Consider the following 64413-nt stretch of genomic DNA (forward strand, 5'->3'; position numbering starts at 1 on the left):
CGTTTTCGGACACTGTACTCTTATAAACTGAGCTACGAATACAGAGCGGATTGTTTTCTTGTGAGTAAAATCTGATGCCTGATCAATGATGGCAGACTGTAACCTTGAGATGAAACTCGCCCTGTGGACAAAAGGAATACGATGCTTGGAAGGAAGAATTTGTCCAACAAACAAACAAACACTGACGAGTTCTCAGTGTTTGCATGTATTATTTTACATTACATTATATTATATTCTTAGGAGTGGCCTTGAATTTCCTGTCAAACGCTTTAAACACTGATATACTTCATGTGTTCACGTAATTCTAAAGGGTAAAATAAATGAGCAGAAGCTGTTTACTTCAGTTCCGCAAGTTGAACACACATCAAAAGATAGCAGTTGGGCACTAGGCCGAAATGTTAAGCATTCTTGCACTTGAAATGACCCTAATGACTATTTAATCTAATTTTTAACGTCTTCGAGTTTATTAGCTTGATGTTTCCTTTTTTTTTTTTTTGTCGTCACAAATCCACTCATTCAGTTTGTGGATGAAATGAAACCATTTGCAACACTCTTGGTTTATTGGATTATTTTTCGACGCATGTAATTCTGTGTGATGCTTTGAACATCTTGACACGAGGGGGGGTGAAGAAAATCTGAAATGCTTCAAACATCCTGCGCCACACATACACACACACACTTTATTAACATTCATTCAGGCATTGTCAAATGGCTTAAAGTTGCGCTGGAAGCCTCCTTCCTTCATTATTATCCCATCAAGCCGACTTTGATGTCTCCATTAGGGCTGTTGCCCAGAAGCCTCACCTCATTCTGTCTGTAAAAGAAGAGTCCCATCACTCCCTCAGTTTGACTCGGTGAAAGCGTGAAAGCAGATTAGATGCTGTTTCTTGTTTTTCCCCTGTTGTTGGGCAGACACACAGCCAGTCAGCACTCGGCTGACCAGAGGCTCATTAGCTACTTGTTGTGGATGCTTGAGATGAGGCCTCAGGAATGTTGGCGCAAGTCAGCACTCGTGGTTTTTGTTCTCGCTTTCGCCTCAGTGGGTGGAAGGAACAGGAGGAACATGAGACCCCTTGTGCTCAAAATAGATTTTTGTTTGCTTCTGATTTTATAAGGGATTAAAAGGCTGTTTGGCTGCGTTTTAACCCTCCAAATTAAAATTTACTTTTTACCCGTTTACCCGTTCGGAAATCAATGTGTTCATGTGCGACTCGTGACTTTATGAAAAAGACTGGCTCGAAAGTCGCCCGAAGACGAGTTCAGTTTAAGGGAACGTTCTCTAAATGCCTTTCCCCATTATAAGGGTCATAAATCCACTTTGGCGTTCACTTCAGGCGCTTCCTTGATACAACAAGCTGTGTGACTGTTCTACTACTGAGATCTTATTATTTACACTGACTTCCTTCGCTCTTCTCCTCCTCCTCAGGGTGCTGTTGAGAAACCTCACATTGATTGAACGGCGGGAAACACGGAAAACCAGGAGAAGAAAATGTAAAGATGGACAAGTTACATGCATGACAAAAAAAAAAAAACGGAGAGGAAAGACTCGTTTTGACTTTGTCCTTTATTCTTATAACAAGGATTTGGGTTCCGAACCGCCCCACATCTAGCGTGTCATGTCCTCTGCATCTCCTTGTGGCCAAACAACCTCTCATCCGCACAGTTAGCATTCTGCCGTCCTTCACACCAGACGGGAGGACATGCTGTTGTTGTTGTTTTGAAGTGTTTTATTTTTATGCTGGAGTTGTATGGAGTAAAGTGTGTGTGTGTGTGTGTGTGTGCAGGGGGCTGTTCTTGGCTGAGAAGACATGGGGAGGTGTGTATGTGGGTTTTTTTTTTTAAGTCTGAATGTAAAAATGATCATAAAAGGGAAATAATGTAAGACTAAGCAGATGAAAATGTCTTAACGCTGACGGAGACGTATTAAGATGAGGCACAAGATAGAAACACAGTATGCCCCCACCCCTTCCCCCCGAAACCAAATTAAGTATTTATTTAGTAACTTCTGAATTACCATGAACCAAATGTGCCACATGTTCCATAGCGATAATGCCGTACTTGTTTCCTCGCTGAGATTTAGACATGAAGTTTAAAGCAAAATCCAACAGCTAGTTAGCTTAGCAACAAGAAGCCTCCCTCCGCTAAAGCTACAATATTTAGCAACCAGCATCTTCATCTCTTTTAGATTAGTCAAATTAGCTAAATGTTGCTGGTGCTAGCTACAGACTTGCATTTTGTATTGTATTTTTTTTTTAATTAGCTTGGCTAAATACAATTGAAATCTAATTTAAGTGTTATTAAGACATTTGGACATTTGACTCCCTTTTAAAACGGTTCTGAGGCCGTTTCAGGAGTTGCTGCCAGGCTTAAGACAAACAGGTGAAGGGTAATCCAATAGGAGGGACGAGTATGTCAACACGTTATTCTGGCCTGAAAGGTGTGTGTGTGTGTACCTGGATCATTTACAACATTTGCCATCGTATTTGGTTTATGATTCCAGTAGTCTTTTGTGTGTGTGTGTGTGTGTGTGTTCAGGTGTTAAATGTCTCGTGGAGCAGAGTTGCGATTGCCATGGAGACAAATATTTTATAGTGCAGTTGTATACGTGTCCCAACTGCGCTGAGAATTTGGACGTATACGGCAGTCGAATGAGAGGGCAAGACATTTTAAAGTGAGATATGCAATCTGTGATTGCCTGTGTATTATTAGAACGTAGTGCTTTTGTCACTATAATGGTTCAGGTTGATCATTTGTATACAAGCAGGAAGACATTGTCACTTGTGTGTGTATAATGGCATGCATATGGAATCAGAGAGGTGTTCTTGGACTACTAGACCAGTATATTAGAGTTTGGGGGTCTAGAGGAATTAAGTGCAATCAGTATACATGAGCCGATTTATTCTTCCTTATTTATTATTATTTCTGACGATGGCTAAAGAATAGAATATCCAGTTTGGATACTTCCAATTCAAAAAAAACAAAAAAAAAGCAATAACATGTTTCTCAGAGGTTTAGACATAAATGAATTGTGTCAAAGCGTGGAGAGGAAGCTTTATTTTTGGGGGGGAGGTGGTGAAGCACCTCCTGTTCATGTTTCAGAGTTCTTGCCCGTCGGGTGTTTCAGCTGTGTATCGTTTTTTTTTTTGCCACCGTGGATTTATGCGGACAAATAAAAACATGTTGAGGCTGACTGTGTGTCATCATTACTCATAAAACGAAAACATGATTATTATGGGGTGTGGACTTGCATATAAGGTGATGACCGATTGGCTCGAGCCCTTTCCGGTGGCATAAACCTGATACACATATCCTCGACCAATGAGCTTCTGCAGCCTCTGATTTTCTTTGGTGGGGGGGTGTCGCATGCAGCCGGGGGCTCGTTCCCGCTGGATCTTTCTGGGGGGGTGCCGATGGTGGGCAGTTTGTTGTGTCTGCTTGTCAGAGCCCGGTTGAATAGATGAGGACGCTCTTTTGTCCGGGGGGTTCTGTCAGTCTCCTGGGCCATCATAATGACTCTGGCTGCATCTTCTCCTCTACTCCCTTTAAAAAAAAATCCTTGAATCTACACCCCCCCCCCCCACCCCCTGTGTGTCACTGGGATCATGAGGAACTGCTCCCCTCCTCTTCCTACCCCCTCGCTCTGAACATGCCTTTCTGGAGGGCAGACTTCTATTTATACCTAGCGGGGGACTGACAGTTAACCTTTTGCACTGGGGGGGACATTTCTGGGAGCGGGGCCAATATCTGTGGGCAGCTCTGAATGAACTCCTCATCCCTGGAGGCCTCTCCATCCATCTATCTATCTTTCTGGACAATGATTTAGCGCCACACGCCACTTCTTCTCTTCCTCCTCTTCCTGTCTCCTCCTCTTCTCAGGCGGAAGAATTGGCAAGACTTCAACCTTCTTTCATTTCCAGCCACGGCAAACTGAAAGACTCCATTAGAGCTTCTCCCTACTGCCAAAAGACCTCCTCCTCCTCCCATCCATTCCTCGTTCTCTCCGTCCGTCCTTCAAGACGAGAAGACAGGCCCTGGCCCGTCTGGTCATCGATCGGAGTAATACGTAGGGTACATTCTTCAATTTCGTCTCCTTGCTGCACCTTCCAGCGTTCAGATCGTGTCGGTTATTCAGTGTGCAATTTGCTGCAGCGAGTCAGCTGCCAGGAAATGTGAGGATGATGATGTTCATGTGGAAATACGACTAAAATAAAGAGGCCTTGCAGAAGCTAAGCTGTGAGAACGTAATTTCTACATATAGGGGGGCACCTTAAGGTCAGAGCTGTCGACTCAGCAGCGATTGCTTTTGTTACCACCAGATGACAGTGTTTATCCTCTCAGCCTGTCTGGACACGCACCGTGACACCCCGTGCACCCCTAGCGGAGGGGGGCGGCTGACACTCACAGGGCCTGATCCTCTAATACAAATAGCTGAGACATATTGTTCTAAACACATTCAGAAATGGATCATATAAATCCACTGAGGGGCAAAAACACACATCTGATGCGAGAGAATCTATAAATCAAGTGTTCAAGTGTGCAAATGTTAGTCAGAGAGAGGAAAACGTGTCAGATAACATGTTTTCTCTAAAGCCCCCCCCCCCCCTCCATATACAGAAGAGCATCAACATTCTGATTCAAAAAGATACATTATTAAACAATGGCATGGATGTTGTTCTTGGAATATTTATCTCACACTACAGTGAGCGGGCGGAATCACATGCATATAGAAAAGGTCAATGAAATGGATTGAGTGTGGAGAAAAGCTCGCTCCACACTTACTTCTCTGCCAAAAGGTCTTCAGCAGCGTTAACGCCCGGCCCGCTGTGATATATAATGAAAGAGTGAGTGTGTGTGTCTGTGTGTGTGTGTGTGTGTGTGTGTGGATCGTTTAGGTCTACTGAGCCTTCATTACTCCAGAGCTGCTGGGTCCACTCCTGTCCTCTGCCCTTGCCCGTTGCATCTCCCAGTGCTTCTTCGATGGATCTCCCAGTGCTTCTTCGATGGAATAATGAATTACAGTGAATGCCATGGGGGTGGGGGGTGGGGGGGGGGGGTTGAGTGAGTGCAGAGGTGGACTCCATTTTAGCTCAAATGATCGCCCATCCCATCCAAACAGCAGGCTGCTTTCTGCCTTCATGCGTCCTCGTCTGAGGTGGAATTATTCTTCCCACACCTTTCCTTTGTTTGCTCATCGAAGAAGCTCTGACTCCAGATCTGTCTCCCCGGGTCATACACCTCCAGTGCTTTGGGCTAAATCCCAGGAAGAATATCAAAGGAGATGCGAGAGGACATCTCCATGAATACACAGGAGAATAAACAAGGGAGAGAGGATCGTCTTTAACGGCGTAAACAACACTTCACATCTCAGCCTTGTGTGCATTGCTGCATGTTGACATCTTGTCTTCCTTGCATGAAGGCTATAATAGAAATATGACAAAGGTGATGCTCACGTTATGCATCCCAGCCAAACAAATCCATCCCAGTGTAAATTAAACACACCCAGCGCATCTCGCAGCTGCAGATTAGACTCGTAAATCAAATAACTGAATCAAAGGTAATGGAATAAATCAAGCTGAGCATTCCCATTGCATGATCGATCCTAAGGGGCGCAAAGCACCAATAACCCATCAGTTTAAAACCTGAATACAATAAACATGTATACCTCACCTCAATCATATAGGACTCCCTTTGATTTACTGAGAATAAGAACATTGATCAGATATGGAATAGATGCTGCAGCAGTTCAGATTTCAATGCGTCAATTTCTCACAAATATCAAATAGGGAAAATACAATGATTTGGCACATGAGTTCATTTACGTGAACTACGTCACATCCTGTCTGGGACGCGCTAAAGGTCGATGTTTATCCTGTTTTCATTAGTCTTCATAGGCGTAAGAGGCATTTGTATATATAGCGAGCAACAGGCACGCGTGTTCATCACGCACGCTTGTGGGAGGACGCACATTTGGCAGGTTAAATCGACCCCCCCCCCCCCCCCCCCCCCCCCACCCCTGGAAAGTGACAGATTCACAACATATATATCTGCGTCAGGGGTGGTAAAGACAACTCAGGCGCACAAGGGGCCGACATGGACTTGCGCACTTGTCGCACACATGATGCGTTCAGGGTAGTCCAGCACTATTTTGGCGAGTTAAACGGCGGAGGGCGCGATGCCACACGGGGGGGGTCAAATAACTGCTTATTCTGACCTCCTTCAGCTATAATTACAGTTGCGAGGCGGACCTGGCGACATAACAGAAATGGTTTAGAACGAAGCACGAATGCAGGATTATTTCTACTTTCATTAAATGTCGGACTTTACAGATCTAATTTGAGATCTGATTAGTTGGGAAAATGCACATTGTAGAGTTCCCCTGCTTCTGATTTACATATTACATTAATAAATAATAAATAATGTCAAAATAAATACATATTTAAGAAAGCCAATAAAGCACATGCAGGTTGGTGTGATGACTTCCTAGATGCTTTCCACGTGTGTCCCCCCCCCCCCCCCCACCCCCCCCACACACACACACACACTTGTTCCCCCTTCCTCATGCACGCTCGAGACAGGTGCACGAGGCAACCTGTAAAACATTTCACATGCCCCAATATGGGCATCACGGGGCAAGTGATGAGTGAGTGAGGTCGCTGCAGGCGCACCTCCAACTTTGGCTTTATGCTATACTTTCTTTCATAAATACCCCCTCCCACGGCCCTCCCCTCCCCTCCCCACATGGGTAGCCTATTTGTCCTGTATGACTGAGAATGTAACCCATTAACCTTACGGAAATAGCCACCACGTGCAGTTCATTCTTCTCTGTCACAAGTAAGACGTCCCGACGCGTAAAAGGTCCGCCGAGCAGCAGGGAGAACTCGAGCGGCCTCTCAGGACCGGCTCCGACACCAGCTGACTAGCACAGATGACACATTTTAGGACGCCTGTGTATTTGTTAGGAAATTAAAACTATAATTATTAACTCGTTTTGACACAAATTAAATAGAACTCTGCTTTAAAAATTATCAAGAGGAGAATTTCTCCCATACACTTTTTATTTTCTTGCACTTTCTTTCCCATAATTTCAAAATGAAACGAATGAAAGTGGAGCAGGAGATTCATTTTCAAGCAGTTTACGTCTGGCATGGATTTCCTGAAGCTGTTCCATACACGAAGTGAATATGGAAGAGATGCAATATAATTCTATTTCGCCTTGTTGCGAGTCTTATGTTTATTACTGCAACTTTATTTTATTTTGGTTAACAAGTGCTGTATTTTTGGTTTTTATTTTTACAAGCCTGGACTGCACGTGAAACCCTTGCTATTTTCCAATGTACAAAAAACAACAAAAAAAACCTCGAATTGGCTTTGCAATAATCCCAACAGATTAAAACAGAAACTAAAAACTGTATTTCCCCATTGTGTGAAATCAGGTTTTGAAATTATTATTTTCATCAGAGTATCTTGTTGTCTCTCAATTTAGTTTAGTCTCTTAATTTAATTTTTCTCATTTTCCACAGGACGGTTAAATAACACAGAAGTAAAGTCATTTTCTGCATGGAAGAAAATTCTTTTTTTTTCCCTTTTTTTACAATTTCCCATTAAAAGTTAAAATAAAGAACATATTTTTTTTGACGTTTTTGTCAGAGTGCGTTCAAGACTTTGCTGACTGCTGCATTCAATTAGACGTCATCTCATTAGCTGAGGCCTTAATTGCGCTGGAGGGGGGGGGGGGGGGTGCAGTTGTTTTGCGCTAAGATCTGTTTGAGATAAATACGAGCCGCTCCTTAAGAACAATCACAATTCAAATGAGACTTATCTACGCCCGAGCGATCAGACGGATTAAGAGTTATCAAAACCTATAAAGAGAGGGTGAGAGCAGAAGATTGAAACAGCCTCAAAGGTCCGCGTGCGTGACGACTCCACGGGGTTCACGCGGCGAGGTGGAAACAGGCTAGAATAAACAGGAGGAACGGGGAAACTTAAATATATTTCATGTCATGATGATTAGTAGTTCAGACAAACAAGATTGGCAGTGATTTGAACGGTAACAAATGAAAGCACATCTCCACGCACGCATGTGCCAAAAGTCAAATCAATTTGTTTCTAACTCGAATCCACCTTTTTCCTACGCGATCCTTAAACTTAAGGATAATTAATTGGAAACAGCGAGAGACTGGAAAAAATAGCAAAACTCCATTACCAGACATTGACATTATATAGATTTTATTTCTAACCCATGTTGACCTTTTGCATTGTAGACCATACAAATTGTTTCAATCCTCTCTATTTAGGCATTGGCTGGTCGGGGGGGGGGGGGGGGGGGCAAAAAAGCACAAAACTTATACAGGATCATCAAATAGGAGAGCCATGCTTTAGGTTTGAAAGGCACATGCAGGAAGCTGGAAGGATTTGGTCGACCCCTGCATGACAGAGCTGATATCTTAGAGACCCCCATTCATCTGGAGGGGGGGTGAAGAACAGCAGAGGGAGGGGAGCCGGGGTATGGAGGGGGGAACTCGGGGTGCATCTGCAGAGGTCCACCGCCCTCTGATCTGTGAGCTGGCACACATCACTGCGTCCATTCACAAATCCTCCTTCTGTGCGTCACCTTTTGTAGTACTCCATATACTACTGAGCGCTGGTGACGTGCAAGACATCCTACCAAAGAAAATACAGCAGGAAAAAATAGGTTATAGGCACTCAAGGACAGGGCGCATGCGCACAATGGTTGCGATTTAGGAAGAGAACCGGAGTGCGTATATAGATGGGAGGGGGGTGGAAGGGGCTATAAGTGAATATGATATTTAGCTGCAGAGACGTTGACTGTGTGGGATGTTCATTCCTCTAGAAACAGAATGGCTGCTTCATACAAAAAAAAGAGAAAAGAGAAGAATAAACCCGAAGCGTTCATTTATTTATTTAGCAGAACCTGACAGAAATGTGTGATAATCGATATTTCCTGCTCCTCCTCGCAGTTCATCAAGATAACATTTTCATCACGCCTATATGCTTTAAAGATTAGAGAACCACACCCAATTCACATGTTCTGCAGTAAAATAACAACAACAACTCTGACATCAGGCCATTTGTGAGCAGATTAATAATAATCAGAAGATTTGTTTAGATGTATTTCTTTCTTTTTTTGGGGGGTGGGGGGGGGCAAAATTCCATTGATCAGTGACTTGACGTTGAGCTTGCTGGCGGCTATTTGGACGTTACGTTGCTGCTGTGCGCAGCAAATTAGAACAAATAGCCTGACGCATGAATATGAAAATAGCGCATTAATGCTTAGTGGATGAGGCTTCGATTTTACACGTTGGAAGGTCAACGGTTGTTAATATAGCGCCTTTCAGGACTATATTAAATTAATGGCTGCAAACACATTTGAGGCTTTTTTTAAAAGTCACCTTCAATCAACACGTCAAAGAAAGCGACTGATTTCTGCTCGAATAGCGCAAGAATTCATGTTTTAAAACTGATGTTATTTTATTTATTTTAGTTGCAAGCAAGATAATAAAATATGACTCTGCATGAATGACCCATATAATTTCAGCACACAAATACAGACCTGCCATAAAGCTTCCGGTTAACGCAAAGATTCTCCTCAGCGTGAATACAAGACAATAAAACTACAAAGCAAGCGTGGCATCGAAAACAAACCTACAATTATGAGGGAGGTTTTTTTTTTATATATATAAAACAGACTTCACGGGACAATTGACTGATAAGGTGAAGGAGAAATATATTATACAAAATCAACGCCACAGACATATAAACATTGATTCAGCACAGAATAGAAGTCACGCAAACGGTTTGAAGTCAGTCACATGACAGAAAATCCACGCAAACCTGACGCCCAACTGATGGACTTATAAAACACGACACGTTAGATGTTTTGCTTTTATCACAGCTCTCCAAAGCCAGACCAGTCACAACTTTGAACAGTCGGAATCAACGCTCAGATACAGTGTTGTCGCTGATTGTTGCGGCACGCTATGTAAAAATAAATCCACAAAAGTCGCCTTTTAATGATTAAAAAACTGCAGTATTGTTTGTTTCACCTTATTTCGGGATATGCGCTATGCGTAAAAATCGAATTTTCCCTATAATATCATCAAATTCTAGTATCGTTTTAAGTTCCAAACCACCGATTCTCAACTGAAACAAGTTAGAGAAGTTCCAAATGTGGCTTAATAAATAAAATAAGATGAAATATTGTTGGGTGCTGCGTATTGGCGTGCAGGAATGGATCATTTCGCCGTGCGCACATGGCTATGATTCTATTCAGGGTGTCATTTCCTCCAGACGTCCCTGCTTTGCTGTGAGGTTAGAGGCCAAGCCCAGGCGGCAGCGGCGCGTCTGTGCCTCCCATTGTCTGCTGCGTATTTAGCGCTCAACATTAATCTGCGGCTTCCCTTCCACAAGTGAGAAACAATCGCAGCGTGAGAATGGCCTGTCTAATTACACCTTTCACTCCCAGCGTTCTCCTCAGCAAGTCCGACGTGAGAGCTCTGATGAGCCACTGCGGTGGGGGGCCATCTATGCATGGGAGCGGACGGTGATGTTCTATTTGGGGATGACGTAAAAAAAAAAAAAAAAAACTGTTAACTTGCAGTGGAAAATTGTTCCAAGATTAGCTTGAAGCTTGTGATGTTTGTGAAACCAAGTGCAAATGAGTTGATTTAAACACCACAAAAAAATATTTAAGCGAAAAATACTTTAATAAAGAAAAAGCCAAGTTTGGGTGTTTTACGCAGAAGATAAATGTGCTGTAAATAAACGGGTTATTATTATTTTTTAGCTTAAAGTCAATATTTATATTGACTAAATTCATATCAAACTTATGACCGGCCTGTGGTGCATAATAATGACGAAAAAGTAGCGCCTGCTGTTTATTATCAGAAATGTGGCTATGGGTTAAGCCCCCCCCCCTCCAAGAAAAAAACAATGCATGCTTGTAATAATGAAAAGACAGCAGCTGACTGACTCTCTAAGTGAAGTATTCAAAAGCTCCTCACTCCGTCTCAGTCTTCTTACTCCTCTGGCGCTCCTCGATGACCCCATGTTTTACGCACAGCTCTGGCTGGATAAACGCCAGCGGATAGTCTGCTGAGCTGTATTCACACAAACACGGTGGCGTCCTGGGAGGAGGAGGAGGAGGAGGAGGCGAGGAGGAGGAGTGGAGAAACTTACGCCGGTCAGTGAAGTTATCCAAAGTTTTGTGTTTGGCGCGGCTCTGCACCCTGAGCACTGCGCGCAAAACAGTTTGTTTGCATCACTGGCTCCTTTAAAGGGATATGGACCCAGTTCTCCGGTCGACGCCGCGTCACGACTGGCAAGCCCTCTAGATTAGAAGATGGAGAAAAACAAACCAAAAAACATTCGAGGGCTTTTGGAATTTGAAGAAGACTCTTTTGGCTGTGCACGTTTCAGTTTTTGATGCGATTAGTTGCCAATTATGATGCGACTGAAAGTAACATCATATTAGACCTGCTGCTAAATGTCATTGTGCACGCCAGCAGCACGTTTTGCAGCCACAGGTTAAACATTTGGTTTTTTTAACCGACTCTAAATGACAGAAAAATACATGCATATACAGAAATATTCAATTTTCAGAATGTCTAACCTCGGCAGGATAAACTGAATTGAAGCGAGTCCAACATGTCCTTGGAGGATGTTTAAAACAGACATATTGCACCACACCATCCAGCAGATAATCGTATTTTCAGTCTTTGCTGGATGCGTGGATTCAAATAACACGCCTCAAACATGGGTCTCTGCAAAAAGTCATTTTATTGACTTGCTGTTTTTTTATTTGTCAATTAAGTTTTCTTTTTTTTTCTCTCCATTTTGTTCTATACTCAAAAGGACTGAATTGACATTTTAAATAAAGTATTTCATGAAACCTATCTCATATATGTGACGGTGCATCACTACGTAGTAACAAAGGACTATTTTATGGGGAATCCCCCCCCCCCCCCCCCATAGGTGCCCACAGTTCACTTTGCTAATCGACGCTTCAATTTCTTATTGATTTGATCATTTCTGCGCACACAAAGTGACGCACCTTCTGTTCCAAGATTCCCCAAAATGAGTTGGAGATTCACCGACATCGATGAAATTATTGGGAGTATCTGGGAGAATGCAGTGGATTTAAATACCCCCCCCCCTCCCCTTCAGTCCAGGGCTCATTCCCTTTACAGAGGAGAGGATGGGCGTTTGTGGAGTGCTCCACAGCGTCTGCGTCACGTGGCTTAGTTTCTGCCATCCTATTGGTGCAAGGCACGTGTCTGGGAGGACGTTTGGAAAACGTCACATGGGGGGGGGGGGGGGGTCGGTATTGAAAAATAAGAACAAAACTCCCAGAGTGAGAGTATTAGAGCATCAGTTTAGGAGCCTCTTTATTTACCTTAGTTTAGTTTAGGCGTAGCCATTGTTGGGCACACTGAAACCGGATCAGTAAATTAGGCAGTGCGCAAATGGCACAAGTTTTAGCTCGAAGATATCAGATTGTAACGCGAGATTGAGGGGAATATATGTAAAAACAAAAGTATGCTTTTCTCAGAGGACACAACCGCAAGGCTTTGCATGGTGTCCAAGGCACTCAGTAGAATTTGATCTTTTTTTTTATTTATTTGCGCGCTTATTTTTTCCCACCCCCCTTTTCGCTATCTTTATTTTTTTTTTCTGAGGTTTCTTTGCAATTTTTTCGCAGAGAGCGACAAAGGGGTTAAAGAGAGTAACGCGGGCAAAGTGAATCAGCATGGAAGAAAATGATCACGGCAACAGAGACGCGGTGGAGAGGCAGGGAGTCGGCGGATAATCGAACAGGCCATCCTCCCCCTCCTTCAGGCTCCGGTGAACCTGCAGATCCTCACCGGGTCACCAATTTCTTCATCGACAACATCCTGCGGCCGGATTTCGGACGGAAAAAGGACGAGGGCGCGAACCGCGAGGAGAGCCGCAACAGCCCCGCCGCCCCTCAGACCGGAGCCGGAGGGGAGCACGGTGCCGGCGGAGGGGACCTCAACCCCCACGCTGTCACCGGGACCGAGAAGCCCGCTATCGCGGCGCGAGGAGAGCCCGAAACCCCGCGAGGAGGAGAGCGGGGACCAGTGCCTAAGCTCGGACTCAGACAGTTCCCACGACGCCAGCCCGAAGCAGCCCAAGTCTCAGCCCATCCTGTGGCCCGCCTGGGTTTACTGCACCAGATACTCGGACAGGCCTTCCTCAGGTCGGTGCATGGCGCCGTGCGCGCGTTCATTGTTATTACTACCGCGCTACCGTAACCTGAAATACCCCGTAACACTGACCGACTTTCCCCATCCCACCCCCCCCCCCCCGCCCCTGCCCCGCGGAGTGGAGCTGCGCTGCAGCGCGCACAGAGAATATGTAGCAAATAGAAATAAATATTACATTTAAAATATGAATCTCGTGTTGGATTGGCTGCACGAAGGAAGTTGGAATGAAAACGACATTAAAACAAAATGTTTGTTTTTTTAAAAGAGAGGGATTTTTGAGGCGGAACCTTTGACGTGGAGACAATAGATAAATCCTCGTCGTGGACTTTCCCCTTCATTTTTTAAATGGAATTAATTTGAAAAACAAAATGCGTATAAAGAAAACATTAAATGCTGCAGTTTTAGTATTTCCCGTTACTAAAAGGTCCCATTCAGACAAAGTTGTGGCAAATCTCGTGTTGTGAATTTAATAATGTACCTCCTATTTAAGAGCACTGATGGGTGACACGTCTTCCAGAGCATGTGCAGGGCTGTAAAATAATTTCTGATGCTCTAGTCTGCCTGTTTTTGTGTTGCTTAGGGGATCTGAATCGGTCCATAACGCGCTCCCGTGGCCCACGTAGCGTAAAGTGTCCATTATTACTTTTTTTTTGTATTGATCTTAATATTATGCAGAAAAAAAAGGTCTTTCCACGCAGTTAAATCAAAATGTAACCTATTTTATCTTCTATACGTGTCAGTCAAAAGTGGAGTACAACTTGTTCTCGTGCGTGATGGAGGGGGGGGGGCTGTGTGGAGTGGCGCATGGGCTGAACTACGGAGCTGCTACAGATAATAAATCCACACCACGAGACTGTTTTCCACTCTGTCAGGAGGAGGGAACCAGACAGAACGGCCTCCGTTCAGATGGAGCATTAACACGCATATTCACAAAAAAAAAAATTCAATTCGCGGCTTTTAAAATGATCCACAAAAAACCGAAAATGTAAAGAAGCTGCGCTGAAATGATCGCTGCGTTTCCGCTCCAAACATTGGCTGAGATTTGCCGGTGATGTTTTACTCGCGTTGCCCTATTGGTTCATAATTCCTTATTACTACAGTGTGTGTGTGCGCGTGTGTGTGATGCGTTCGTGCATGTGTGTGTGGATAGAAGCAGGGAGGAGGAGGAGACGTTTGCCTCGGTGAACACTTTACAATCATTCCTCTTTTTTTTTTACACGTTTGCCAGAAACGGGTTTCTTTTCTTTTTTAATTCATTTATACAAAATAAATCTTCTGTTGACATATCACACTAATGTCAATGTTGCATGAAAAACTATTTGCTATCAAATGTTCCAAATTGGGAGATTTAACTTAGAAATAATTAAGTTTTGTTGCTAAAAAAAACAAAAAAAACCTATTTTACGCACAGCTTGGACATAAACGTGCAGCCTCTTCGCGTAATTATATGGAAGGAAAACTGCTCTATTCATGAGCTTCCTGATTTGTTTACTACTTACAAACCAATGCTTCTCTATCTGTGACCCCCCCCCCCCCCCCCCCCCCCCCCGACAAACACAGGGCCAAGATCTCGCAAACCAAAGAAGAAATCGACCAGCAAAGAGGACAAGCGACCACGGACGGCCTTCACAGCAGAACAGCTGCAAAGACTCAAATCGGAGTTCCAGACCAATCGCTATTTGACCGAGCAGAGGCGGCAGAACCTGGCGCAGGAGCTGGGCCTGAACGAATCCCAGATCAAGATCTGGTTTCAGAACAAGAGGGCCAAAATCAAGAAGGCCAGCGGCTCCAAAAACAGTCTGGCCTTGCACCTGATGGCACAGGGACTGTACAATCACGCCACCACGTCGAAAGACGAAAAATCAGACAGCGAATGATTTCGGAGACGACGCCTCCTGACGAAAAAGAGCCTACAGTAATCCTATGATAGATTGTTTTTTTTTTTGTTTGTTTTTTTACAGAGATATCACTGCAAAACTCCACCTACATGAATGTTTAATGACAGCCTAGATAAATACAAATAGAATAAAGTTATATCTCACCCAGTACAGATATAGCCTATATATATAGGATACCCCCCTCCCCAGAAATCAAATACAAATACTACAGAGGAACTGCAGGAGTATTTACTGACACCACAGGTCTCTATAGGAATATTATAGCGATGTTTCGTTATAAGAGAGGTTTCGTCAAGCCTACAATGCAATAATTTCATCGAATAAAGGGCCAGTCTGTAGAGAATACCAGCATAAATCGTTAAAAAAAGATATTTCTGCAATATCAAGTCTATGAAGATGTTGTATAAAGGTATGTTCTCATTGTCCGTCGCCTCCCCCAGCCCCCACTGGAGATACAAACCCTTCATTTTTTAGAGGTTTTATACTCCTCTCCATGATTGTCATCATTTCATATTTAACCCAACTGGCACTTGACGGTTTTTTTTATCTTGTCAGTGAAGTAAACAAACTGAAGTCCAAAGAATATTTTTTTTCCTGCTGCATACAGGCTACTGTGAATTTAAATAAATGCTAACACGATTTTTTTTTTTATTATTGCCACGCTTTGTTGGTTTCCTTGGATGTGATTGTAGTAAAAAAAAAAAAAAAAACGGACATTAAGGTGTGTTTTGTGCGCAAGTCGCACACCCAATTGGGCAGATTCCGAATTTTGATACGTTTTTAAGAAGCAAAAGTTTATTATTATTATTGTAAGAGACACGAGAGAAGAAGCGACCCCCCCCCCCCCCCCCCCCCCCACACACACACACACACAATTTAATTAAAATGCTTTGTTGGGCCTTTGCTTACATTCATGTGATCGTCTGTAGCCTTCAAACGATTACGCCCCTTCGTTATGCCAATGCGTCGGTGCAGCTTTCATAGTTTTATACAGCAATATGAATATGATAGCTTAAAGAAATGAAGGCTATAATGCTGCCTATAAAGTCACAGAAACAACTCTGTAGCATAAAGACAGTGATGACGAACATTTTTGCGCACTCCTATAGACTATAAAAGCAGGTTACTGGATGTTCTTGTTCAATCTCTCGCTATATACATGCAGTTTTATTACATATCCATATATCATAAAAGGCAAATCCATCAGTGACCGTATTACAAATGTTGGAAATCTCTTATCGTTGTTGAAAGGACTTCATATGTGTATTTATATAGATTATATTGATTAAAAAAATCTATCCAATGACCAGTGTTGCTTTAGAGTAGATATCTGAGGTGTTTACACTGCTTGTTTATCTTGCAATAACTTCATTTTTGTTTTTGGTTTTTGTGAATGAAAAATAGTTTATGGGGCCTTTGCATGAAAGCTGCAATTTGTTGTACTTTGGGCAAATAACCGTGTTTATAATATTTGGTCTTCATTGACGCAAGTATGATCGAGCTAAGTTTCAGACTGTATCCATACCAAATTGTGGACTTTTTGCCTTTCAAAGTGTTTTTGTTGTGTATCTGCAAAAAGTGTGTGTGAATTAAAATCCACCAAACAGAAACACACTTTGCCTTAAAGTTCAAGTGTGAACTTTTTATGAAACAGAACTGTGCCGAATCAGAGAAGCAGTATTACTTCAAATGCAGACTATTCAAGTTTAATGCCTTTATGAAAACTGCTGGTATGACATTATGAATTTACTCATCAGCGTATATCTATCTATATATGAACATGTTTAAATAAATTTACAACACAGAGTTGTAGAATACAATGATATTTTTTATTTTATGTTTGAAGTATTCTTTGGTATAAATGTACATAATTTGTATCATGTATTAATTGTGTAATTAACTTCCTCTTGACCACTGCAAAAGAAGAGTAAAAATAAATCTTGAAGATTATACACAAACACGTTTCCAGCATCTTTATGTAAAAGTAGACTTGAGATATTTTATAAAAACACAGAAAATGTGACCAGAAATCAACGCTAAGCCTCTGCAGTCATCAAAATCTAAGAAAAAAAACAACTAAATGTAATGAAAATAGCCTAGAAATAAGAAATATACACAACAATATCTTGGAATTAACATGGCACAAAGCTTAAATAATGTTACCACAGACATTAATTTGCATAGCATGTAAATCCTGCATGCAAACACCCACTGGTTCTATGGGCAGTTCAGGATCACATTCATGGAGGATCAAATTCATGGGGTGTGAGATTAAAACATTTGAAAATGCATCCAAACATTATGCAAGAGAGAAGCCTTGAACAATTCCCAGGCATGTTTCCTCAACAAAGCCTTATCTGCATTTCCATACTTGCACCGCTAGTCTTTGAACGCCATGTCTAACGGACGGGTGACTAGCATCGGAGCAGATAGGACGGCTCCCCAGCGCTGTCCTCGTGACGGTCAGTCTTCTTCACGGCTTCTGAAAAGAAATGCGCTTCTATCACAAGGCAGAAACGGTAGTGGAAGAAGAGGGAGAGCGAAGGAGGGAAGGAGGGAGGGTGAGAGAACAAGTGAGCAATGAAGGTCAAAGCCTGTCATGGCTGCAGGTGGCTGGTTCTCCCCCCGCCTCCTTCCCCACAGTAACCCATTCTCCACACACAGCTCTCTCTCTCTCTAACCCCACTCTCTCTCCCTCTCTCTACATCACGCACACAATCGCTTTTATTTCATTCTTACCCGACACGTAAATCCTCAACCTCACACACTTCATTTCCCGTTCTTCCTCACATGCACGCACACACCCATTGTTTTGGTCTTTCATTCACGGCATCAATAGGAACCTTCATCAAAATATTCACAGGCGGGGACGCTCCCCGAAGTTCAGATAGGGACACCGATGCTGCGCACAATAGCCGAGGCTGTAAGGGAATAAGAGAATAATTTGTCTCATCTCCAGGCGACAAATGAGAAATGAGAGGTTATCAAATGACCGGATGTGACCTTTGTTATGGGAACGCATCAGATGGGTTCGATGATTCCTGGGAAAATCCTTGAAATAAAATCATCAGTAATCCGAGTAGGTGAGAGTTAAACATATCACGGGAGGAATGGGATGAAGAAAACGCCTGCGACAGAAGCTACTTGCTAACAATTTGGAAAAGTTCTCATGCTGGAAAAAAACAAACACGGAAGCGAACAGAAGATGCGTCGGGAGAGTATCAATGTCTACCTCCAAACACAAAAAGGGCCCCATCTTGCTATGACCTCTCCCTACCATCCTGCCCCCTCCCCCCTCCCCTACTGTGTCATTTACCCACAGTTTCTAAATGCTTCCTACAGCCGGAGTGGAATCTGCTCGGAGGTGCCCGGGCTTTGTGGCGGAAACATAATTAAAGTGGTGAAAGATGTAAAAGGTGAAGAATGGGGATGACATCAGGCCAATTTCACACTTGGCACTCGAATGGCTAGGTCCAAGCCAGGACTCTTGCCTCGCAACGCAGATCAAAGCGCACTGTCACCGCACCAGCGCAGGAAAAAAGAAGAGGCGAAAGGACACCTAACTATGCTAATCCCCAGGACGAATATATTTTAATCTTGTTAGAATACAAGTTAATGCCGTGGCTCAGTGACTGAACTTTTTTGGCAAGAATGAGAGGTGGACAGACTTTGCTTTTACCTTTTCTGCCTCTGTCTGCCACAGGATAAACAGCCGGAGTCTGAACTAACTTTCTTTTGGGCAAACTCGGCATGTTATCAAGGAGCCTACAGTACAGGCAAGCAGATACTGGTCACAAGCCACTGAAAGGGCAAGTAACAGTTTCGATTAAGAAGAACGAGGGGGGGGGAGAAAACTTCAGCGACCCTGCCTGAATCCCCACGAGGGCACCTAACATGCAAAGGAAATGAGTATTTTGTGGAGCGGTTTGTCCGCTCTCACATTGAGCTCTCTTCTCTCTAAAGCACCTTGGTAACCCTTGATCTGTCATGTATGGAAGGCTGGGCGCTGGGGCCTGCAGAAGTTGACTGGGCAGACAATAGTGAGCGGATGCTTCCTGGAGAAGTCACACCCAGGCAACTCTCATTTCACACATCGTGTTTGAGTGACCCTTGGGGGGCGGGGGGTAAAGAAAATAAAATAGATGCAACACTTTTCAATAAAGATTTGCTTTTGTTCCCCTGATGAAATTCAGAAAGGAAAAAAAAAGAAAAAACTGTATGAACTTTTCTTCCACGTAGGACCCCATTGTTGGTTTCACGAGCAAAGAGTTGTGTGAAAAAAAGAAAAGAAAAAAAAACATGAAATATTTGTTCATAAAGCGTTAATTTTCATGAGTTAGCGTGTTCTCGTAAAGTTCCCCCGGACGTTGAATGCAGGTCGCATCGAAGCTTTAGGTCGGTCATTATTTCCTGCTTTTGGATGGCGTCAATTCTTTGTTCAACCCCCTCCCCCCCCAAAAAAAGAAGAATCTCATTCCTAAAAAATTCAGAACATCTATTTTTCATTTCCAACATAACATGAGCTAAAACAAAATTAAAAAAAACCCCATCTTCCAATTAACCAGCTGACTCAACAGGAAGAAATGGAAGCATCTTTTATCCAAGTCTTCACTCGTGTTAATAGTGAATCTGTAAACCAGGTTGAATGTGCACTTGGATCAGGCCCACGTTTTGAAATGGCTTCTTAAAAGATTAGCAAAGTAAGAGCAAATTAAATTAAATTAAAATAAACTTCTGCAGTGAAATCTAAATCTACATGAATCTTAAGGTATCAGTTGAATGTGTTGCAGCAATATAATTTATGAGCCAATGGAAATTATGCAATGAAACCACATCTCTAACAGAAAGAATGGAGGTGGCTTCTTCCTGTAGATGCTAAATTAAGATGTGCAATATACAGTCATGCCACTTCTGTCTTTGTTACGGAGTTTGTGCTGCTTGCTGGCACAGTTAAGACAGGGTCAAGGATACATCTGACTCACCTCAGACCCCCTTTGCTCTCCCCCCGGGGACCGGCCTGCCACTCACTTTGTGGCTGCACATCATAGCTGACAGAGGCACAAAGTGAGAGCTCGCTGCTGCATCAACAGTAGCAACATCATGACCAAAACCCATCCTAAGGCTGACATCTTCCTCCTAGTGCTGCACCAGCTCTCTACACTGTGGAGAAAAAGGGGGGAGGGGGTGCAGTCACACTAAGAGCCAATAATAAAATGTCATTCAGTGAGAGGAGGCAGAAGTATAAATAGAAGATTTGGACATTTACCTTAAAATTCCCCACACAGCAGTTTGGATGTGGAATAGAATTGTTATGTGGGGAAGTCAGAACCTGCAAAGGTTTGCAATGACTTCATTTCAGGTGGTTTTTTGGAGAGACTGGATTACACATGAATACAGCCCATGCCCCATTCTTAAAAATGTGAAGGGAGGGGGGTTCAGCGTATAGCCATTAATTGGCATTAGCTGGTTGATAAGACAAGCACAAGAAGAGAGCTCTAAAGCTAACAGCAAAGGCTTCAATGATCACTGATTACAGCACTTTGTTCTTACTGCATTGAAAATGAATACAGTCAGAAATACTGTACAGTACTTCACCAGGAGTACAAATGTGGGTAAAACTACAACCTACAGAAGTATCACCACACGGGAAATCCTATAGGTTGGATTTATATCTTATGCACAACAGGGAAGTGTGTGATAATCAGCGACTGGAAGGGAGAGGAAGAAGGGAGCCCACCTAGGACGCGGGCGAAAATGTTTTATTATGTTAATAATTGGTATAAAAAATGTCGCATAAATGCCATCTCTCGTTGCAATAGAGGTAAACTTTCTGAAAGTCTAGCGCTATAAAATGATCATTTCTGAAATTGTAGCACTTCAAACCAGAATGTGGTGACATTTAGTTTCGCACTGTGGCTGAGCACTATTGTGAACTCCTCAATCGAGGAAGTGACAAAAGCGGTTAACCCTTTACTCCTATCAGAACCATCTACCTGTCTAGACGTCTTTAGTTTCCACACAGACGGACAAAAAAAAAGCCAAAATAATCCACTCGGGTTCGAGTTGGCACACAAGGCGACTTATGACTCAGTCGACCGTGCCTTAGCTCGGACTAGTGGGCGTCTCTCTCTCCCTCTTTCTCCCCACTCACTCATTGTGCTGCATGCTGCCATTTTAACTGTTCCTGAGTGGCAGGCGAGAGGGCGGGGTTGGCAGTGGCGGCCATCATGATGGAACTGCTGCACGCACTCCTGAGAAGCAGCATCAACATCAACGTCAGTTCGCTACAGTCGTCCATGTTGCGGTTCAGGCCAAAGCGTGGACTTAAAGTGTGGAACGGGGTGTGATGTCATAAACGGGGACGGAACCGGCACGTGAATAAATAAATGCACTAATTATTACAGATTCTGATGATTTTGTTTCATTTGAAATGATCAGGAAAGAAAAAAAGAATATATCCTAATTATTAGCAGCTTGCTTTTGCATGTAATTTAAATTCATACTTAATATCTATGTCAATGCTAGTGCTGCATTTAATTTTAAATCCTTTCATTAAATCATGGACGTGCTGAGAGAAGCTGTACATTACTTTCATTTTCTGAATAATAAATCTATCCCATAAATAAAGTACAAATACAGGCAGTCTACACAAAGAGAAAACATTTGTTTGACCTATGAACATCTCATATCTGACTAAATGAAACTTTAAAGATGACTTACCCTGCATGAAAAAGTGCCAAAACCGTCGCATTCAACAAATGCAGCTCCATTACCTTGTAAATAAAAAGATTCCTCCTCCATCGTGGAATAAGATGAACTGAAGCTAACTAATAAAATACTCAGGAAAGTAACTGAAAGCTTAACTTAAAATAAGCAAATAAAAAAGTGAAGTTCATGCCTGTGGTCCCCCAAAGCAGATTGTGTATTACGTGGGTCACATCCATATCCCGACCTCGTTTCCCCACCCTTAACTTTAAAAATAAAAGAGATACAAAAAAGTCTTCCTTGGAAACATAGAGTTGCTCCTAACCAACTACATTTGAGGTCAAAGTTCATTATATCCCCTTGGCAACACCAGGGCAACAAGCAAATGTGTCTAGACAGGTCATGGTATCTCCCCAATGGCCAAACCAATCCAACACCCCTTCTTTCCGGAAGGAGGTGTCAGCAGCAGCCAAGTCCAGGGTAAACAGGGCAGGGGGTGGGGGGGTGGCCTTTGGCCCGGGTGAGGTCGGATCAGCACCTCCACCCTCCAGTGATCAAAGATGAGGATCCTCCATGCCAGCGACTTGGTCAAAGGGGGCAGGGTCGTGAGATGAACTCTGCGTTTTCTGTAATGTAGAAGTGCCCAAAACCCGATTGTCTTCTTTCACAGCCCAAAATGGACCCTTCCGGCGCAGCCGATTACATTAGGGAGGACAGCCTCTTTTCACAGGGGCGCCCGGACAAAAGAGGCGCTTCCGTGCCCCTTGCCATCTGGTCCCAAAATAACAGAAAAGGTCCCAGGAAAAAAAAAAAGAGAAAAAAAGAAGAAAGCCCAGCCTGCACACAGCTTTAAATAAAAGGGACTCTGTTTGAATAGATGGGATGGCTGGACAGATAAGCAAACATACAGTAAAGCCTCGTGCAGAATGCAGACACTGGAAAGCAATCTAAATCAGCAAACAAAGCAGGATGAGCAGGTCTGCAAATCGGTGACCAATTTAAGCAGGGATGGAATTCTGCTGCGCCACAAATAGACAACTGCGCCTTAAACACGTGATTATTATTATTATTGCAATCTGTCAAAGCAGCACCTGGGTTTAAACTAATCTATGTCGCGCTGCAGCGGACTGCACAGTGGAAAACAGTCAAATGCGTAATAGACTTGATAATACAATGATAAAGAATAAAATATTTGAGGTAATGAATGCACAAACTAAATGAAAACGCGAGACGGTTATATCTGGCCCGGCTTTGTAACTGAAAATATAGCAAAGAGGCATCGTTGAGTGCCAAGAAGCAGCTCTTGCAGCCTCCTAGTTCACATGCTGTCCATCATATCTCCGCCGGTTAGCTTCACCATGGCCACCAGGACATGTCATCCCTTTAGGCACAGATTATTTGGTCTAACTGCGCCTCAGGTTGCCTTAAATACACCTAAAAGTTCAGGTGGCAAAAAGCGGGCCTCTATTACATCATAGAAATGCAGGTATCTGGTGATAAACAGAATAATACTAGCAGATCGAAGATTGTTTGCAACTGTAATTGACACATTTAAGACGTTTTATTTTTGTATGGTATTTATGATTGTTTACAGTGGACTACAAAAAGACTAAAAAAATCAACAATGTCAATCATTTTATTAAATCACATGAATTAAACAAACTCCAGAAGGTCATGTTTTAAGTCCAGTACAGACCGGAATGTTGTGTTAACATATTTAATACAGATGGTTCTGCAGGTAAAGCAGAAAATGTGTGCAATGTAGGGTTTTGGAAATCTGTTGGCTCAGATTATATGCTCTGCTATGCGTGATTTGTTTTCCTCTCAAAGTCCACAAGGAAATTTGGTAAATAAAGAACCTCGTTAGTGGGAAAAGGTGATGCTGACCTTGATCGTGAACGGTTTTCCCAGAAATAGGAAGGAGCAGCAATGAGACGTGGAGCCGGATTGAATAGTCTGCTCATATTGGATTGCATCTATGCCAAGAAAAAAATGTGCTGCTCAAACTTTTGAGCTATAGCGGTCTATATAAAGTATACTAGAGCTCAAGGGGCAGTGATGAAAGAAGTTCTATGTACACAAAACAGTTCTGCACACACATAGATCTAACAACAACCAATCACATGATCTTTAAGATTTAGGACTGGGATTAAAAGATATCCACCAATCATAAAAGGGAAGCCTTGATGATGAGCCAGTTACCGTCACCTCTTTAAACTCTGTTTATACCTGCACACAGCAGGAATACACAATTCAGTCCGAAGACAAATTCAAAGTTTCAGACAGACCTCGTTACCAGCCTCATGGGCTTAACTAAAAAATATCCAGATTTTAATTGTTGATGAAAAAGGTTATTGGTAGAGCTCCAGAACATCCGAGGCAAATTTTTTTATATTCTTATCAGCTTTAGAATGAAAAGAAAAGATTCTAAAGCATCAGAAGTCTTTGTAATTTTTACATCCTCTTGAATTTAGCTTTAAAAATAAATGCAAGGTATCCTGGGTTTGCCACAACGCATCTTTTTATGTAAGGTATTGCAACAGAAGTATAAGTCATTGTTCCTCTTCTATCTCAAAATGCTCTAGTTTTGCTTTTTTTTTTTGCTTTATTCTTCATTATAAATAACAGACAACACAAAACTCTTCTCCATTTAAAGCTCATAGAGAAATTAAGAACTGTGGTCACACCCCATTAATGAACCTAACCCTAGCCAAATATGTGCAAACGGCAAAGGGAAACAAGCAGATTCTTTAAAAAAAAAAAAGGGAATGACAGTCTACTTGCATGATTTTGACAGCTATACGCCAAGAAGAGTGGAAATGATTGTAGACTTCCACATCTTAAAAGATCTACTTCAGACATGACAACTCGCTCCTCTCATCCCTGCTGTGATGCAGCAACGCCCCACCATTGTTTTACATCTGGGCCATTTCTCAGACGAGCAGTTGCAATCACAGAATATCGAGAATAAACTATACGGCAGGCGCCACGCTGGGTTCTGCTGGTCGGGGGATAAAGCTAAGGTGGGGGGGGGGGACTTATTTTACACCAAATAGTAGCAAAAACTACCAAACTTCAGAGACGATAATGCTGAAGACTTCTTGCAGACGCAGTCAAAAGTGAATCCGACATGCATTAACACAGCTTGGACAGTCAAGTTGCCAACAGCAATGGCCGTCCTCTCTAACGATGCTGCTCACTTTCGCCTACTTTGGTTTCTTTCAGCACCGAGTCAAAGCTCCCAAGAAAGAAAATGTTGCGGCTGATGTTGTTTTTCTTTGTTCTTTGTTTGCCGAAGAACTTTTTGGCCTTGCAACTAATGATAAAATGTTTTTTAGGGGTGGGGTTAAACTGGAAGGGAATACAAAATACAAGGCGAGATACGCCAAAAAGTTGCAAGATGAGACTTCAGTGTTCAAGTCGCACTATGTAATATTTATACAATAAAATACCCATTTTGTTTAGTTTTATACAAACATTTCCAACAGTCTTACGCTGAGGAGGAAGTTTTATTCAAGGCGACAGTACCTTTTTTTTTTTGGTCACCCATCACATTACATCCCCTTTATGCGTTCTAGCGGTTGCTATGACTTCACAGCTGATCCGTAGAACTAGCTAGCAAACAAGTCTAAAGGGTTAAATAATGTTTGCGTTGCTCAGTCGTGACGGAGAGAGCGTATTCGTTGTAGCTTGCTGCACGTTCGGTTTAACAATGAAGACAACAATTCACACGCTACTTCACGACACACACACACACACACACACACACAAAACAACAACTTCCTTTTGCCAGTTTTTTGATCGACTGTTTCAGCGGAATCCGAAACACACTGTAGGTACGAGCCAATTATTATTCACACAGCTGAATGTTATGACAATTTTTAGAATTCACTTAATTTATTTGAACTTGCTACACCACTGCAACTCAGGCATAAATGTTTAAACCCGTATTTCTACAAGCTCAGGCAGCCTCACGCGGAAGTCTTACAAACAGAAGGCTGTTTTATATTCATGAACTACTTTGCCACATTTCAAGCAGGTAGTGTGGAGGGGAAAATGTAATGTAGCGGTGTAGAGAATGACTCCAGAACTGAAAGCGCTCCTCCTCATAGTCTTCCTATGATCAAATACCGTGCTTCCTGCCCTACTAAATGTTTATTCCCAAAATTTTGCAGAAAACTATTTATATAGACAGTGCAAAAGAAAAAAAAAAAAAAAGCACAACTCTTCCAGCTGCAGGTCAAGCAAAAAAAAAAAAACACACACATGACAAATACTCCCCAGAAAAATACCTCGTCTTCAGAGCTCTCCGTCTGAACTATATCAGTGAGGACAACGACCCTGAAGGATGGCCTCTTCCTGTCTCCATCACACAAGCCCCCTTCCATAAAACTAGCGGCCCTGTATATCAACTTCTAATTCTTTGTTTACAGGTAAACAAAACCTGTAAAAGCCCACAGCATTACCAAATACCAACGTACCATTGATTCTTTGTGCATGTGTCTGCAGCGGGGGGGGGGGGCTTGCACAAACCCGGCCAACACCAGCTCGGTAAGTGGAGCGCGACATAGTGTATAAAAGGGCAGGTGGTGCCAGTCAAGTGAAGAACACAAGCATAGTCCCAATCTGCAGTTTCTTAGCTCCATAATTAGTTATTTTTCAACAGCAATCACCAAATTATGTCGTCAGTCTTTACAGAGGACTCATTATTCACTGCAACAAACAAGCTGGAAATAACAGTCAATCCTACGGAGACCCGAGGACGCCGTTCCAGGGGGGGCTGTGTGAAGCCAACAAGAACCAACACGACACCTGCCGCTTTCCACCCAAAGTGGGTTGTTGCACACCGCTGAGCGCAATGGCAACTTCCTAATTGTGCAGGTTTGAGAGAACCTATGGTTGTCCACGTAAAGGGTTAAAACCTGGCTTCTGTCCTGCCACGTGATCGACGTGATCGACGTTTAAACATCTAGAAGTTGCTGCGCTCAAATGAGAGTTCAAGGGTTGATGTGAATCCGGCCCGTCATAAGTTAATGAGCCCACAATCATTACTCAGTTTAGAAGGAAACGATCCACAGTGTTCGAAAGTACACACTACTGCTACTACTAGTACTACTACTACTACTACTACAGTGAAGATGAAATCACAGATAAAGGAGGAAAGCACGGCATCAGATGCACACAACAAACAGGAAATGATTTTACAAAAGCCTCTTTGGGTTCATTAATGCGATCAGACCACATTGGTGGAAGGGTGGGGCATGCAGCACAGAAGAACTCATTCCAATTTGGATCTGAATAAAGGGGGTGGGGGGGGAGTTCTTTTCTTTTTTGGGGGGACCATTTTCGGTCGTCACGCATGAGCAACTTGACAGATTACTATGAAACTGAGTTGGTGAGAAAAGACAGTGTGCCTTGGAAGAAATAAGTATCAATCAAAGTAAGAATAGTAGCAATGCGATTCCAAATTGTAGTTAATTATCCTGATGGAGTCAAATTCTGAGGGTCAAACGCTGCTTTCAAATGCAATGAATGCTGCTCTGAGTTCTGTCTATAATTTAATCAGCTTTCCATGTTGCAACCTTAGAAATATGAGGTGATGAAAACAATTAATGTATTGATCAATCAAGTCTACTTCAAGGTTATGCTGATAATGATGGCTGGACCCGTCTCTAACATTACTGTTAATTATTTCTGTTGAATCTTTGCTTTCATACATTAAACACTTGCAAAGCTATTAAGATCAAACTAAGCGATCATCATATTGTTTTATTTCCACATTTTTAAGAAGTTCAGTGCTGACCACTGCTCCACCACTTTCACCGAATTCCATTTCAGTCACTTCACGATAAGATTGATTAAAAATGTATAAAGTTGTTTGAGACCGTGCCATATGGGCAAATTACTGAAATTGATATTGATGCCAATGGTGTAAATTTAAAACCAACACAGATGTGAAAAAGAATGACACTTTAATGTTGCACTATGAAAGAGATCTAATGCAGTTAATTTAAAGACTTACAGAGCGCAAACCTCTGCCACGGAAGCGCCGTTTTCCCATTATGTCACTGTAACTAAAGCAGCCATCCCATTATAGCAGGACAGTCACATGACCATGAAACCCTGAACCAAGAATCAGAAGTCATTATTCAAGGAATATTTTATTTCACTAATGGAAACTTTCTTCAGGATGTGGCGCAGAAACCTTATAAGTCACTTCAAACTTAATTTTGTTAAAAGCAAAGGTCATGCAATTGCCCCTGCTCACGAACCGCCACTTAAGAGAAACAAACCTATAAATGATGATAACATAAACTGTTAGTTTGTTCATTAAGTATGTTCTCAGATGAAATAGTTTGCTTAACATTTTTCAAAGCAAGCCCCGACTCGTCAGAGCAAACTCTTTAAAGAGGGCAATTAGTTAACAGTTGAACGTAGTAATCACCTGGTAATAAAGATGAAAGCCCTTAAAGGAAAACAAACTGGGAATGGACTGGTACCATTCAAATCGCAGTCGGATTCTGGAGGTCATGTGCTAAGTCCTGTTAAGAGCCTCAAAGGGCAAACGCTCAACGCTGAGCACTTTCGTGCGAGTGTTTAGAAGCACAGACCGATTTTAAGCACACAAACATGAAAAATATCAATTTCACATTTGGTTTAACACTTTCACACTTTGTGTCACCGACACCCGGAGAGAAGGGCTGTGGAAGACAAAACACAGCTCCTGGGATAAGGATCATGTTAATGCCTATCAATTAGGATCAAAAAGGGATTAACTGGCATGGCTGCAGCGGTGGGACGGGAGCCCATGCAAAGTCACTGAATGGCAGGGGTCACACCCCCCCGACTTCATTAGGCCTGACCTTTCCACGCCATTGTGCGACAGGAAAGAGACCCCGCAGTCTGTGTTTCCTTTTCCTCATCTTAGATGGCTTACGGAGTCAAATATGAGATATGCAGAAAAGCTGTTAGAGATCAGTGAAATATGAAATATTCACTTTCAAAGTCCAGGGAGACTTATTAGGTTACTGGAACTTGGTGCAGGTGGGTATTTACTCATCAACCCCCCCATCCTTTCTTCAAAGGAAATTATTCTTTTTTCCCCCCCACCTTGAAGAGGAGCGAGATTTACTAATTAGTCATGGTGCAGCCTCTCCTTGCTATGATGGGCCGCGTGCTTGACGAGCTCCGACACCGACTTGCCACCTTAATTCACAAAAGGTCAAAATGGCACGGTGAAAGCAGGTATTCCAGGTGTGTTAAGATAAGCCCCAATTAGAGGGGAAAATGCAAGCACACCTTCGAGTTTCACGGAGGGAACTTCTGCGAAAGCTCTCAAACTGGTACATTTTAATGATGCATGTTTTAGTTTTTAAATATTCATTACATAATGAGAGAAATCTTTGATTTCAGGAGTTTACGCCAAGTCCCCAGCTGAAGATTACACAGCTTACTATCAAAACTAATCAATGAAATGTTATTTTATATCTGAAGCTCAGTTCTGAAAGAAAACATCAAAAAAACGTTATTCCACATCATTCCGCCTGTTACTAAATCGTCTGGACCAGGTTTAATTTACTCTGGTAAAAACAATGATTTTTCTTCATTATTAGGATGTTTTTTATTTACCATCAGGTTTTAAATCACGTTGTGGCCAAGGTCTATGTGACAGCTGGTTTGTACATTAAACCTTTAATACTCAGGATAAATAGGATCTGACCTGCATTAAAGCTTCTGCTGACAGCAGGACAGGTTTGGGAGACAAAGTTTGTATTTTTGTAATTTTACTGCATTCAGTATGTAATTATCTAACAATCACATTATACAGCGCCGACGTGTTAATGTTAGGGAACCAATCAGATTGCTTTGTGCAGAGGACATGAAGTAAAAACCACATAGTTGTTGCTTAACATAAGACCTGCTGAAAGGCCGTCCATCAAAGGTGCTTAACCTTCAAATCTTTATGAAGCAATACAACATAAATAAAGCCCACAGCTTTATTTATGTTGTTTACTGGGGCGCTGCAGACGAGCACACTGCATTTAATAGTCCGTGTTGGACTTTCCAACCTTTCTGAATCTGTGGATGGTGCACAGCTGAGTGGGAATAGAGACGTTGGATGTACACAGACAAGTCTGTGTTAATGCAAAATGAATGCAGGTGGGCTGAGGTGGCCACTGCAGTCGTACAAACCAAGTGATGCGTTTATTGTATAAGCTCAACAAGAGTAGTTTGAGTAATCGATTATTACTCGCAGAGTAGTCGCTGTGCAATTCAGATGAGGAGCTACTATTCATGTGACACTGATATCGATGTTGTGGCTGAACCTGAAATTCAAACCGGTGGCCTGGCTGCTAATGATAAACATGAAGTCTGCAAATCTCCAGGCAAAGATGTTGCTGTTGACCCATGATCAATTTGCTACCTCACAATTTGTATTTCAGTAAAAAACAAAAAAAACATGATGGGTTGCAGCATCTACTCGATAAAAATATAACATGTTTTTATTCTATGCAGGCAATATATGTATAAAACCGCCGCTAAAACATCTGTGGTGATCTTAAACATTCACACGAATGTTTATTTAGTGTGGGCAAGTACGATTACAACTGCAAAATATTCACATTGCCGGTTGCAATATTGGAACATGGAAATACGCTGACGTAGACCTGCTGTTTGTTTAAAAAAAAAAGGTCAGCAGGTTTGGGTGTCCAAAAAATAAATAAATAGTTAATTACAACCTGCTTACTTTCCCTATGAAACAAAAAACACAAGCTGCATGCCAAGGTAACTTTTACCCATCTGGTTCCGTGACGACAGAGAAGAGGTCCAGCTTCGTGCGTTTCTGGCATCCACTGTTTGCGTTACACAGCGTCAGGCTACAGTCTGGGTTTTCAGACGAGGTCGGACCAGTGTGCAAAAAAACACAAAGATTCCAGATGTAAAAGTCACATAAAACCTTCCATCTCTTCAGGATAGCAGCTCTGCATCAGCAAATACAGGACTTTAATAAACGTCGCAATTGACAGATTTTAAAATTTTGAGTAAATTTACATTCCGTGCAACTTTATTTTATAAAATAAAAAATGTATGTCAATTAACGCAATTGTATTACATATCACTCATTGCTTTGTCATGATGCCTATTATACATGAGGAGTACAATACTATATTACAACAATTTGATTTTAGAATTATAATATACGTGCATACTTTATTTTATGCAATAATAATAATAGCCATAATAAGTTTCATAACTTATACGTAAACAGACCGCACAAATCACACAAAATTTCTAAACGACATTATAATTTCTTTAGTTAGGTTAACAAACATTTTTAGCAGATTGAAAATGCTTAGAATACATGACAACCTGGTAATTTAATGTGTGTGTCTTGATCGATCTCTGATAAATTTAGAAATCGTAAGATTATGAAACCGATCTTTTTAATGCATCTGGAATTTTTTTTGTGTTGTTTAAGTACGCACTACTTTTTTATTTCAAGTTCTTAATGAACTTTAAGTTTGGATCACTTTTGCGATGAATACGAAATAAACCAAACAGGCCATGCATCGCAAACAATATTTTCACAGCTAATAATTTCACTTTCCTAACATTACGGTAGGGAGTAAACTGCATGGAATTTAATTACTGCGTCATTTAAATCTTTATAGTTAGTTTCTGTAAATCACGTTGCAGAATCCATCGAAAATTGTTTTTTTTAAATAACGTAAATAAAAAGGGAAATATTTATGCTGAAGTCGGTTAACTTGTCCAAAATTAAAATACATCACGCAGATAGGATGTAAACATTAATCATAAACAATTACGTAGGTGTACAATTCCATTACAATTTCATATACAATTCTCGATTTTAGTATTTTTCTCAGGTGCCCGTATATTCTGCATTATTTGTTAAAGCTATAGTTCAGTGAAAAGTTTCCTACTCCACAACAACCATGCCGATTTCTAACTAGATTTACGCTGTGGCTTCAGATATCATTTTCTACAAGCTACATTAGAATTTCTCTCTCACAACTGCCAGAATCTAAAATGGACGCTGCTGCCTTTGAGTTATCGATAGCTAGGACCAGCTAAGGGTCACGGCTGTGCAGCTGTGCTCTCAGGAAGGAACAGGCAAATGGATCCCACGTTTTGGCAGGCGGCCAGGGCACTCCTTAAAACGCAGCAAAGGGCAAGATTTTAAATATGCCAACCCAATGTCAAAGGAAACTGCGTCATCACGCAGCAGAGAACGGCGAGATAAACGTCCCGCTGTTTACAACAGACAATGCCAGGTGCTGAACAACGCTTTGATGCATGCTCAAATTTTGGGCTCAGAAATAACCCAAGAAATCTTCTCATTATAGCTCAGCCAGCGTTAGATGAAAGCCTGTTTCTCTCCAGACATCATCGTGATGTTAGACCTCGTGACTGCACGGTGGGCGGAGGGGATGAGCAAATAGAAAAACGGGATGAAGACTCAGAGCCCGCCTTGCATCAGCATTTTCCGGCTAAGCCTCAAGTGAAACTTGTGAGATCCATATCCATGATTATCTTATGAAGAGATCATCTAGGTTCACAGAATATTATCGCTGCTGACGAGCGAACGGCAGGACTGAAATCTGATTAGCTATTTCTCAACATCTGAACATTTAGAATTGAAATTGCAACCCAGAGCGCTATGTCTGTAAACACTCATCTGGTCAGCAGCTATTTCCCCCTCAAGCAAATTACATCCACCCACTGCTGCACCTTAAAGAATTCGAGAACTGTTTTTCTCAACTTTTAACGTGCCCAAATGTGCGTTAATGAACAGACTTTACCATTTGCGCAGACGCCCTCCAGCATCAAAGACAAAAAAGAAAAAAGGCACGAGAGGCTGCAAGAATCCATGGATAGCCTGTGAAAAATGAAAGGAAAGACCAACGTGAGGAGTGATGTCAAAAATAAGAAAAATACAAAAGCACAGCATGTTATGCTTTATAAGTGTTCTTTCAAAAATGGGTGCGTTGCATTTGTTATACGTAAATGAAAATGTAGAATATCAAATTTAAGATGAAGTTAAATTTTAAATTGATATGACGACATGACATGATGCAACCCGTAAAATAAAGTTCTATGCCGTATATGTAACTTATGACTAATTTAGCAATCAAAATTCCTTAATATTTTGAGTACATGAGCAATAATCGACCCAAACCCTCAAAAAAACTCATAATTTGACAATGTACTATTTATTTAATAAAGCAGGTTAAAAAAAAACCACGCCCATTCAGAACAAAATTATACCACCATAAGTTACCAGGAAAAATTCACAATCCTATAACTCAACTTTTCATTTCTTTATTTCTTCCTACCTGTCTGATAGCAATTCTCCGTCAGACACTGGAGATAACGTTTGGGTTGGGCCTGCAGAGATACTGCGTGTTCTGAAAGCTCAAATGAAAACATAATCACCAAAAACTCAAAACCATTAAGCAATTCAACAGGACAAGACAAAACGGGCAGCCTGGGAGCAGATGAGTTACACCAAGTAGCTGATGATGAAGAGATCCGTCTACGCTGGTTACTGATAGGACACAGATAAACAGACTCAGTAGGAAACAACATCAGCAGACTAGAAGCACTTCTCTGGGTAAAAATGTCACTTTTAGTGACATTTTGTCTACTTTTAGTGCGAAGAGTGGACTGTGATTGGTTTAAAAAAAGAAAAAGCTGCAGCAGTTTTTACTTTGTAAAAACATCATTCGTCTCCGTATTTCTGCAATTCGACTTTTCAAATGTGTTAAAATATACAACATTTTAACATACAATAATAATGAAACTAAAGTGTTTCACCAAACCCATAATAGGTCAGGTTCCCGTTTAGAAAAATACATATTATTGGAAAACAAGAGGCTCTAATGTCTTTTAATGATGATGACATTTAGAATGAAGTTTTTATTATAGTAAGAGTCTCACTGGCTGTTATTACAGCCACTGGCATACATGAGTACAGCAGGTGTTAAAATGCAACCTGTTACATTAAACTTTCCTTTTTTCACGAACCAGCAAGGCAATCGAATGGATTAAACAGAGTTACAGTAATTACAGTAATTAGATTTAAATTCAAAGAAAATGCTGCAAAAATACAAAAGGATCTAAAATTCAGCGATTTCGAAATGTATAAAATACTTGTGTTTACACCTTAACAATGCACTTTCGACTAGGTAAGTAATTTCATGTAATATATTATTTTCATTTATTTCAAGCAGCTGGAGAGCTGGAATGTAATTTGTGACAATACTGTAAGTACGTATCACGGACATACAGTAAGTGTGTACACAAGACACTAACGTCGATAACTATCAAATATTTCAAAAAGAATAAGCCGCCACTGACATTTATGAGATATGAAGAGATGTTATTGCTTCCAAATAATCAATTATGGGATAATCTGAATAACTTTAGCAGCATTTGGTGGTGAATAATCCCACAAAGCATTCCGAGAACAAAGACAAAAATCAAATCAGTAAACGTCCAATTCTAAAAAAAACACTGACAGCCTCTATCTAACAGGCTGCATTGGCAATACGATAGTCACTAATGATTAGACAAATCATCCAAATTAATTTCAATTATAAAATGCACTGTATGTGTAACAATATGTGATTGGGTGGTTGTAGTCTTCCTCACAAGTACAATGCATCTCCATGTTTTCTCAGCTCACGTCAGATCAAATGCGTCATGGGAAACAGCAATGCTGCAGCAGCCATCTTGCCCAAAGCAGAGGCCAAGAGGAGGGAGGAAGACCCCCCCCCCCCCTAAATCATATGACTAAAGACAGCAACAGAGCACACATCTAAATCAGACTGAAGAAGATCAGGTGCACATGAACTGCTGTTGCACCACAACTGGCTTTAGAAATATTATTTACCCACAGTGAGATTCATAGGAAATAGTACAACAACTAAGATCTTCAAAAGTATGCGGTTCTAATTAAACTGTCATAAATACTAATTGGGATTGAAATAAAATCATCCTACACAACATTTGCCAAACTCAACAACAGCATTTAAAGAAAATAAAATGACGAGGATGCATTTGTTTTTGTTTATTTGCTATAAACTTGATAATTGTGAGGCCTTGAAATATGTTTCATGATACCTGTTGGGAAAGAATCTACTGCAAGTAGCTAAAATAAAATAAAAAAAATGGAGGGAAGGAGACACATTCTTGACAGATTAATAAATGGCCTTCAAGATGGAAAGAAACCAACCTTCCTGAACTGGAGCTGCATTCTGTGGTACATCCCTCTGGAACTCTGCCTGCTCATCCCCTGCAGAGAGCACAAACAAGAACAGGAAGGAAGGGGGGGCAAACAAACTATCATCCAGGATTCATATTACCTCACCAGGGTCACATAGATTAGTTCAGATCAGTCTAATTAGTGCAGGGTAAAGGGCATTCTAAACTGCTGTGGCGGTGCATCTGAAAGATATTTAAAAAAGGTTTCCCTTCAGGTGTCTGCTGAGTCACAGGTGTAGCTTTAGCGCGCGCGCGCGCGTGGGGGGTGGGGGGGGGGGGGGGTTAATAAACAACACCCGTCAGCAAAGGTGCGTCACCTGCGGATCCTCCTTAAGAAGTGTGAAGCCGCCCAAAAAATAAAAAATACAGTTTGGAATTTATGAGAAAGCAAGAAAATACACAGCATACTACAAAATAAATGAACCGGTCCAATTTACAGTCGAGCACAAAAATGAAAATTTCAGGCTGGAAAAATGAACTTTTTATTTTTTATTTTTTTTACAAATACGCACGGCTAGCATTCACTTTTTGGCTGTACAGCTACAGCATCCACCATAGCAGGTTGCACTTACCTGTCTATACGTGAAGGGCTCTCTGCTGATGGACCGCAGGAGGATGAGGAGGGGGGGGGGGGGGGGAACAAAAAAAACTTTCAAAGCGTTTATCTAAAAAATATTTTTCTCTGAACGTGCCGGATCGTGAGCGGAGCAGGGGGGGGGGGGGGGGGGGTTCCCGTTCCATTGGGAGGCTTCCTTGTAAATGTGCAGAGCGACGTGAAAACTCAATCTCCAATTTTTTTTATCAATTTCAGACAGACTCCAGACAGTCTCCGAGCGGTTACGTGCCTCTTTTAGCGCGCGCGTGCACGCGAAGCGGCGGGAGCGGATGCGGAGTGACAGCGTGGAGCAGCCAATGGCGAATGAAAAGAGTATTCATCGTCCAATCGTAGTGACGGATGAGACTAGAGCCCCGCCCCTCCGTCTTCTCGCCAGCGCACTGAATAAAACAACAGTCTGAGTTAAGTAGTTCACCAGCACTGATTTGTGGGTCACTGACTGCAGCCTCTTGACTCCAGTGAAAATAAAGAAGCGTGGCATCATTCATTAACCCACAGACAAATATTATTACCCAAGTCGTGGAGGCCACATAAATTATAGACTGTGTATTTGAAGTAGAGATACAAGCAGACATGGAAAATACCAAAGTACAATTAAGCACTCCTTAGATATAACTTTGCCCATGCTCATGTAATATTTAAATTTTAAATTTCTGCATGCTGCTCAACACGATTTCAAAGGTTAATATCTTCTTATTCCTTTAAATTTGCTGTAATTAGTTCAAACTCCAAAAACAACAACATGATATTCTGGTTCCATACAAATAGTTATTTTTATTGTTCATGTTATTGTTATTGGAGACAATTTCCACTTCCACGTATACTTAAAACATCTGAATACTCGCATTGCATACAGCCAGATCATGAGTTTCAAATCTGAGACTTTGGTTGGAATAGATTTACAGTACAAGATGTAGGATTGTCTTTTAGTGATGTTATGGAGTACTGCTTAAAAGATGCTCATATTAGGCATACACCTCTGTCCATCTAACCAGAACTCAAACTCCTGATTAAAGCAGACCTTCACCAATCTGCCAAAAGAAAGCATTTCCATTGGAACATAAATTATTGGGTGTTGCCAAAAAGGCAACACATTCTTTTGTCCTCTTTCATTGCAGAAAAAGTTTGGATTTAAAATCTGACAAAGAATACACATATAGCAGGCAGACAGGTTTGTTGCAAAGAATCTCTGTCTTTGGGATGGAAAATAACAAGTCTTGTCTCTTTCGGCTATGCCCTCTTTAATTTGCATTGTTATGGAAAACCACTGGATGTGGACAGGGCACACAATCATTGAGGTCACCATAATAGAGTGTGACAGCTCCTCTTTTCACATCTATTTGGAGATAAAAAATAAAAAATCCTGGGAAAGTGAATACATAGAAAATATCTCAGACATCTTTAGAAACAGCTGTTAAAAGTGAATATAATTTAAAGGTTAAGGATACATGACTATATGAATTGCATCTACGTTCATTTCAGAGAGAAAACTAGAGAAAAATATGATAGATGTATTTGGCAGGCAAAAATATCAGGCTTTTAGACAGCGCGTTATAAAAGAGCAGTAGCATCTCGTCCTTATTAATAACTATTATATTGACTACTACACTGCAATGGATGCAATATTACTTTGAATGTAGCATAACTCCACACAAAATTCTGGGAGTTTTCAATACTATGATGTGAAATTGCATTTAATTTTATGTGGCTTGCCAACCCAGCATATTATCTGTGCAATCCCCACAGTTCATTATAATTCACAGACTGTCTTTCATTAGGAAAGCCCCTTTACTCCTTCACAAATTTAAACTCTCATAGCTGATCCCCTCCATTGCCCTGGCTTTCAGATATTGACCTTGTGGTGCTACAAAATAGCTTCTTCCTCTCTGCGGGACACCATAATGAGCCAATACAATGGCGCTCCAGTTCACTGCTCACCTCTCTTTGGTGTCTGCCGGAGTCTTTGTTGACGTTTGTCAGCCTCGCATGAATTTGGGTGATAGAACTCTGCTGTAGTCGAGCAGTATACTCAGACAACAACTTCAACTCTAAGACAACTCTCAGCATGAAAAGGGGAACATTTGGTTATATAAAAAAGGCTTTGACCTTACAGGAAAAAAAAATCAAACAAGTGACTTGAATAGAGATTAAGCATCATTTAAAGTCAAATTTGTCATGATTTGGAACACAGCTAACATTTTTGTGATAACACTAAAAAATTAAATAATTGTTTTTCCTTTTTTTTCTTACTTTTCAACAAATTGTGAAGTGCTTTAATGGTAAAGACAGGCGGGACTGGCTCGGGTGAGTTCAGCTCTACTTTTATACCTGTTAAATTCTTGTCACATCCAGGCAATTCACCAGCAGTAACGACCTACAGTGTGCCACACTGATGAAGCCTGCCTCGTGTCTGATCCCAACCTAATAGTGTGCAGAGCAGAATGACGCACAACTCGTCAAAAGCAGTTATGTCAAACTGTTACGATTTTAAGGTGTGTCCAAATTATGCATTTCTGCTTTCAGCCATAGCATCACGACCGATGCAGGGGGCTGTCACCTGTTTAATATTTTTTCATCATATATTATATTATATATTATCATATCAGTATTTAACTGACATACCGTAGTATTTTTTAACCATATGACCTACATTCTTGGTTTAGAATCTTGTGATTCTGCAGCAACTGCAACTTTTATACTTCACATTAGACAAACAACAACACTGTTATGTAAATGCTGACAGAGGAAAAGCTGATAAATTAATAAAGAAAATGCATAAACATAAGCAATATAAATAGCTATTCACTGGCTGAATTATATATGTAATGAACTGTATTTTTATTATTAGGTGCTGAGAAATAAACATACAACATATATTAGGTGTAAGGCTACTCAAATTATTTATCAAGATAAGCCTTTCTTGTCAAGCAAGGCATCTCCATGGTTCATGAATTAACATTAGAATTAAATAGAAATAACTTAGAATGTAATTGTGGACAGCTGGCCAGACAGATCTTTCTGTTTGTGTTCTTCAAAGAAACAGATCGGGAGCTCGCGCCTCCTACCCACAATGCATCATCGCTGCCATGTTTTTTTTTGCACTTGTCTGCGGATACAGCTCATAGCCGCATAGAGGCTGTACCCTTAACAGTTTCGCCGTTTCTATTACTATAATTGCGAAATATTAGTTAAAAACTGAATGTGCTCTCTATATTTATAATCAGACTTTACGCGGGACGCGTCTTGCACCATGTCAGATAACGCTACGGGTGAGTACAGTCAGCGGAATTTTGTCCATATTGTTGTTAGCCATGTAGCTAAATTGGCTAACCTAGCCAGCTTGCGTTAACCGAGGTTTGAAATATGGCCACATAAAAGGTAGGCCTCACAGTTGACCTCGGTGTTGGTTAGCAAAGTTACCCACCGGTAGATGCCACAATCCATTGTTAATAGATATAATGGTGACTTCAAACGTACGTAGGCGGTAGCTTGAAAGTTGTTAGGTATTAAGGAAATAGTTTTGTGTAGGGTTTTTGTTAGCGAGTTTGAACCAGCCGCAAGCTAAGAGAATGGGGTTCAGGGCCAAATTCCGGTCTAGCGCAATTTTTAACAAATGGTTTATTGTGTTTATTTTCCTTAACTGCTGTGCTAATTGCGTTTAAAATGCTATTAATACCGTAGTTACCTATTTATTTTACTATCTTATTCCCAATCGATGTAATAAGTGTTTCATACTCGTATACAGACGCTCTGACCGAGAGTAAAGTGAATGCTACCGTGCTACATTTCATGCTAAATTTGTTAAAATGATCGGATTAAAACGAATAAGTTAATAATGGTCTACGGTGTTTTAATTTTTGTGTAAGCTGGAAAAAGATTGATCATCAGCGATCATCTTGAAGAAACGCACTGTTCTGTGACAGCTTAATTTTTACATGTTATTCATACGTAGGTATTTTTATTTTATATCTTTCACATCTGCTGTGTCTTTGCTGGTTAATATTGGTAGTCTTACCTTGGTATAGTAAGCGTTTACAGTCTGTCGTGTAGACTTTGTTGTCATTATCAAACCTGACAGTAGAATACTTAAACAGTTGTGCAAGGTTGTTGCCCCAAAATGATGTGATAATAAATGTGAAAAAAAACTATAATAATTGGAGATGACTCAGTTCATGATATGATCCTATAACTAATGTCCAACTATTCATTTCCTTTATCTGAATGTGATTAACACATCATGGAGTGACTTCTCTTCACCATGTTCAAGTCTGTCCTTTTTAATGACACACTCCTTTTGTGGACTTATATTTTTATGCCTGGCCTCATCATGATTGCTTTGTATGTGCACAATTAAAATGTCATTTTTATAAGGAAGAAATGTTATTTATCTGTGAAATATGTTATCGGTTATCAGCATATTTTATTAGGTGGTAGACAAAAAAGTGGCGAGGCTGATCTAATAAAATATCAGATAGCTGAGGCCATTTTTATGACAGCACGTGCTGAGTTTGCACAGTTTTCAGTTTATGGCAGATGTTTGTGACCTCAGAATTAGAAGCATGATACAGAACTTTGTGTGACCGTACAACAAGTCATTGTTAACGATATCATTTTTTTTCTGTTTTGACAAATTTTGCTGTGGAAAAGCAACTGAATAATAAAGCCAGCACTTTTACAATAAACTTTAAGGAGGACGTTTTCACATTGTAAGATGCATAACGACTGGAATTTGTTTTTGTTTTTTTTATTATTTACAATGTTCTGTCAGATATTTCCATGTTTCTTGTTTGGATATATTTTGCGGTTCAACACTTCCATTTTCATTCTGCTTTAGCAGCCACAAGAAAGAATTGTTTTTAGTACAAATGGTATCTCTGCACTTGTTGTTGATTCAGGTTGCCATGATAGAATTAGTGCGGCCAGTGTGCTAAACACTTTTGTGCATAGATTGATATCGGTTTGGCCTATCTGTGGAAATGGATAATAATTGTAATGAAATGTTCAGGAATAATCTGTAAGTGAAACTGAATTTCTGTTGCAGATTATGGCTTTGATGAATATAACAAACCTGGTGCTGAGCGGTCACGCAGGAGGAGAGGTGAAGGTGACAATATAGAGAGGTAAGTCTTATCATTATTGTCACGTAAGTCTCCTGAAAAAATATAATGTGAAACTGCACAGTTCTGTAATCTAACTCATCTTTAACTTGTTATTTACTCGCTTCTCCTTAAAAGTGATTTGGAGGAGGATTTGCTGGAGGATGATTGGCTGTCAGCTAAAAAGGTAAGAGAAAACGTAGCCTCATGCTGTCTTACTGCTATGTTTATATTTATTTTATACTTGTTACCAAAAAATACACTAGGTGGTGGATCTCTGCTTGCAAGCAGGAAATAAAAAATATAACATCCTGAACGTTGGGTGTTCATTTTGGTAGAAAATACAAGTGAACATTTGAGTTGTAGCAGGTGGCTCCTCCACAGGGGTAAGTGTTGATACGAACCAGGGGGAAGTACAGTTTATAAAAAAAGAACTGAGTTGACCGGCCCAGATTGCCTGCTCCACATGGGAATAAAGCATCCTTTAGGGTTGGAGGTGGTCCCATGCCCCCACATGTAAATAATGTTCTTTTTATTTCTGTTTCAGAATCCTTCAGAAGGATCAGATGAGGAGCTGAATGATGACCTCCTACAAAGTGACGAGGAAGATGTAAATATGAGGTATACCAATTGTGTAAATGCCCTCGTTTCACTCATTACATTTCTCTTATTCATAGAGCTGCGTGAACCTCCAATGTTCACACGTTTTACCATCATCAAAGTTCTTTTTCAGTTCTCCCTCCCCAAAAAATAAAGAAAAACTATTTTGTGTTTGTTTTTAGTGGCCTGGATGTAAACCTTGATCCTTCATACAGCTTCAGCACATCCTATGACCAGCAGGACAACTTTGAGGAGGCAGAGTACACGGACGATGTCGTGAACCTTGGCGCAGAGGGCTGTAACGAAGGGGAGGAAGAGGAGGTGGGGTACCAACGAGAGGGGGAAGAGGGATACACAGAGGGGTACGGCCAGGATGAGATCACAGAGATGCCTGAAGATCAGGCGACTTACGCCGACGAGCAGATGGAGGGTGACGACGGCTACCCGGATGAAGTGCTAGACATCCAAATCAATGAACCTATAGATGGTGAATTTCAAGTGAGTTCTCTCGTTTGCCGACTCGCACGTTAGTCGGCACCCGCGCACGCACGCACACACACACACACACACACATAGTCCCACTTTCTTTTCTGTCGCACTCTATTGTGTAGCAGAGATAATGTCAGTTTTCTTGCCTCGGTGAGGGGACAGGCGGGATTGCAAATCTATTCGGGAGAAGGAGATGTTGGTCGGAGTTTTTGGACAGGAGAGGATTAGATTCATTATCACCTCCTGCCAGTTAATTTCTCCATCTTGCTGACAAAGTTTGTGTTGACAGCTTGTTTGGCACGAGGCAATGCGCTCCTGTCGCCGCCAAACCCGGGACCATTGTGACCTTGGGGCCTGTATCTTTAGTTGACGGCGAGGCTGCATTGTGACAGGGAGATGTGCTGCCAATCGATGGAGGCTAATGTGGAGGGCTTTTATCTCTGGCTTTATGCTGAATCTGATAGGCTCACGCAGGTGAAAAGATTATTGACCTTCCTGAGGACGGCCCATACAGTGTTCTAATGATTGATGCGAGTTTCCCTTTCATTCGTTTCCCTTCCCTCTTAGGGAGGATGCTAGATAAGGCCTGATCCATGTGCAAATGTCTGTTCTAGGCTATTTATCAAGGTGTTTGGCACCTGACAGAGATATATTACCCTAACCTCCTCAAACAAAGAAATGATGCTGACCTTTTTTTTTGTTGTACCGCTCAATTGGATGCCTATTTTGAATGTTTGGGTCTGCAGGTGTGGATTTGTCTTTGTATTATATGTAATAACAAGGTCAATAAGCTCCCTGGCTTTGACATTTTGCTTACCGTGGTGTTCATAGAGTGCTATATGAAACAGTTTAAAGGATTACGCCGTTGTGTTCCCTCGGGGCTGCCTGTCCAGTCCTCTGGTTCACAAAGTGATTTTTTTTTTCTCTCTCCATTAATATGTGCTGCTGTTTGGCAAGCTAATGGAGCGCAACACAAAACACCCCGGTATGACCTACAGTCTGACCTTATTTAGCCGCGAGTTTTTGCTAGAGCGTGTAATGCATATAGGCTCTTTGAATTGCTTTCCACTCCTGTACCTTGAGGAGGCGTTTGCTGAGATGACTCAGACGTTCATTGTGGTGGAACAGATTCATTTAATTAGGGAGTACAATCTGGTCATGACCCAGAATGTTTACATGTGTGTGATTGTTTTGACGTGCATTCTTGAACCTGCCGTGTTTCCGGTAACAGAGAGATTTGCACGAAGTCACTCAGTGATATTTCCGCTGTCACTGAACTGGGGAAGAGTGTTTTTATCTGTACCCGCATTTTTTTGTATATCATGTTAAACATTTACATCTCATTGAATTTCAAATACTGTCAGGAATAGTAATGAAGCCCGGCCCCCACTGTTATGGTAATTGAGGTTTGGGGGCAGGGGGACGTTTACATGATATTTCACCAAAATCCCCTTCATAGCACTTTAATGTTCTCTTACTGGCTTTGCATGATTATTCTGAGAAGAGGTGAAACTTGTGTGTCTAAAATCCCAATATTCATTAAAATATCATCAACAACCTGAGTTGTTTGAATTTATCTATTAAAGTAAGATAAAATGTACTTCCATGTTTATATAAATTCATATTTCTTTCCAGTTCCTTCATTTGTGTTCATCCCATCAACATATATCTTGTGTTTATTTTTTTTATTTATACATAAGGTTGCCTTCTGAATGTCTGGGCAGCCATGTTTCATACAAATGGCGTTCTTACGACTGTAACCATTCAGCATGTTTTATCGATGTGGTCTTTGAAGGAGGATGATTATCAGACATCCTTTGCTGATCAACCTGTGGATATGCAACAGACGGAGGTCTCTCGGGAGGAGGTAGGAGGAGAGGAGCACCAGGAAGAGGAGAGGAAGAACACTGCTGAGAGTTCTCAGGTCTTTGACACAGAGCAGGTATGCTGAGACCCTCCATGTAACACCTCAGACATTTTGTTGCAGTTGCAAGTAGTTAATCATTAAGTATTACCTAGAAATATTTCTACTAAAGTAGCCATGTTTCATACTAAAGTAGAAATATTTCTAATATTCTAAAGTAGAAATATTGGGTTTATTATAAAGGAGGAGTCAATATGAGTTGTTTTAGAAGTATTTCATTTTACAAACAGTTCTAGCCATTCAAAATTGTCAATGGAATGTGCTAGAATGTTTCTTAATTATGTCCAAAAATCTCCTCAGGTTGAGAATGAAACAAAGGAGGAATCCGATGAGGAGGACGAGGAAGATGGAGAGTCCGGTCGCATACGGTTCAAATCTGAGAGGAAGGACTGCACCGTTGTTCGGCCGGCCGATGCAAGTGCAAGGAGGAATATCCCGGAAACGTTAGGTACAGATTATTCCACCTGAGCGGAAATTATTCTTCCTTTGGTAACAGCTGCAGTTTATCAAATCTGTTTTCCTCCTCTTCCACCTGCCATTAGAGCTGTCTGAGAAGGCCAAGCAAGATCTGATGGAGTATGAGGAGCAAGAACGGCAAAAGAGACAAAACCGTTATGGCGTTCGGGGAGGCAGAGGAGGAATTAGAGGAGGCAGAGGAAGAGGAGTTTTCTCACCTTACGGGATGGCAGATTTTAGAGGAAACCGGGGAAGAATGAATGAGCAGATGCTCCCTCTGATGGGAAACATGGGCAAACAGGTAAACCGTTGAGCAGTCACTCGGCTGAGTAGCGCCTCGTTCAGCACCAAGCTGCTTGCCTTGCAGAGTAGCTGAAGGGAGTGTTCGGGCTTCTGGCTTTCCCAATAAATGTTTTAGTAGAAGGGCAAGCGAGCACAGCCGAAGGCAGGGCCAAAGGCTGCAGCCAGCCGAAATAAAGGGGCTCCGAGGGGTTCCCCTGGGAAAAATGTGAAAGTAAACATTTACAATGGCTCGTTTATTTTTGCATTTTATAGCTAAAACCTTTGAAAATGTGTCGCCTTTGACGGTCAACTAGAGTTTTAGATATCTGGATTAAGAATGTACTTTCTCTTCATGAAGTTAGGCTACCCGTGTCCAAAGGATCCACCGTTACATTTTAATCAATAGATAATGAACTTTACAATTGATTCAATTCGTTCATCAGTTTCACCCATAGAGGAATTGTGTTTTGACGAGACGCCCCCCCCCCCCCCCCCAAATCTTTTCCAATCAGCTGCCATCTTCTCGAATGCCGCTCCCTCACCATCTCCATCACCAGCAAGTGCAGTCCCAGCACCATCACCTTCTGCGTCCCAGGGGGCCGCATTCCTTCCAAGAGCACGGCCGCCCACTGACCCAGTCCCCTCTTCAGCCCCTCATCGCCCTGCGCATGGCTCATCGGTCGCCGCCGCTGCGGCCCCAGATGGAGCCGCTGCCTCGAATGATGAGCTCCCCACCGCCCAACTTCCCCCCCCACCACCACCATCAGCAGCAGCAACAGCAGCCCTCACAGCCCTCACAGCCCAAAAACATCCACATTAACCCACATTTCAGAGGTCCCTCATCATCCTCTGTACAAGGTTAGTACCTATGTACAACTGGCTGCAAGAAGGTTCCCTTTATTTATCTCACGTGGGGAAATTCTTTTTTTTTTTTTCCTTTCTTCACTCGACATACAATTGTCAAACAAATTAATGGAGAGATTGTGGAGTGAAGGGCAAGCCACGTAGCAGTGCCCGGGGAGCAACTTCTGGGGTTCGGTGCCTTGCTCAAGGGCGCCTCGGCAGCGCTCTGGAGGCAAACCGGCAACAGTCAACACACTTCTTGGTCCACGCTGGTCTCGAACGGGCCTCTCTCTGGTTTCCAAGACAAGTCCTTATGGGCTATGAGCTAGCATGAATATATAATATATAATTTAAATAATGACCAATCAATATCTATTTGAATATGCTGCAGCCCCAGTTGAGCGGCGGGATGCACGGTGCCACCATGGCTGGTGGTGTCTGGATTAGAATGTCATTTTGTTGTGCGGTTGAATGACAAGTGAATAGCTCTCTCAGCCAGTAATGGGTTTATCCTCCATTTCTCTCCTGGCAGCATCACCGTTTCATTCCCTGAGATGGGTTTATCTGACTTGTCTATCCAGGCCAAGATTGTGTGTGTTTGTGTGTGTTTGTGTGTGTGTGTGTGTGTGTGTGTGTGTGTGTTTGTGTACCACTGGGTACGTGTATTTAATATTTCCTGCATCTCCCTGGAAACATTTCAAGAGCAACTCCGATATAAAAAAATTAAAATGTATGTCTGTATAACGGCCTTTAGCATGGATGTCGAATGGGCAATTCTTTTTTTTTTTTTTTTTTTACTATCACTCTTCTGCTTCCTGCCCCTCATTTTCATTCCTCTCCCCCTCCTCCCTTCACCCCCTTTCTCATGCCCCCCCCCCCCCTCTCTATCTCATTGCAGTGCCCTTGATGCCTCCTGCTCAGAGCCAGCCCAGACCTGCTGTGAGTCCTCAGAGGTTCCCCGTGAGTAGCAGCTGCTCCTCTCCCTCCCTCTCGCCTCACTCTCTCTCCCTCTCCTCACGGTCAACGTCCCTTTTTCTGAGGGCAATATCATTATAGCAATTAGACCGCCTGCTCTGTCCAAATACTGTTAAAGCAAATCTGTAAACACTGATATGAGTCTGGCTCCACAACTGGAAATGCGTGATAGGGGCTTTAGGCGGTCGACTTTTGGAGGTCAGGGCTGCAGTAGCGGGACTTAGTTAGCAACTCTTCATGGATGGGCTGCGGCTCAGACTAGCCGGCTTGGCACATAATGGAATTGGGAAACCAGGAGATATACTGCCAGTTAAAATTCGCTTTTCTCAACTTTCTGTCCCAAAGGCGTGAAGACCTTTTTTTGAACGTTATTTGAATTAATGAAACGTGGTTGAGCTTTCAAGGGGCCGGGGTGAGCCTTTTTTTTTTTCTCCGTGTTTTCCAAATGCTGAATTTCACGTTAGAGAAAAGAGGTTTTAAGTCAGTGATTTCTTCTCAGAAAAGGTCCTTTATTTCACTCACAAAGAACCCGTCCTCGAGATGACGGAAATGCCTTTAAAGTCATTACTCTACTGAGGGAAATGGCTCAGCCAGCGAGTCAGCCAAAGAGCCTGAAGTTACTCCGACCTCCGAGTTAATGATGTCCAGGCATCAGGTGGTGCGGCTACTGACTGACATCTTCCTGGAGAGTGCATTTTGTATGGATTTATGCAAATTAGCTATTGGAAAATAGCTGCATCCAATTGCATTCATGTGGATTTGCAAAATCTTTTTGCCGAATGAGCGTAGGAGTCAATCTTTGTGCAGAAGAAACTGTTATTATTTACCTCTTTTTCAACATTGAGTATCGTGCTGTTCCTGCTCATTTGTCTTTTTCTACGTATTGATGGCTCAGTAGTCGGGTGCCGTTTTGACTTTTATCAATCTGGGTGGTTAGGGTAGAAGGATATTCAGGCGACTGCATAGTTCCCCCAGCTGTCAATCGCGTTTGGGCCGCTGTTGCCAAGGACACAACATTCCATTTACCATTGGGCACCTGATTACTCAGATTATCGTATATTATCATTCCATCAAATGTAATTGTTAAAAGATGTGGTGAGTGAGGGGGGTGTCATAGCCTCTGGTATAACCTCATTAATTCTTTTTTAAATATTCATCTCAGAACCAATTAAATGTATTTGAAATGTTCATAATTTTAGAAAATGTCATTCAGTTGACGGCCAAATACGAATGCACTATTTGGAAATGCCATTTTTGCTCCAAGGAAATTAGTTGTTTTATAGCGTAATATTTAAATTCTGCCTTGGTGGCGTTCGTCACACCACCTTTTATTTTTTTGGATAATAACTTGAAAACAAACGATCTGCTATTGAAGAAATGCTTTGAAAGCCAGAAGGGTAAATATATATATATATATGTCTTCTCTTTTTAAATACACTATATATATACTTTGACTTTTGGCCCCTCTCCATTATTCGCGTGTTGATTATCCCCTGCCTGCTGCAGGGCATCCTTGCATCAGTTACACACTAAGCGGCCCGCAGCCTGTTTATCGAGGATTAACAGTGAGAGAATGGGCTGTTATTTGAGCGGAATTATATGGACACTAGAGTCCTCATTGTGCAGTCCTGCCTGTCTGACCTTTTGGAACAGCGTGATTGCACCCCCATTGTGTTCCCTTGTCTTTGTAAGCCCCCCCCCCCCCCCTGATTAACTTTCTGTTAAGCAAGTTTCAACACCTCTGCCTTCTAAATTACCACCACGCAGCGGTGAAATAAAGATGGATTAGGCCTTGATAGCATCTTAAGTAATTTACAATAGGCTTGGAGCAGGCAAGCAGCCTATTTGCGTAGGTGCCACGTGTTGAATAGCAGGTTAAATATTTCAAAAGAGACGGATATTAGAAAGAATAAAGAAGACGGTTATGAGGGGGGGTTCGAATTTCAAGGAGGGATTAAAGCGTTGTTATCTAGTTTTCCTTGGGAGATAGCTGGGGAGTAACGTGCATGCAATGAGTGGAAAGCCGTCAAACATACGAAGTGGTCGAAAACAAGGGTGAGGCCACTTATGCCCTCCTGAATCACCCCTTCCTCGTTAGAGACTTTGAATTTGGAAGGTTTCTCGACAAAGCCCCGAGTATCATTCATGCCGGTTTTCAGAACAGATCCGGGCTGAAGGGTTTCTTTAATATTGACATGACATGTTGATGTTTACAATTCCAAATTCTGCTTTCTTTTAATTACCCCAGTCCTTCAATTACAAACACTCCACGCCTGGTGGAATCCACCGCCACAAATTCCCATTTTTCATTAGTTTAATTTGTTTGCGATTATTGAGTTCCCAGGCTGACCTATAATTCATACGTTTTGTGTTTTCCCAGGGACCGGGAGACTTCCAGCAACACATGTCTGGTCATTTTGGTCAGCCCCAAAGACCCCCTCATCACGTGGAGCCCTTCAGAAGCCGGCCACCTCCGCAAATCCCCCAAGAGAGAGAGCCCCTCTTTATGGCAGGTGAGTCCTGCACCTCGGCATCACCTCTGGCAGAATACCTACAGGCTATGCTGGTAGCTTTCTGGCGCTGCTCTATTAGCAGCATTCGTGTTAAATGCATGTGTATATGTATACATCCAAATGAGCCTTGGAAGCTGCATTAAACATCTGTATTTCTGTTTCACGGCGTTAATGTCAAATTAAACGCGGCTCTCGTGGATGTTTACTGTTTCGCCTCGATGGAGTTGCCTTTTTTTTTTGTTTCTCTTGCTGTAACTGAGCAATCTAGAGAGGAACTGAATTGAAAGTGGCTCTCGCAGAGAAATACCTGACATCTCTCTTGTGCTGTTCTTGTTGTTTGATTGTACTTGTCTGAGTACAGAACACGCCGAGTCAATGCGGTTTCCAGGGCAACACATGTTTGATCACCAGGGCCCCGGCTCTCCCATGAACAGCGGCCCCAACCTCCACCACCAGCAGCCGTTGTCCGACCATTCCCACATGGGCTTCGGTCCGCCAGGACCAGCCTTCAACCAGCCCGGCCAGGGTCCTCTAGGAATCTTTCCCAGAGAACCACCAAGGCCCAGCCTCCCTCCTCACCAAGGCCATCAGGGGATGGTTGTCTTGAATCAACAGGGCTGCCCCCCTAACCAACCCCGACCCTTTTTGAGCCCCCGTCAGCCATTCGGTCAGCAAGGGAACGTTTTCCCCCCTCCACAAATCGGGTTTGGGATGCAGGTACGACTAAGAGTAAGTGATTTTTTTGACCAATAGATGTCCGTGTATTTGAATGCCATGTTATTGTTTTTTACCTGGTCATTTCCTGTTTTGATTTTTATTTATGTATGTTGGAGGAGTTTCTCTTAAAGTTACATTTTCACGAAGAGGTCGGATGTGGAAGTAACATCACGTGAAATCCGCTGGTGATCCCGTTTAGCACCTGGATCCGGAATTTATTTAAAGGATACTTTACCAGTAGAGGATGGCGATCCGAGTAATATTCCGGAACTGGTAATCCAGAACTTTTGAAATAGTGTGGCTCACAGAAAATGTGCCAGTTAAATAAAAGAAAATATGATAACCTGATTTACAGCTGAGATCAGATTGTAACTGATGCTATGCAGGTCCACTCTGGTGCAAGATTTGACAAGAGGAAGTTACTATTAGTGAAATGTATTCTTTCTTAAATAGCTGTTAAAATAATAATGATACCAGTATGATTCCAATTTCTGAGGGGAGGCTGTTACTGTCTGAGCATTATTGTGAATCCAAATATGATTAGACTATTGCTTTTTAATGTGGAATCCAAATTGCGGGGAAGTTTGTGCTCTGCCTGCTGTTTATCCTTTTACATTTGCCTGTTTAATTTGATGGTTTTAAAGATTTATATTCTTTTGTTTGCGATGAATGCATGATTTATTTTTATGGCTTTGTGCAAGATTATTAAAATAGCTGAGGGAACAGTGACGGCTCGACTTGAGTTCTGTACACATGATTAAACTACACTAGCTGTCATCTTCACTGCTGCTGAACCAAAGCGAAACGCTCCCGTCTGTCTGGCACCTCCTGGTTAGCATACACAGACAAGAGCGCCCTCTAGTGATTGAATCCCCGTTATTGTTTTGTTATGAAGATGCTTCCGGGAAAGCAGTCGGAGATAATGAAGATAGATGGAGCAGTTGCTTTTGAATTAGCATTTTGTGTTCCAGAATAATAACTGATTGCGCTTGTTTGCTCATATGGCCGTTTATCTTTCATTGATATTTCAGGGCTTAATGCATCGCCCTCCGATCTTGCAGGTTCCACAGCATGACCCAATGCCATCCCTTCAGCCTGTGCACCACCAACATCACAGGCAGGAGTTGCCCCATCACCAGCAAAACATAAATGTCAGCGAGCCGCGCCCCATGATGCACCATGGCCAGAATTCCTTTCACCAACAGGCTACGCATGGTAGCCCTCGGCAAATGTCTCCTCACCTTCAGAGCCCCCAACAGCGAATCATGTCTAACAGACACAGGATGGTATGAGAATCATTTATTTTACCAATCTGTCTATAATCCTTCTACTTCATTCATACTTATGCCTTTCTTCAGATCTCCAAGCAAATCCAGCAACGCAACAGCAACCTGCGGGAGCTCCCCGTAGCACCTGGCAACGCCAACACGAGCAGCGCCCGCCCTGCCGCCAACGTTAGGCCGGTTGCCAAGGCAACGCAGGCGATGCGTGCCGGGCAGAGCAATCAGCCGGTGCCTGCCGGTGGCAGAGGAAGAGGCCAAGTTGCTGCCAAGAATGAATCGCAGCCTCGGGGGGAAGGCAGGACGGTGGTTTGCAAGGAAATCCCAAGCACACTGTCCAGCACGGCGCCGCAGGTCAGCTTGTTAACACTTGTGTGGGAATAAAAACAATGCATTCCAGAAACCTTCCATAATTCTTCCATTTTTGTGCACATTATATAAGAAAAATGTGTATTATGCTTTAAAATGGTGGCACCTGTTCTATCTTGTCCTGTGGCCCAAGTATTTTAAGCTGACCCAAAGTGATTTGTGTGCTCAGAAGAATTTACATTTAGTAAATTCCCAATACTCGTTCGTGATGGAAGTCTCATTCTATTGGATGCAACGGATCAATACTATTTCATTTTTCTCTGGGGGTTTGTCTTTGATTACACATGAGGGCATTGCCATTCATATCGTTATGTCTTTTGTGTCGCAGGATGTCGAGGACGAGGATGAGGAGACGCGGCAGTACCGCATTAAGATTGAGGAGCAGAAGCGCCTGAGAGAGGAGATTCTGAGGAAAAAGGAGATGCGACGGCAAATGCAGGCCGGCGTCAGAAAGAAGGAGCTTCTGGATAGGCTCAATTCCCAGTCCAACACTCCGAGTCCAACCCCGGCTTCTTCACAGATTCGAACCTTGCATCCAAATCAGCAGATTCCAAATCCTGTACAGCAGCACCAACTGCCACAGATGCAGCAGCAGCAGCAGCAGGAACAAAGACAAGGACAGCCACAGCAGCAAAGACAGTTTCCTCCGAAAACTCCACCATCATTAAACCAGACTCTTAATAATCCTTATCGAGGCTCCCCCATCCTTCCTTATGGCAGCGTTCCAACCCCTGCACAACATCCCAGTGTCAAGGCAAGGTTCCAGATGGTCAAAGGTAGCGCCCAGCAACAACAGCACGCCAGTCCTGGTCTCGAGCAGCAATGGAAACAGCCCCAGCAAAATCAGCAGCAGCTGCTGCAGCAAAGGAACTGTGCTGTGCATAATGTGAACAGAGCTTTTGTTCCAGTCCAGTCCAGTCAGATGCCCCAGAAGAATATACCTGGAATGCTTTCGGTGGCTTCTGGCCAGGCTCAAAGTCAAGGACCTAAACCCGGGACGAAAAGAACTGTGATGCAGCGGGTTAAGAGTTCTGGCTCCGAAGGACAGCAGGTGCCGCAAAAAGTCAGACTCCTCAAACTTTCAGGAGCGGTGAGCATGTGATCTCATTTTCTCTCAACTAGCCCCCCCCACCCACCCCCCGACATTTATTCGATATTCCTCAACCAATTTTACCCGCGAGGGACGCGACAGATTTGAAAGGAAATGCCACTTACCGCGCGCACAAATGTCCATTTTGTAATCTAAGAGATATCTAACCTATGGGAACGACGGCGTGTGATGTCTGTGTCGTTTTGATGAAATTGATCTGTTAAAGTTTCCTTTCTTAAGCTTTTGGGAACTGGTATTTAAGTCCCGATGCCTTTGGCGGGGCGCTGCGCCTCTCCAACACGAGAAAGGCTGCAGCCATTAGCAAGAGCGGCGTGACATTTATCTGTAGAATTAGCGACATCTCATCACTACTCTTAAAGGTTGGCATCCTCTTTTAAGGGCAGAGGAGTGTTCTTTTAAGCGTTAGCGAACGCAACCGAGAATTACAGAAGCACGTCGTAGCTGTAACTCTAATTGGGCATTAATCTTTATTGAAAAATCACAAAGACATGCATGTTAAACATTCCTGCTTGTCACTGATGGGGGGAGGGGGGGGGGGCATGTTGCTATGATGTGATAGTATTTAAAATAAGCTGCTTTCCGACTATCCCAGAGGATCAGAGCCGGAGTTGGAGGCTGGCTGCAGATGAAGATAACTGGGGTGTCAGTGTGCTAATGGAAACCTGTACAGAGTTATCTGATGTACTGCATGGTGGGGTGGGGGGGGGTGGGGGGGGGGGGGATGCTCTCTCTTCTGCATTGTTCTGCTGTCATCAATGGGTGCTTGAAAATGTTATCGCCCTTTTCCTTGCTCTCTCTCTCTTCCTCTGTCATCCCTTGGCTGCTTTTTTCCCATCAGCCCATCTCTCAGGTGCGCTGCAACAAAGGAATAGCAATCCAGGACCCTTGTAATTAATCTTTTTTGGCTGAATGAGGTGTGTGTGTGTGGGGGGGGGGGGGGGGGGGGCACACAACATAATACCTGCGTAAGAAAGTTGCCACTTTTGAGGATTTGGATTTGTATGGCTTAGGCACTACAGATAAGAGGCAAATTATATTTTCATCGGGGATGATACAAAGCAGTGCAAGAAACACAAAAGCTGGGGAGGAGGGGGGGGGGGGGGGGGTGAAAGGGGGATGGGGGGGGTACACATCGAGCTGCTGTCGTTCCAGTGTAATGCAGCTTAGCATTTGATGGGTGCAATCAGGAGCTGTGGTTTCTATAGGGGGGATTAATCCATTTACTCTCAACCAGGGACAGGTCAGAGATATCGCCTCCTTTCTTCCCCTGTATTGATCCGTCACATCTCTGCACAGAGTCGAGCTCGGGACGACCTTCAACGGAGTCGAGCTGTGACTTTATTCCATAATGAGACCATCACCTTGTTGGGCTGATCTTTATTCCCCACGGACGCCTGATAGGGATCCATTTTCAGTGCTGGCCCATTTTTCATTTGCAGTGTAGATTGGACTTTGGAATTTGTCTGCCCGTAAACAATTCCTTTAGCCTAAATGCTTATGTAAATGGAGCGTTTTGTGATGCCTGCAAATGAAGCTAAAGCGATTCTCTCCCAATCAGGGAGGAAAAGGACCCGGAGCAGCAGCCGACGTTCAAGAGCAGCAACAAGACTCGTGGTCGCCGCCGCCAGTCAACCAGGCCATCCAGAGGAAGGTCACCATGGCAGGACAGCAGCAACAGGCGGCAGCCGCAGCACCGCGGGCTGGCCGAGGGGCCGTGGGCAACCCGCAGCAGAACAGGGTACGTCACACAACGAGACTCCAGCAATCGCTCTACTAACAGCGCAGAGTGTGGAGTAATGCGGCGCTGAAATACAAGACGAAGCGTCTTATGCAGAGTTATCTTGTGCCGCCGGCGCTACCCAGGCATTCAGCATAGCAATCGAACGGTGGAGGGTAATAAGACAGGACAGTGTGCCAGGTGCAGGAGTATTGACAAGCTGAAAGCAGTTTAACATGTGGGGGGGGGCAGGGGGGGCTACACGGGGTCCCATGGCCTCTCTGCACGCCTGTCACCATCAGGCTGCTGTCAGAGTTACCGTCCTCACTGACGCTGACAGGGTAAGGCAGTCACCATGACGCTCGCACGGCTCCATCTCCCTTTCTGACCCCCCCCCCAACGCATAAACGTATTCCCACTACCTCTTCTCTTTTTTGGGGTCTCTCCCTCCTCCTCCTCTTCCTCTGCAGCTGGGGAATCTTAGCTCCCACCCTGCCGTGCCACATGCGTCGTGTTCAGTGCAGGAATATGATGAGTCAACCACCGGAGAGCAAAAACAGTCTGCCTGAATTCTCCGCGCTTTTTCTCCTGTTTTCCATCGGTGCAGGTGGTCGTGTCGGGCCGGGGCCAAGGTCGAGGTGTTGGTCAGCCGGGTCGAGGTCGCCCGGTGTCCACGAGACCGGCCCAAAGAGACGCGGGGAGCGAAAGGTGTACGGTGTCCATAGAGGGCCTCTCCTCGTCCACGACCGACCTTCAACTGACGAACCTTCTCCAGTCCGTCGGGCCCATAGAGGTACAAATAAAAGCGTGCAAAGAATTCAATACAAGTCAAATCTGATGCAAGAGATTCTCCTATAACGTCTACATTTAAACTATTTATCTCATAATGAAAATGTAATTGCACATACAAGATTGGCTCAAATTTGTTTCTCAGTGATCCCGTAGCGCCCCCTGTTGGTATTTTGGTAGGTGGGGAAAGTTAATGAATCAATAGATTTGCCTCCACCAAACCCCCCCCCCCCAGTGGACAAGGAAAGTATCGTCACTATTTGCTCTAAACTATTTCTGCGCTGCCACAGATGTTCAAAATGATGCCCCAGCAGAGGAAAGCGATCGCCAAATTTTCCAGTCCACAGCATGCAGCAAGCTTTCAATTGAGCTTCCACAGGTAATCAATACTCCTCAGTCCTTCGTCATATTTCTAGATATACCAATTATGATATCAACGTGATGGCGTCGGATGTTTAACAGCGTGTCGAGACGACGGTTCAAACGCTTTCATCACCATCACCTCACAGGCACATGATTGATTTGTCCCACATTGACGTGTTGCTCATCGATGGATGAGGAGCTCCATCGGAGCCTCGGGATCTGGAAGCCAGAGGAATATTTCTGCAGTCCCTTTACGGGTCTCACGCACGTCTCTGCACAGAAGCGTCGCTCGTCCCCTCCGTCGACGTGGAATCCTCGACGTAAATAAAGACTTTGACTGCGAGCCATTATCTAAACCATTGTTGTAAGACGGCGCCGATGAGACGGCGGACTCTAAATCGTTTGTAAAGAATGTTTTCAACGTCTTACACGGACACTAAGTAGAATTTATTGCGGGTTAATGGTTGCTCCCCTGCTCAAATTAATTCTAAAAGAGGAAGAAAAAAGACACTTGTATTATAGAGACGTCCTCGTGGTAGTTTTTAAATCATTTGTTTGCTGTTTGGTTTGGATAAAGGATGTGCTGCTTGCTTGGTAGCAGGCAGACAGCCCGCTCACATGCAGTCGCAGTGCTTGTCCTCGTCTGTAGGTGGCAGTGTTTCATCTCTTAGCAGCACTTCATTATTTATCTTTGGTTGAATGGCGCCGCCTCCTGGAGAATGTGAGTAAGCGCGGGGCGGATGTTTGCATCTGAGCCTGGGACAGTAGTTCTAAATGTGATTTGATGATTTTTCCGTCTCCACGCTGCTTATGGGACGGATTGTTCAGATCAGCTGTTGTGTAGTCGGTCAGTTGGCATCGCGCCTTTGTTTTGTCTTTTAACTGTTATTTGGAATTAAGTTTGAAATAACAATTAGATGCATATTTTAGTTGTATATGTGACAATGGCGTTTTGTGTTTCTAGTTGTAGGTTTGTAGGTTCAGGAATGTGTGGGGTAGGCGTTTTTATGTGTTGTTTGGCTATCATTTATTTGGCAGACCAGATAGTACAGCTTCCAGTTCTCTTTGCAGGATACACACCCAGAACTTCACATGGGGCGCTCCACTCTGGTAGAACTACAGCAAATTTGACACGATTCTTAAAATGAAATGATGAGCAGGAGGAAAGCTGAAAATAATGTGACTTTGCCCGAAGCCGCTAAAGTAGATGCGTTGGCAGCAGAGCAGGAAAGTATAAGATATTAGTAAGACATGAACTGCTCATTTATATCCTGACGTACACGTTCTGGTATCTTGCTTGTATTAATGAGGCCCGAGCGCCTAACTGGCGTACGGGCCTATTGCTTTTGCTGTTGAACTTCTTTCGGATGCTTTTCTTCAGATGTCCTGTTAAATCCCAGACATAAATTAATTTACATTTTCCATACAACCATCGGACTCTTCTTTGCAGAGCATGAACAACGCGGAAAGCGTCCAATCCTCTACAAACTTCAATTCTCTGTGCGATCGTTTTGATTTAATGAGACTTTAGTTTTAAAGTTAAAAATCACAAGTTAGGCTCATTTACTTTCTCCAGATTACAGTTTTTTTTTCTCGTGGTTGCGTAAACGCTTTAAAGTAAATATCCCCACCAGTTTTAATAATTACTGAGGTTGAGAAGAGAATTTTGTGTTCATTGTCCTCTGGAATGGGACATGGCAAGCTCGGGGGTCGGGGCGGGGGGGGGCAACCATTACCTTTGTAGTAATTATGTAAATAAGTAGTACAGAACGTCCTCTCATCCTATTGTATAGCCATTTCAATTTCTTTTGAATTCTTCTTAACGTAAGTTGTGTCGAGTAACAATTTTTTACATGTAAGGATATGCTGATGTGTCCAGAAAGAAATCATTTTATGAGTGTTTCCGTTGTTGTTTTTGTTTCTAATTCGGCGCCAAAACGAAGAATGACTGGACAACGTTTGTGTTTATAAAGATATTTGACAAACAGTTAAAGGGAAAACAAGTAAATAAAAACATGGCCAATATACCGTGAGCATGCGGGTATGTGAAGCCGGTTCAACTTTAGCCCAAAGATGTGTGGTTGTGCGTGATGTTCATGTCTCTGGTACCTTTTCATGTCCAATAATGTTCTCACTTTTGCTGCACTTTATTCAGTGATGCTTGACGTATTTTTTTAAGTTCCTGGGTATAGGATTTGCAACATATCACATCTACTTTAAAAAAAATAAAAAACTTGTTTAGCAAAAATACTATCTCATATAGAAGATTCCCAGGAAATTTTGGCAATCATTTATTTGCCAGGCATCAAAAAGCATTTTGGTTTGCTGTTAACTGTGATTTCATGCTAATGTTGGGCTTTTGTACAGCCCCAACATGCTAGCGGTAACAAGTCAGGTTTGCAGCGTCCTAAATGATTTCTCTGGATCCTTTGGGTTGGAATGAGCGAGAATACTGAGAATACTTTCTCTTTCCTTGTAGTATTTCTGGATGACATCTCAGATCAAGTGTTTTGGTTCCTTAGACTTGAGAAAAGATCACCAGGGGCTGTTTAGACTGAATGTGTGAATCAAATCAATCATTTTAGTGGCATTTCTTCTTAAACTAGCTGTTACTGGAAGTAAAAAAAAAAATTATTAAGCTGCACACACTTGAATCCTGCCAGTTGGTTCCAAATCTCAAAGGTATTGATCTAAACTGGGTGCCTTAAAATGTCTAAACTCCCACAAATTTCCTTCTCTCCTGTCAAACTTGAGGTTTTGTGTTTTGTATGTTGTACGGTTGTCACAAACTGACGAGGTGGTGTTGCTTTTTCCATTTTTATTTTTAGTTCAAGTGATGTAGAGCTTTTTGTTCTCTTACGGCGTCTTCCGTGTCTTTCATGTTGTTCATTACGCTTCGCGTTTAGTGCTGTGATGAATCCTGTGGATTTGAAAAAAAGTATTGGCAATGCCAGTCAAGAGTTTACCGGTACAAGACGTCTCGTCTTGTCATGACAGAACAGATTCATATTGAATCTATTTGTACCTTAATTTAAGATGTACACATATGTGTCTTTGAACTTTCAGCTCTGATTCTATTTCAGTTCCGTGTTGAAAGTTGTTCTCTGTTAGCCCACAACCTGATTAACAGAAGGCTCTGTGGCTAGCAGGATGTCACCCCATGTGGTTGCAGTAGAATATATAACTATTTCATTAAGTCATACATTGGGGGAGGATGGCGTGCTTCATTTTGGCACATGAAGCTAGCTGGAGCTGCGCTAACGTACCCTTCTCTTTTCAGCGGGTCCAGCTGGAGATGAACGCCGCCGCGTTTCTGCAGACGGACTGAAATAACCGTTTCATTCTTTCCTTTTCTTCAGGTCACGTCGCTTCGACGGAGCGATCAATGGCGGTCGCCACTCTCCAGGACGATATCGAGGGTTTTAGCTAACTAACTAATCTGACTGTAAACGTGTCCCATTTGACCTCGGAGCGATTTCGAAATCTAAGCCGCAACTTTCCAGAAGGCAAATACGGCTCTTGCTTTAAGCTAACGCCTGCTTTCTGTGAAAATGGACTTCACCAAATGTAGCTGACGTTCTTCATTCCTAGTTTGTCCGTCTAATAATTTAAGGTAAACTTTTTAAAACAAGGTAATTTGAAAACAGTTGTGATTGTTTTAAAGACACTCCTCCTTTTCTTAAAGGGTTTTCTGTCCATTTGTTGCGATGATGAGTTTCATCTTTTTGGTCCACGCGTATTTGCACCTTTTTCCTCGAGTAAAAGCGTTCCGGATCATCGGTGTTGTCCGACGCTTGTCCTCCTGCTCTGTTGTGACTGCCGGTCGTCACGGCGACTCAAATAATAACGACCTGTCTTATTAGTACCTGGATTTTTCAACAGCGTGCCGATGAGAGGAGCCGTCGACCACCTTCTGCCTGATCTTTGTCACTTCTCCTTCTCTAACTCACGCTTTTGGTTTCTGAAGGTTTCCATCTCCTGCCATTGCTTTTCTTTCTGGTCATATTTTCCTTCGTGCTGCTATTGATGAATGAACTGAAAGCTCTTGGTATCGAGCAGGGTGGCCTACCCCGGATCACCTTTTGTTTTGTTAGCCCAGTGGATGGAAGGTCACCTCTGTGACGACGGCGGGTTTCACAGAGACGCGTTACTCTAAAACCAAAGGTCATCCCGGCTTCTTGACGTATATTGTTTGGTTGGATGTTGACAAAAGAAATAAAAAAAAGACTCTACAATGCGTTCCTCGCCTTGGAGTATGATGCAATGACTGAATATCCAACCTGAGATGAGTCCAACCTGTCACTTGTTCGAACGCACTTCAATGTAAAACTGGAAGTATTCATGGCTTGTGTTGAAAAACGAACAAACTCTGAAATTTACTGTGAAATGAGAATGAATGTTTTCACGCAAGTTAAATTTCTGAACCAGATGGAATGTTTTAAGTCTGATGAAGAGAAACTGGACAGAAATAAACTTCTTGATAAACGCATCTGTGTCGTTCTGTTTTTACTGCGAGGTCAGAGGTCGTTCATTGTTGAACAATTTCTTCTTTTGTTCCTCGATTAGATCGAAGCAATTTCTCCGATTTTTCTCGCAGAGCCTTCAAGTTGGTTGGAAATACTTTGTAGGAAGGAAATGAATCCAGATCCAGATCCCGTTCTCCTGCTCGTCTTCATTGATGGCACCGACAGGGAAACATTTGCAGAACTCTTAGAGACGATGAGTTTTGTTTTCCAGAATGCCAGAATGTTCATGTTTGCAAAATGTCAACATTTGTAAAAGCCGTCGCTGAACTCAAGCAGACCGACCCCCCCCCCCCCCCCCCCCCCCCCCCCCCCCCCCGGAGGGATTAGAGCAGGCTCTGTTTACCTGCTCTGAGGAATGCTGCTGGGCACGGATGCTTTTGTATCTGTCAGGGACCCAAGGTCACAGCGCCGGGAGAGATGGGCCGCTTTGTCCCTCTCCAAGGTTTCCACCTCGCAGTATCAACAACCAAACAATGTGGGCGACCCGAGAGAAGGAAATGGAATTCCTGCTCATGTTGCTACAGTGTTCAGAAACTCTGGTTCAATGCGCCCTTTTTACCTCTGATCGTCTCGGTGAAGGATGGGTGGGTGGTGGGGGGGGGGGGGGGGGGGGTTAAGAGAAACTTGATCACATTATTTACTGCTAGAGTAACCTCCACTTTTTGAGAAATTGAACGTAAGAATAAGAAAACAGATTTTTTTAAAAATTGGGGGGGGGGGGGTTCAGTCCTCACAAATGAATTTAAACAATATAAAACTATTTGACGTCACTTTGTGCTGCAACATCAACGCAAATTTATTTTTTATTCACCTTTTCTGCCGCTACCGGTGTTTCACCACTTGGTGTCGCCCTTGCCCAACATGAGATCCTGCCGCTGGACTCGTTCTTAAACTAAAACACACCCCCGCCCCCAAAAAGGGCATCTCCTCGGTGCTAACCCTCACTATTAAGTGCTCCATGCAACGCCATAAGTCCTTGTGAAAATATTGGAGGATTACAGCGATTTGTTAGGACTGACAAATGTTTCACTCAAGCCCGGATCTCTTCTTCTTTTTGGGGCCGGACTGTCAGTTGACTGATGGAGCAATCTGACCTCAAAGCTGCAGACACCGAGCAGCGCGTTTAGGGCCGCCAAACAAACTTGTGTTTAATTTGTCTGCGAGTTAGAAGTTATATTTGCGGAGGGCAAACCTCGTTAAATCTCACATGGGCTCTCAACATTTCGCAAGCACGCAAAAAAAAAAAAAAAAAGGGACTTCAAAGCGCCATCTTTTCTCCATTTTTGCAAAAGATATAAGGTAATCCCATTCAATTAGGAATTAAAGCGATTGTTGTGTGTCAATTAGAGCCAATATGATCAATGCGTTGATTTAAAACCTCATGAAGACAAAGACATGTAACAACTGCAAGTTTGAAGATTTTTCTTTATCTCATTTTGTAATAAACATATAAATAATAAACTCTAGACATTTTGTTGACGCACCGCCCTGTTATGAAAGATGGTCCGGCTATATAGACTATCCAAACTTTGCATCTGCCGCAGGTCATTTCTCTATAAAACTATTTCCCTATTACAAAATATGAAAAGAAAAATACATTTTTTTAGTACATTTACAGGAGTTACTTATTAATTTATTTCAACGAAACTTTCAGTATACTACCTTTAACTGTTACTGAATTGTCAGAATCTGCATTTTTTTATATTTTTCTCAGAAGAAAACAAAAATAGAAACACACACACACACAAAAAGCAGAGAATGCAGACATGAGGCAGAATATCTGTCCCTCCTCCGACAACTTTAAACCAACAGTTTCCAAAAATAATAAAGTTCTTAATGAAACAAAGCAGTACAAGATTTTCCAAATACTTTCCCCTCCCAACTACTGTATTTAAATTAAAATATATTTCATATCTTACACTATTTCAAATAACGAAATGTGATTCGGTAGCGATCTGTCAAAATCTAATTTACAATTCTGTGTATAAAAAATATAATTTATGGAACCACCCCGCGAAGTTTGTTCTCCCCCAAAATATAACAGTCAGTTGCACATATGAACATTACAACCTGTCAAAGTTAGCTCCTTTCTACATGGTCTTCTTTTTCTTGGTGAAATTTCTTTTTCGTTTTCTTTTTTTTCCTCGTTTTTTTCCTCGTATTTTCTTTCTTCTTTTTTTTTTGCATTTGAGATATACAAAAATAGATTATGCACAGTTTGCCGCTCACACATCGCTCCAGAATCCATTTGTGTGAGTTCACACGAGAATAAATTATTCAAAGAGAAACTTTTTTAAGGCTCCGTTCATTCTTTGAAAGGGGGGGAACACATGGAAAAGTCGCTGAAATAAATATCCCAACTCCGCGGGGGGGGGGGGGGGGGCATTTGTCCTTTTTTTATTTTTTTATTTTTGTATTTATTTTTTAATCTACTGAATAGTTCGTGTGTCCTACATTTAAGTCTCCTTCTTAATCTCGAGTTTCAACTTGGGCAAACTGACATCCCGAGTGGATGGATCGAGTCGCTGTCCAAGAGCCACGTTCCTAATTGAAAGAGGATCTCGGAGTACCAGTGCACGCCGTCGTTCTGTGCGCTCACGTGATGCGTGGAACCAAAAAGCGACGAGGACACCCAGTGGGCGAGCCGGACAGGTGCCAGGGCCCAGTGCGCCAGCTCGTGGTCGTGGATCACTGCGTAACAGGACGCGAGACTTGGTCCACCACGACCGTCCCCTGCGCGGTCACCGGCGCGAAGGAGCCCACGTGCTCTCGCGTGTAAATCCGTTTCACGGTCACGGGCTCGAGCCGACTCCGCTCGGAGTCGAACACGAACACCTTTTGCCCACGCGTGACTTGGCTGGCGAATATCGCGGACATCCGCTCCTCTTCCGTGGAGTTGCGGCCGACGAAGAGGAGGTGCGCGGCGGTGAGGGTGATTTTCTGGCCCGAGTCGGTTTCGATGACGTAGTAGAGCCTCCTGGTCGTCGCGTCTTGGTCTATGAACATGATGAAGTCGGTGTACGTCGGGTTTCCGTCGCCGTCGGCTGCCAGGACCGCGTCCCCGGGCCGGAGGTCCCTCACCGGCTTCTGGGTGCCGTCCTGGAGCCTCACCGTGGAGGAGCCTGGGAAACAGCCGCCGGATTTAGCCGCCACCGAGTTCTCTGTTAAAAAATAAATAAATAGAAATGCATTTCATATACAAAAGTTTATTACGTCTTAAAATGTAAAGGCTAACTTTACGCACCGATTGATCAGCATTTAAAGCTTTTTAGGGGACTCAAAGATAAATAAATCCTGCAGGTGTTTGGAGCGGCTCCCATTCAAGAGCCTTTGGGCCGTGCGCATTCTGCATAATGATGCTATTCCTCCGTGCCGAATGCGTATTGGCTCGTCTACAAGCCATGAAAGCCTTGAAAGCTCATCTATTCTTAATTAAAAAAAAAAAAAAAAACCTCAATAAAGAGCGGCCATTGTTATTCAAAATCAGCTTGTGGATCGGTAAGGAACGCTTTGCGCCTTTTCCCAGCTTCTCTTCCTTATATTTGCTCAGGTGCAGGAAACTCCATGTGACAATTCACACGAATAGGAGACTCACAACGAACTATTTACCCAAGCGCGGAGCCACTTTCCAAACTCTTCGAGGAGATTTGAATTTAAATGCGCCCTCTCTCCTTCATTCTGGCCTAGGTATAGCAGTCTCTCGGATCACACTGTCCCGCACAGAAAATAAAATCTCCTTTTAAGATTCCCGAGCATGAAATAAGGTGACAACTGAAAACCGATTCAACATTGTTTGGGCAAAATCCCTTTGGTACAGTCGCATGACCCCCTATAACGACACGTCGGTCTGGCCCGCACCGCTATGATCTCACAAACGTGTGATGTGTTGAATGATAAGTGAAGGTTTAATAAAGTCCGAGCTGAGGAAAAGGCACGACGGGTTCGCCATTTGGCGCAGAAATGCGCCAAATGTCTGAGCCTGCAGTCAAAGTGATTCTTGACAAATGAAAAAATGTCCAACAATTTAAAAACTGGATGTCATCAATAATGCATTAAATGCTTCACCACCCCCCCCCCCCCCCCCCCCATTATCGATCTAAAATAATGATTTCCCCTTTAACGACGCAACTTCCAGCATCTTGACCTCTAAAATCAAGAGATAACAAAATGATTTCGTTTTTGGGGTGACGTGGGAAGCAGAGTGGGGGGGGGGGGGGGGTAGATTAAGAAATATGTCGTATGGGGGGGGGGACTCGCCACGCCACAGGCTGGGATTCATATAATTTATATAAACACCAAGTTTGGTTTGATTATTGATTATTGATTTACTGACTGATCATTTTGGGTATCATTTGGGATTAATATTATGATCGTGAAAAGTGTGATTTTTGCACAACATAAACGCACACATCTAGTCTGATGACGCAGAAACTGCGCCTTCTGCGCTGATCCATCACCACACCCGAGATGCGCGCAGCTGGGAAATGGAGCAGACGAGGTGACGTTCTCCTTCTCAGGACATGAAAGATGACTTTTTTTATTTTATTTTTTTTTGCGTCTCATTTTTTTACCTGCTTTCACCGAGCAGTGGATGTGGGCTTTGGATTCGT

At 42.7% G+C, this 64413-nt stretch overlaps 4 protein-coding genes across 4 annotated transcripts in view; 3 read left to right on the forward strand and 1 right to left on the reverse strand.

Moving 5' to 3' along the window:
* Window positions 1-3190, forward strand: part of insig1 (insulin induced gene 1) — a 5531-nt gene extending 2341 nt beyond the window's left edge. Inside the window, 1 exon segment of the mRNA XM_068747845.1 lies at window positions 1427-3190. Within this exon segment, the coding sequence (XP_068603946.1) occupies window positions 1427-1456 (30 nt within the window). The 3' untranslated portion in view covers window positions 1457-3190.
* Window positions 3191-12766: 9576 nt separating this feature from the next.
* en2a (engrailed homeobox 2a) lies at window positions 12767-15121 on the forward strand. Its single transcript, XM_068748058.1, is given in 5 exon segments — window positions 12767-12830; window positions 12833-12871; window positions 12874-12995; window positions 12997-13237; window positions 14805-15121. Coding segments are annotated over 5 exon segments (783 nt in total).
* Window positions 15122-38875: 23754 nt separating this feature from the next.
* rbm33a (RNA binding motif protein 33a) lies at window positions 38876-59760 on the forward strand. Its single transcript, XM_068747809.1, has 19 exons — window positions 38876-39022; window positions 40795-40873; window positions 40988-41036; window positions 41397-41470; window positions 41632-41947; window positions 43734-43880; window positions 44163-44310; window positions 44405-44619; window positions 45113-45458; window positions 46342-46403; window positions 48799-48931; window positions 49293-49660; window positions 50680-50934; window positions 51007-51282; window positions 51626-52387; window positions 53967-54146; window positions 54733-54918; window positions 55205-55293; window positions 55424-59760. Exons 1-19 carry the CDS (start codon window positions 39004-39006, stop codon window positions 55470-55472), a joined length of 3753 nt encoding a protein of 1250 aa, XP_068603910.1. The 5' UTR covers window positions 38876-39003; the 3' UTR covers window positions 55473-59760.
* Window positions 59761-62285: 2525 nt separating this feature from the next.
* The window catches only part of shha (sonic hedgehog signaling molecule a), a 3549-nt gene continuing 1421 nt past the window's right edge, over window positions 62286-64413 (reverse strand). Inside the window, 3 exon segments of the mRNA XM_068748255.1 lie at window positions 62286-62515; window positions 62518-62964; window positions 64375-64408. Coding sequence (XP_068604356.1) covers window positions 62286-62515; window positions 62518-62964; window positions 64375-64408 — 711 coding nt within the window.

This window comes from Brachionichthys hirsutus, chromosome 14 (assembly GCF_040956055.1).
Source record: "Brachionichthys hirsutus isolate HB-005 chromosome 14, CSIRO-AGI_Bhir_v1, whole genome shotgun sequence".
Lineage (NCBI taxonomy): Eukaryota > Metazoa > Chordata > Actinopteri > Lophiiformes > Brachionichthyidae > Brachionichthys > Brachionichthys hirsutus.

What these genes read in the sequence shown, in the direction of transcription:
- rbm33a (XM_068747809.1), top strand. An exon ending in CTATAGATGGTGAATTTCAA is followed by an intron (nt 41,948 to 43,733) that starts GTGAGTTCTCTC and finishes TGGTCTTTGAAG; the next exon opens with GAGGATGATTATCAGACATC. An exon ending in AGTCCGTCGGGCCCATAGAG is followed by an intron (nt 54,919 to 55,204) that starts GTACAAATAAAA and finishes GCGCTGCCACAG; the next exon opens with ATGTTCAAAATGATGCCCCA.